Source organism: Salvia miltiorrhiza, chromosome 1 (assembly GCF_028751815.1).
Source record: "Salvia miltiorrhiza cultivar Shanhuang (shh) chromosome 1, IMPLAD_Smil_shh, whole genome shotgun sequence".
Taxonomy (NCBI): Eukaryota; Viridiplantae; Streptophyta; class Magnoliopsida; order Lamiales; family Lamiaceae; genus Salvia; species Salvia miltiorrhiza.
The window spans coordinates 46,855,041-46,926,382 of record NC_080387.1 but is presented as its reverse complement, the minus strand read 5'-3'; the positions used below and the strand labels follow the sequence as shown (position 1 = coordinate 46,926,382).

Sequence of the window (71,342 nt, the reverse complement as noted above, 5' to 3'; positions counted from 1 at the left end):
AATGAACAAGAGTTGAGGAAGGAGAAGAGAAAACAAGTAGCAAGCAAACGAGAGGAAGAGACATCGAATGTCAAAAAGATGGCCTCCAAGCCATTCAAGGCTTCACGAGGCAAAGGAAAATAAGGGCATAAACAAGCCATCCTCAGAAGATCATCTCGAGGGAAAAAATGTTGATTCAACTGTTGGTTCTACTGCAATAAGTTGAAATGACATTTTGTTTATGGCTTTTTTTTATGGCATCGTTTGATACCTTTGATCATCTGATGAAATACTTATTTTTGATGCATGGTTTGATACATTTGACAGAATATGGTCATTTTAAGTGTTCAGCAAAACATTGTACTTATGTTTTTGATACATTTGGCAGATCATATTTTTGATGGCATGCTTTGATACTATTAGTAAATAATGTCAGTTTTTGAGTGCTATAACATATTTTATCTATGAGTTATTGTTACTTATTCATTTGAAAAAAAAAGCAATGAGATATAATCCAAAACGAGAATCCATTTCATTTCCAAATCAGAGTACTTAGCCAAATTACAAAGGGAGATTATGCTAGTGCAAAATAGGCTAACAACAACTAAGAAACAAGCAAAATAAATGTAACTAATCAATTTTTTTTTCTTAATTTTGTTTGAATCTTCTTTAATTGCTTGTATAACATCCCAAAGCTTAGCAATTTTAGTAACCACATCCATGGTTGCCGAGCTTGAGCTTTCATTGATCTTCATGAGCTTCAAATTCTCCTTCTTCAACTCATTGATAACATCCTTAGCTCTTTCAGTAAATGGTTCGTCAAGCCAATAAAAAAACCCACAATTTTTCGTCTAGTAATTGTAAAACACGAAAAAACAGGGTTTTCAAGCCAAGAAATTCAACACAAACAAAAGTAATGAAACTTAGAAATATACCTTCCAATTTCTACATCCATAGAACCTCCTACCTGGGTTTTCGTCCATCCATGATGTCATTATCGAAGCTTTCAACCTTTTACCTTCAAATTCGCACCCACAAAACCTTGAATTATCGAAGCCCTCAAACTTCCATCGACCGCGCCACGAGCTTGACCCAGATCCAGAAACGGAATTGAAACTCATGGCTCTCCTCAAATTGTAATTAAGAACACAGGGAATCCCTATACTAATTTCAACAAACTACGAAAAACATTCTCAATTTTAGATGCCTTCATCGCGATTTAGTGTTCTTCAGATTTTCAAAATATCCCAAAATTAAAAGGGGGATTTCAGGTAGTTAAATGTGGAGCCAACCAATTTAAATTAAAAAAATATATATAAAATAACATACGACATTTAGTCGACGTTAGGGCAGAAGGTGTAATTACACCAAATTAGCGTCTTCGGGAGTTTAGTTGAACCAAAGTCGAGTATATGGATCCAGACGTGATAAGTGCCTCTATGATAGGGTGTATTTGATACTTAACCCTTTATTAATTTGATATAAAATTATTCCCTCCTTCTCGTTAAAAGTGACTCATTTATTTTCGACACAAAAATTAAGTAAATTATGTAAATCGAATAAAAATTACATGATCCACACAATTTCAAGAGTCAATTGTATTGCTTTTTATGAACTGAGTCATAAATATTGGTTAAAATCAAAATGGAAAACGAATCACTTTTAGCGAATTTGATAGAGTAATATTTTTCATTTGTTGGGTCATTAGAATTGGCATGACGAGCGTTACCAACTAAATCAAACATGTCGAGGCCATAGATCTGCACTTCGACAATGTCGCTCCAATGAAGCATGTCACGTCAATTCTTTAGTGACTAAAATATATTGGAAATCTTAATTTTGCATCAAAATAAAATATAACAATATTATTAAAACGTTTCAAATAGCTAACGTAAGTTGTCGCGTCATCAACATATATATTTAATTGTCCACGAATATGTAAAGTGAAAATTTAAAATGCTATATTATTATGCCCTATTTTTTAAATACCCTTAATGTTGATGGATTTGCTTGATTTTCTGTGAAAGTCTTACATATTTGATCGATTTGACAACTATCAGTAAAAAATACATATGACCGGTGGATGGCTAGATTATTCGACCACCTGGGCGGTCAGATCATTCACCGGCCGGTCACATAGTTTTACAGGCCGGTCCATCTGACCGGTCGATCACATAATTTTTATATATCTGACCGGCCGGTCCAACTTTCTATTGAGACAAACACACAGAAAAACAAATAAATGAATTTTAAGTGTGCGTGTGTTGACTTAATGGTATAGTGATTAATGTTTAAGGTCAAATATTTTAGATTCAAATTTATTGTAATGTAATTTTTATTTTTATTTTCTTTAATTATTAATTTATAAAAAATGAATTTTTACAGCCAACAAATTTGAACATTTATAGTTAATTTATTGATACGGTGTTGTATTCTTCTAAAAATAATTTGAAATAAATGCAGACGGCATCACTTTAAAACAACATTAGGAAAAATGGCCTGTTTGGCACACCTCCTAACCATTAGCCAACCATAAAAATTAATAAAAAAATATATCAACCATATAGCCTATAGGCCTACCATCATACCATGTATAGTACTGATTATTTCAGTATAGTAGGTAGTGTTTGGCATCACGTTTTTTCTATTTTTTATTTTATTGTTTATTGTTGGGTGTTTGTTCAGTTACAAATTTTTCCCCTCAACCATGTTTTCGAAATTTAAATATATATGAGATTATATTTTATTCTGACACGCGAATTTAAACAAAAAAACAATACATAATAATATATATTGAACTATTATAAATTGAATTAATATTAGTATTTAATATACTTACTAGCATTTACACCGTACAATATACCAAAAATATTTTTTATATTTCTTTTTGTATATAAAATAAATACTAACTCAACTATCATAACAAAATTATAAATATAATAATAATATATAATTTTGTTATAAATATTTAAATAAAATCTTATAATCACTTAATTTAAATACACATGTGAATTTTGACTATAATTAGATTTAAAATTATAATTTTCATTAATAATTCAAATAAAAAAGTGACGAGGAGTAATGCTCGCATTAGCGTTGATCTATAGAGATATCTGTGGATAAGAAAAGGACACGTGACGACTCCGATAATTCTACCAGAGTCGATCACGGATATTCATCAGAGTCGATGTCAGAAGACCACCAGAGCCGATGGCATGACAGTGGAATATACATAACTGAAAGCGAGTTGTCGTTATTCCCGTGAACTAAGTAAGAAATAGGAGAAAAGTGGGAGCCAGAGGTTGAGGGCCAGCACTGATGATACACTCGACAAAAACTGCAGAATCAAACGAGGCAAAAAAAAATAGTGACCGAGAGGTTAGATGATACATACGGAGTACGTGAAGTCGGATTTTACGCTTATATCCCCTTGTAACCTACTACTATAAATAGGAAACTTATCATTGTAGTAAAGGTGACGCTGAAAAAATATTACTCAAAGCAAATTCGATTATCAAGTGTTCTTCACGTATTTCTGCATTTGATTGTGATACCCAGGTTCCCATCCATTTTCTTAAACTTCTATGTTGTTTTATTATCGTTCACACCAACTGGCGCCGTCTGTGGAAATTCTGAGTTAAGATGTGAGTTTCAATTTGATGTTCTTCCCGATTTTTCAGATTTCAATTTAGATTTAGTGTAAATTCTTGTGTTTGCCACAGAAATTCTTTTTACTTAAATCCTTCTCTTGTAATTTTTTGAATCGGGCTTTAGAAAAGGGGGAAAAAAAAGATAGGGGAGTAGCTGATGAGGAGTAAAATATGCACCAAGGCTATGCAATATCAGAGCTTAAATATCTCTTATTATTATTATTATTTGGTGTACCGCTGACTGGACATGGCTGACTTTATCAATCAAGAATTATCTTGGCAGTTTAACGACTCAGCTCTGCTTCGACTTTGACAGTCCAATTTTGCATTAGCCTCGTCGTCTCAATTTCAAGACAAAGACTATTGTAATAAGGGCTTTAGGCCCAGTTATATGAATTAATGGGCTTTAGGGTCCAAGTTTACTTTATAGCTTATATATATGGCTCTTATAAGTATTTTAGAGGACTCTCTTTTCATTTTTTTTTTCACCATGGAAAATGTAATTCCACACAAAACATAGTGAAAACTCCTAGAATCTCTCGTGGATGTAGATCTTCATGATTGAACCATGTAAATCTAAGCCTTCTTTATCGTTTTTATTTAATGTGTTGATACTTGTTTTATCAATGTTGTTGAGAAAGAAAAAGATAAAAAAATAAATTCAAAGGCTGCAAGAGCTGTTATGAAAAAATAAATAAAAAATATAAAAATATTGAAATCTGAATTTAGCCTCTCGACATAAATGGGAGATGAGCCATGCTCATCCGGATGAGTCGTGCCTCAAGTCGACGATGTCTGCATCCACCGCCGGCTCAAGCCGACGATGAGCCACTATTGATGTGTACAGTTTGCCAAACACCCTCTAAGAATTATCACGTGTACAACATTATGTATATTTATATTCGACTATATACATATGTAAGTTGTAATCAAGGTGATCGGCGATTGCAACTTTGACCGCGTCGTCGCGAAGAAGTGACACAGCAACCACCAAACCCTGCATCTACTTGGTATCGGCGGCCCTCGGGGCACATTTTTTTTAAATATAAATTTGAAATTTGTATTTATATTTTATTCATCGGTATTTTTTGTCTTGTAAGGCCAATGTTACCTATCGATATTTTTAATTTGCCACATGAAATTACCTTTTAAACACTCTTTAATGTAATTCCACAATTATTAATTAGCACTAGATGAAATCTCACTTAAAAATTGGACGCACAAACTCAAATTTATAAAGACGATGAGATTACAATCTTATAATTTTTTACTCAAAACTCACTCTATCATTACTATTATAAACTAGTAACTCTTACGATCGAAGAAATAAATTTTATATTCTCGCCTATCTACTTGCAACTATCTCACCAATTTTTTTTAAATATCAATTTTTAAACTGTAGATGCGATGAGGAGTAATATGTGCAGAGCAGAAAAATAATATAAATCAGAGGAGCAGGCTTTATCAGGGAAACTGGCCTCGTTAGTGGAAGGGATACATCAAAGAAATGGACTATGTCAGAGGAATCACCTTTTCCAGAGGAACCACCTTTGTCAGAGGAACCACCTTCACCCGAGAAACGAACTTTACCAGAGAAACGGGCTCTCGCGGAGAAGTCAGAGGAATGGACCTTATCAAAGGAACGACCTACGCCAGAGAAGACGCTCTCGCCAGAGGAACAGTTTTCGCCAGAGGAATCACCAGAAACGCGGGAAGATCTCCCGCGGGAAGGGCAATTTTACTATTATGCCCTTGACCACGCAACGCGCATGCTCCAGTGATGAATTTACTATTTTACCTTTTACGTGTAATCTATAAATAGTTACCTACGTGTTCTTTGTAACGTTACGTTATCTTTACTCTTAATACTACAGTATTTTTCCTCTCAAACTTTCGATCTTACTCTTCCCTTTCAATCTCCAAGCAACACTAGGTATAATTCATAATCTTACAATAATCATCCGATAAAATCCATCTCCATTTAACCATGCATCACCAAGATGTATTGTAGGTATTTACTTAAGGCTGTAAACGAGCCGAGCCGAGTTGAGCCGAATACTAGTGGACTCGAGCTCGGTTCATTTAAATATTCAAATATTCGAACTTGGCTCGTTAAATGTTAATATACATGATGGTGAAGCTTGAATTCGTTAAAAATTAAGAAAAACTTCTTAATTAATATGTTAGTCGAGCTCGAGCTCGTTTCGTCTAAGACTCATTTACTAATTCTATTGAAGACTCGATTGAAGATTCATGAACAGTTTTGCAAACATGTTTACAAACAATCGAACCCAAAAACGTTCGCGAACTTAACGAGCCGATTGTTGTCAAATTTGAGCTCAACTCGATAAAATCAAAATCAGGCTGGAGCTCAATTTATTTATTATCGAATCAAGTTGTAAACGAGTATTTTTTAAAGGGCTTTTGGCAAATAAAATCAGGAACTATTTCGAGTTTGTAATTTTAACGAGACTTTTGAAGTGTGGCGAATTAAATCACCACCTTTTTAATTTTTGCAATTACGTCCCCCAATTTTTTTTCGGTCGCCGGAGTGTTGAATTGGAGCTTACGTGGATTAGTAAAGACGACACCGTTTTCGTGAGGCTTAAACGACGCCGTTTCGCACAATTTAAATTGAATCTTTCTCCAAATTATAAAGAGATTGTATCCTATGTTTGTACTATGATTTTCAATATTCATCAATTCTATAGAAAATAACGTCGTAACATGAATATTATATGACGAACTAATCCACGTAAACTCCAATTCAACAATTCGGCGATCGAAAAAAATTGAGGGGATGAAATTGCAAAAATTGAAAAGATGGTGATTTAATTTGCCATACTTCAAAAGGCACGTTAAAATTGCAAATTCAAAATAGTTCATGATTTTATTTGCCAAAAACCCCTTTTTTTTAAATTGAATCCGGAATAATTTAGGAATAGCTGATTCATTTACACCCTTATTTACTATTTGAATTTAGTCAGGATGTACTATGTAGCCATGTTTAAACTCAAGTATGAAAATTCGTCCAACAAATTTTGTCATAAAACGAGATATGAAAAGATAGCACCTTATTTAATGGGTCAAATTTAACATAGATATTTAAAAGCAAAGCAAGGTGGGGCCTACCAAGTCAACTTTTATGGCATGACGCCACCGGACCGGATTATCGCTTCCAACCAAACACATCCTTAATCCCCAAACGGGCCCCACGAGTAATTCATAAACTTCCATATTTTCTTTTGTTAGTACTAATTTCTTCCTACATGAATACCGAAAAACACAAGTACTACTTCACTTTGATTATAAGTCTGATTATAATTAATTATTACTATTAATTTTTCTTTTTGAAGGAATTAGTAATTGTTATTTCATGCACTGTGTGTGGGTAAGGGGGTTTTCTTTTCCAACTTTCCTTCATTTTTTCGTCTCTTTTCTAGAAAAACCAACCAGGAAAATAGCTCTCTCTCTCTCTCTCTCCATCTTTGTTATGGCCGCCTGAACTTTCCCTCTCCGTTCCCCCCCTCCGCCTCCCAACCCCCAAAGCCCACAAATCACACACAACACGAGATTTGATGATTTTCCTTTTGTCTTCTTATACTATTCCCGCATCATAAATTAGACGTTTATGATAAAGGTGAAATTTTTTCCGGCCCTTCTTCAAAACATATTTTGTTTTTGTTTAACCATTTTGTGTTTTTGCCTTGGCCTACGATTCTTGCTGCCTTTTATTTTTCGTTTCACTTTGGAAATTCTTAACATTCTGCCTTGCTGGGTTGATTTTGATCATTTTTCTCCTTTTTCTTTCTTTTTCTATTTTGGTCAAGTTCAGTTTAAAAGGGAGGCTTAAGCTCAAATCTCGTGGAATCCGGCTTTATATTTGTTCGTCGGCGCGCCCGAGGGGAAAAAGTTGCGATCTTGTTCGTGAATTCCGGGAATCACTTCGAAGCTTGTAGTATTTTCTGGAGCTCTAATCTGTTTGTATCGACATATCAGGTGATTATCAGCGAATTAAGGGGTTTTTTTCTTTTCTTTTCTTTTCTTTATTTTTCATTTTTCAGTTTCCAGTTCTAGTCAGATTGTTGCACGCGGCAATAGATACGCGTTCACTTTTTATTTATCCCATGCCTTTTTCTTTTGTTCTTTTCTCTTCTGTTTTCCCTTTTCCCTGTTCTTTTTTATTTATCGAGGGGTTCAGTATGAATTTGTTATGGTTGAAGAGAAGCTGGGATTAAATATTGGAATTAGTATTCTCCATCTGAATTTCTAGTTGAGAAAGTGTATCAAGTAGCAAAAGGTGAAGAGGTGAAAGGAGCTATCTTTTTGTGAAGTTTTTGCATTGTTCGTGTTCTAGTAGAAATGATGAGTATCAGTTTATTGGTCTGGCTCTCATCTAGAAATGAGAAAAATAACCATGAGGATTGAGATTGCTAGTAAACTTCAGGTTACAGTATGTATGCCTTTTTCAATATAGAATAAAGAAAAGAAGATGATATATTTTTAGTTTTCCTTTGCTTTCTATTCCTAATTTTTATTTGGCACTGTTGTTAACGGAAGCAACCTCTTCTCTAGAAGATTTGAAGTTTTATTTGAGTAATCGTTGTTTAGTTGCCTTCATACTGCTGCGCTGACTGGATTTTCTAAATTTGTTTGAAGGAAAGGGTTTTGATAGAGACATGGAGAGAGGTGAAGAATCAGGTAGTCCTAGTTGGAGCTCATCATTCTATATGCCAACAACTGAGGATGTTGCTAGAGCTGTTGCAGCAGCAGCAGCAGCTGTTCGTTCTCCACGGCCTTCTGTGGTGTATTCATCAAAAGATGATAGTGGTGGCCAGCTTAAAAAACTTCAGCATCAGGTCTCAAGATTATTGAAAGGACTATCCAGTCCTCCCGAAGTTAAAAGCGGAGCGTATAACCCAGAAATACTAACTAGTCAAAAGCGTCAGTGGGCTAACTTTCAATTGCAAATGCTGGTGCGCTCTCTTCTCATCAATTAGTTGCTCATTAGTTTTCTTGATTATGTCTGAACATCTATAGTTATGTTTGATTAAAGTTTATGCTGGAAAAAATTATATGAATATGAAGAAGCTCATACCCAGTGGATTAGCTGAAAGCTACCAATTTTTAACCCCCTCTTTTGGAGATCTTTGTATCTTTGTCTGTATGTTCCGATGTCTTATTATCCTAGTCATTGTGCTTAATTGCTTTTCTCCTACACAAAGGGCTAGAGGTGCTGTTATGGACTTATGGAATAGTTTGTTACTTGTTTGTGGTTTTCGTGTATCATTGTGTCGCTAAAGTTTGTAGGATCACAAAGTATGGAAGGAGCCATCGAAGCTTTTTGAGAGCATGGTGGTTGTTGGACTTCCTCCTAATTCTGATGTTCAAGCACTCCAAAATCTGTACTTTGCTAGAAAATTTGAAGGTTCAGGGAGATTGCGAAGTGCACTCGGTGGTCAGAATCAGTGCCGTATAGAACCTAACCTTGAGCCTCAGGTGTTGATTATAGTTTTTTTGGTTAACCATAATTTCTGTGTCTTGATGTAATAACTATTATAATTAATTACAATCTTGCTGCGAATATCAGGTCTTGTTTGTTTATCCTCCAGAAAAGCAACTGCCACTAAAGTACAAGGATCTCCTTTCTTTCTGCTTTCCAAATGGAGTAGAGGTAGGGTGCAATTGAGCACTTTTCAGCCTCTCATTATTCTTTAACCTCCTTGGCTATTTTTGTGTATATCTTTTCTGGAAACTTGACTTGTACAGAAATTTGTCATGGAAGGGGGTAAGAAAGAGCCGGGGCTAGTTTATTAATGCACTTTTTTGTATCAGTTAATGTGATATTCTTTTTTATTTTTTAGAAAATAATTACGATTCATTCATAGGCTAACCTAAAAGATTCAGTATTCCAGTATGTCTCCCTAAGCTATATTAATATTGTTTCAGGCATCAATGTTATGATACTTGTTGATGCATTTACTTAAAACCAGCTTTCTATTAACCATCAATAACCCCTTTTCCATGTATTCTTGGCATCTGTAACTTTCATATAAATGGAAGTTCCTGCAGAACTTTGTTACATGTAGTTACTGAAGTAGTCTCTTGAGGGCTGCAGTTGTTTCACTAATCTAAATGATTAAGACAGATAAATTACACCTTTCGGACTTCCGCTCTTACATCTTCAGAATCTAGCCTACGCCAATCTGATCCTATACTTTAATATTTATTTTGTAAATTTCAATCTTTGATACAGGTGAATGCCGTTGAGAGAACTCCATCAATGAGTGAATTGAATGAGATACTTCTCGGACAGGTACTTCTTCATACTTGAGTTATGCATATCCAGTTAGCTCCAGAGCTAGCCAAGAAAAAAAAACAATTTGTCATAATTTATTAGAAGATTATTGAAATGCAAACTGTTTTTAAAAGTTAATTAGACTTTATGTTGAATTTGCAAACTTCTGATCAGTTTGTGTATTAATATATTCAAGTCATCATTATGGAAGATGGTAGTTGTAGAAATGATGATTCGGTTTGCTGTGGGAAGTTATCTAATACTGTTTTCCACATAGCCTTTTGGTTTTGTCCTCCCAACTTTTATTTTTTTAAGTTCTTCCATTTTGTTAGGGGGTGGTTGGAGGAGAGGGGGGGGGGGTATTGTAGGCTGTATTTATTCTATTTCAATGGCCTCCCATCATCCATCCCACCCTGAAAAAAATGAAGAAGAAAGAGAACCTGAAGTAACTCTCTAACGGAAGCTTTTCTTTTGTAGTTTTCCCGTGATCTTTTTACTGACCCAATCATCATAGGGCAGGAGTCTTGCAGCATTATGATTTTATTTTATTTATCTTGCCGAGTGTCTTCTGAATAGCTCTGGTACTCTATTTACAGGAGCATCTCAAACAGAGTGATTTGTCATTTGTCTTCCGGCTGCAGGTATGCTGGATAATATTTTGTTGCTATTGTTTTCTGAAGTTTGTCCGATGAAGCATTTTTAACCGGGCTCTTGATGACCTTACCTTTCTATGTTATTTCTGACTTTTTGATGTGCTCGGACTCTTTGTTGTTTGTGGAAGAAGCATAATCTCGTTACTGCATCTAGTTGTAGCAATTTGTTGTGTCAGGTGCTGCTCTTCTAGCCTGCTGATTTTGTTTCCCATTAGTAATTGTTTACATCTTTATTCAAAGTCAATGAAACAGTTCCTTTATCTTCTCACATTTTGGTTGTACGGACCTTGCATATCCAGAGTTACTTTCTTTGCCTTAGCCCAATAAGGTCCTCGTTGTACGGTTCAGTGATTTTGCCTTCCGGCTGAGGGTCTTTCGTGGCTTTTTTAAGTTTAAAACATAACCATCTTTGACCTCTTTCCTCTAGGGCATCGTTTTTAGCACTTTGTGAGCTTTATTTCTCTATTTTTCTGCCCCTTTTAATGTTGTTTGAAACGTGCATCAATATGTTGAGCAACCTTTTCTTCTCTACCGGTCATCACAAAAGTGTGATGTACCCTGATTTTTACTAGATGTTCAATATTTTCTTTTCTGCGTTCAGGTTGCTGATTCTTCAACTCTTTATGGTTGCTGTGTTTTGGTTGAAGAAATGATACAAAAGCCCTCAGGATTGATCTCCACTATCTCTGATGGGCAACCTGCCTGTTCAAGTCGGAGCCGCTATATTTTGACCACACGTCGTTGTTACTGCATTCTTTCCAGGCTTCCATTTTTTGAGCTGCATTTTGGCGTGTTGAATAGGTTGCTGAGTACTTTCTCTAGCGCACTATTTCAAATTCCTTCTTGTTACAACCTATATTGATAATTCAATGACTTTTAGATTTTAGCATCACAGTTTCTTACACTTTTCTTTTGTGCTTTAGCATCTTTACTGAAGAGAGGTTGGAACGATTAACAAAGCAGATAAATGGATTGGATTTCGACTCACCTGTGGGCTGCGATATGGTTGAAACATTCGAAGAGAAAGCCGAAAGTTTCCTGGCCGATGGATCACCCAACACACAAAATGGGGCAGTTGAAGCTTCTGAGTCAAGCGGTTCTATCTCAGGAAGCATAATTAACGATATATCTCAGTTTGAACTTCATAATCTAGACCAAGACAATTATTTGAAGAAAGAACCTAATGGCACTGTTGTCCCTGTTGATCCCGAGATAGAGAAACTAGCTTCTTGGGAAGAACCTGCAGTTGAAGTTGATTCATGTATTACTGACAATCTTAGTGCCAAGCAGTCATTAGAAAGGCGTTTACCAAATGCTGTAATACCATTCATGCGGTACCAACAATGTGAAAGTTCTGAGTCATCTTCCAGGTAGTTAATATCCATTGTTTGGCTCTTGCATTATAGGGTTGGGATCCAGGGAGAATTGAGAACCATGTACAAACACATAAATACATGAACAAGAGATGGTCGATCGTGAACAATTAAATATAACACATACAAGATCGAAAATCAACTAATGTGATTGTTCATGTATTATAATTATTCACGATATGACCATCTCTTGTTCATATATTTTATGTGATTGTGCATGGTTCTCACTTCTCACAAAAGATATGGTTCTCACATATATAGGGTGTGGTTATAAAATGAGAATGTGAAAACAATGATGCACTCGAAAAAGAAAAAAAAAAATTCACTCCTTCCAGAGTTCGAACTCAGGTGAGATGATTGAAAGGCTGAAAATGGTCCTCTATTCTCATTTTATATAATGGTTCGCATTTGAAACCATTCTTAGCCCTTTGATCATGAAGATTTATAGTGGATGCATCATCTTGTTCGGTGAATGCATCACCTGAATTCGAATCCCTTGAGGGGCGAACATTTCATTATTTTATAATGCATTATGCTTGAACATACTTGCAGCATTTGTTTGAGGAGTATGAGCCTGATCATTAATTTTGTACTCTGCTTTAGTAAAATGTTAAAAGAAAGGTTTTGTAATCTGTTACTGCAGTTTCGCATCACCATGTGAAGATAGGAATTTTAGATGTGATTTTGACGAGGCAGAAACAGAAGAGGCAAGTTCATCTGGTCGAGATATCTTCAGTGAACAAAGTGTCCTTGAGTGGGCAAAGGTTAAGATCTGAAGTGTCTTTTGGTTTCTGCCATATGATTTATATGCGCCTCCTGATGTGTTTTCTTTCCTTTCTTGCACTTTTTTGCAGGCAAACGACCATGGATCCTTGCAAATAATTTGTGAATATTACCAACTATCTTGCCCTGCTCGTGGTTCAACAATAACCTTCCACCCTCTAGATCACCTTCAACCTCTAGAATATCATAGACCCGACGAAACAGTTCTACCCATTGCAGGTTCAACAATCGACTTGAGATCTTGCAATACAAGTTTGGAGTTTGCTGAGGTATGCTTGGGCAGCCTTATTGCATAATTTATTACGCTAACTCACATAGAAAGAGCCTCAACTTGTGTGCTTGTGTTGGCCTAGTGGTAGAGTGGTTAATGCCTGAGTCCATCGTCATTTAAAATGTTTGTTTCTCCAAAAACTTTTAGTATCGGACTGAAGACTTCAAGGGGTTGTCCCCTGTTTATGGATAATTTATTTTATGCACTACCCAGTTAGTGTTCTCTTAAAACGATTGTTTGTAGTGTTCATTTACTAATATAAACTCTTCTATGAAGGCCCACGGCGAACTTGTGGTGGAAGAGGAGGCAGCTGCTTTATCAGTTTGGGCTATCGCCTGCCTATGTGGTACCCTAAGATTGGAGCATGTAAGTCCACCTTCATTGGGTATTAGCAGTCTTCTTCTCACCTGATGGACATTGATGTACAAGTTTTTGTTTCCTCATTATACTGCATCAAGTTGCGATTCAAGATTTAGGAAGTACATAGCATATGCATGTAGGTGGCCCCCATGGATGCAGTTACCATGTTTGTACCAGCCACAGTAATAATAATTTTATAGGAATTTACCTTTCGATGCCTGTCGATGGACTAACATATGCTACTTGTTCGTTGTCTTTTACAGGTGTTGACAATATTTGCAGGAGCCCTACTGGAGAAACAGATTGTCATTGTCTGTTCAAATTTGGTACGTCTATAGATATATACTGAGAATTGTCTTGCAAACAGCTTAATCTCGGGACAATTATGCTATCATTTTCCAAATCCTCATTTTTTTCCATATGCGTATAGTTCAACTTCTTTTTTTTCGATCATCCAGTTGGTACTTGAAACCAAGTTTGATGCACTTAAATTGCTTGCTTGTGCAGGGTATTTTATCTGCTTTAGTTCTATCAATTATCCCCCTGATTCGACCTTATCAGTGGCAGAGCTTGTTAATGCCGGTAGTTTACTGTTTCCTTTTTCTGGTTATTTATCATAAAATGATTTATGTCATGGCTATATTTATTAACAAAACTATTTGCAGATACTTCCAAATGACATGCTGGACTTTCTGGATGCGCCTGTCCCATACATAGTGAGTTTTTCATAGTTGTTCTTTTTTATCAGTTTAGACTAGAGCCTCAGAATTGAGTCTCAGATGATTCCTCAATAGTAACACTTCTGGTGAATTTATTTGTCGGTGTCTCATGCTCTTCAGATCACTTTACTTCAAGTAAAATTTAAGTTTTTGTCAAATCACTATCTGAAAGACTGTCACCGTCAATTAATTGTGTTTATTGATTTGAAGATACCATTTTCTTTAACATATTATACGATTTTTTCGTCTGAATTATTTATGCTATGTTTTCTTTTTTGAGCAGGTAGGTGTAAAGAACAAAACGGAGCTGCAGGCGAAGTTAACAAATGCGATTCTGGTGGATGCAAATAGAAATCAGGTAACTTCGCCAGATGTGTTACTACTGTGATGAATAGATAATACTCCAATACCATTATCTATTCATGGTTGATCAGTTGATGAGTGATCCCATGGCTGCAATCCAATGCCTCTGTGATAATCTATTATGAAATGCATCCAATCTACTACGTTTAGTAAACCAATTGTATCGATTCTCAAAAAAAAAAAAAAAAAGTAGACCAATTGTATCACCCGATGCCCCATTGATCTAGCTGTTTGCGTAATTAAATTTCATGAACAGGGAAGCATTGAAAGGTTGATCTTGTACAGCTCGCACGACTTCTCTTTTAAACCTCCTTCCATCTATATACCCTCTGCTACAATTGATTCTACAAACTATGACCACGTCTTCAACTAAGAAATATTACACTTACCAATTTAGAACCACATAGGCATTTTGCAGCAATAGATTTCCTGAATCCTGCACGTTCTTTTCCAACCTTACTGCATTTATTGCTTAGAGATGTTCTCATTCCGAAGTTGCTGTCTGTCCCTGATCCTGTTATCTTTGTTTTTTCTTTTTCTCCCTTTGTTTCTCAATAGGTGAAATCACCATCACTACCACAGCTACCTCAACAGAGAGAGTTGTACTCACTCCTGAGTCCTTACCATGCGAAATTGGTGGGAGAAAGTTACTTGGGGAAGAAAAGGCCAGTCTATGAATGTACTGATGTGCAGGTGGTGATTATATTGGTTGTTAATTTCCCGTTTTTAGATTTGACTGTGAAACAAAGCTTAGTTCTACATTTCTACTACTTGCACCACATTTTTTTTAATAACAAGATAACAACAAACTTAATTGTGTCTATACATTGCATGTTTCATATGATTATACTTAGTTAATGCATGTTATACACATGGCATCGACAAACTTGTGATTTCTTTAGTGGGTTGAGAAGAGGTAGATTACACTCTTTTCGTATCGCACTAGAAGACTAAGTACAACATGTAATGCATTTTCTTTCAAGGTTTAATATGAAAAAAAAAAATATATATAATAATAATAATAATGAATTTCCGGTCAATTCACCTGTAGGTTTTAGTGTCATTTACCAACTTCTGATTCATTTGTATTATTTTGGTGTAGATAGTTTTTAAGATTGATGGCATATCTTTGCAACTATGTTTCAAGAGCTTGGTATTCATTTTTTGACTTCTATAACAAATGTAGATCGAAGCTGCCAAAGGCTTTCTGGAAGTGCTGCGGTCTTACTTGGACTCTCTCTGTTCTAACCTTCGTTCTCACACAATCACTAATGTTCAATCAAACGATGATAAGGTGTGTTTATATTGACTCAAATTCTGCAAGTTTGATGATAGTATGAATAGCGTAAACTATGAAGTGTCATGTTACGAGCAGGGATCTTTTATAGTGTCGATTTTGGTGTTCTCCCCTCTCTTGACCATCTCTCTAATTTCTGAAAGACTTGTATATACCAAATGGCAAGATATGTGAGTGATATTTGAATGTTCTTATTACTGATATCAGGTATCATTGTTGTTAAAAGAGAGTTTCATCGAGTCATTCCCCAGTCGGAATCGCCCTTTCATGAAGGTCGGTACTCAGCACTATAATGTTTACTTCAAGTGCATCATTTTTTATTTCGATACGCTGTTCATGGCATCCCATCTGTACGTGATTTTGCGTATATAAAAGCTCGACGTTATGCCTAAGATTTTCATTCTTATATGTTGGACAAACAGCTTTTCTTGGACACGCAGCTCTTCTCTGTACATACAGATTTTATACTCTCTTTCATCCAGAAGGAATAGTGTAAAGTAACCCGCGCCCGGTGCTGACTGGAAACCCATGGATGAATCGGAACTCGAGTCTTGGAACGCAAGTTCCGTGGCATACGAATATTTCGAGTCTCCTTCAATTTATCGCATAAATTTTGACTCCCTTATAGAAGAAGATGGTGACTTATTTAACCGACGGTCTCCCTTATTACAGTTAGGAGAGAAGTTAGGTTCGAGAGAACTGTTGTGTATTTGCCTTAAAAAAATGCCATGGAAGTGGAAAAAACATTATGAATGTATAATTTGGTAGATGTTAAAACATCTTGTATTTTATTAGTGAAGTTTTGAGCCATTTTTGAACCTCTTCTATGTACTACGTAATTCTTCAACAAGGCGTTTACTTGAGTGATATATGTAGCTTGAAAACATACAAATAATATACTTAGATTGAATAATTTTGAGCTTCTTTCATTGTGCATTCCTTCCAATACTGTCCTATGCATTGTAAATTCAAGAGTGAGTTTGTCACAAAAAAATAAATAAAAGATTGGGATCCCAAATATTAGTAATATACCAGCGGCTAGATGAATTCTTGGCTATTAATTGTCAAATCATTTGTTTTCAGATTTTTCTTACACATTACTATTTGATAGTTATCAAATCAATCAAATGTATAACACCTTCTTCACTTAAACTTAAAATACTTAAATTTATAAAGTATGATATTTTTTTTTCCTCTTCCTCCATCCCATTTTAATTGGCACTTTTACTTTGGGCACGGAGATTAAGAATAAATGGTTGGGTGTTTAAAGTGGGCGGGGACCATTTGTTTAATGTGTGTAGAGAAGGTAGGAACCACATGTTATTTTTGAAAAGTGCCAATTGAAGTGAGACAAACAAAAAAGACAAGTGTGTCAATTGAAGTGGGACGTTCATGCCTATTACCACTTATTTAAATGGCTATATATAACACTTTTATTACTTTTTAGAAATGAGTATTTTAGTTTCCATAATAGTAGTAATAGTTTTGTTTGAGGGAGCAGCTGAGGGTACCGCACCCAAGCCCATCTCATTTATATTTAAGGTTGATGAAGAATGGCATTTTGACCAAGTGGACCCATGAATATGAAGGCTGACCACCGAAGAAAATAAATTTGGGTGGGGTGAAAAAAGAAGAAGAAGAAATTCATGTTTTGCTAAGTAAGCATTTCTGCAAGTCTCTGTGTCTGGCTTGTAAGAATGATAATTACTGCTCTGTAAGTGAGGACCACTTTTCTCAATTTTATTTGGAAAAGTAAATGAAGAAAGATAGATCGAACTATTTGATTGTGATGAATTTTAAGCTACACGTTTGGTTTCTCCGTGAAAGATAGATACTACTTTCTATTCAACGCTTATGGCATTTGGCGTGAGATGTGGAAAAACAATAAAAAGATTGATTATTTTTTTGTAAGTTTCTTCACAAGTAAGATTGTTTCCCTACAAAGATATATATAGAGAGATGAACAAATGTGTACCAATAATAAGATCAAGTTATTAACTTTGCAACTAGCTAGCTAACTAATATCAATCCAGCTACAATTTATGGGCAAGTTTTAATACGAATACGCATATATCTACTATCTATATTCTATACTAATAAGAAAAATTAACTTGGGCACAAAACGTAAATTGTCTATTTTATTCCTACTATATACTCCCTTCGTTCCATAAAAACATGCATAATATGAGACGAGACGGGTTTAAAAAAATCATGTAAAGCGCAGTGTGAGTGGAGAAGAGTCCCATATTATTTGTGAAGTTTAGTGAAAGAATTATTATTATAAATGAGTTATGCATGTTTTTATGTGACGGACAAAAAATGAAAACTATGCATGTTTTTATGGACGAATGGCGTATTTTATTTTCAATTTTGTAAATACATATTATATATTTATTAGAATATATTTATTCATTAAATATTATACTAAATCTATCTTTTATATATATATATATATATATATATATATATATATATAAATGAAATAGTATTATATATTGATAATATTTATTTATTAGATAGTATTACATTAAATCTATTTGATATATCTTTGTAGCTATTTGATATGGCTTACTATTAAATATCTCTATATAATAAAAATATATTTAGAAAAATATATATATTGAATCATTATATATACATTAAAATTCTATCGGATTTCATCTTCTATACTGATGAGGAGTGAAATCTGCATCAATGATTCAATGCTGTACAATTAATTAACATGACTGAAATCTTTATTTTATATTATTATTATTGACACAATTATTATTATTATTATTATTATTATTATTATTATTATTATTATTATTATTATTATTATTATTATTATTATTATTATTATTATTATTATTATTATTTCAAATATTTTGTACAGTGCTGACTTGACAGAGCTGACCTTATCAATCGGGAATTATCTTGGCAGCTCAACGACTCATGTAATAAGGGCTTAGGCCCCATTGTTTAAATTAATGGACCTTAGGGGTCAAATGTGCTCAAGTGCCCTAGGTTTACTCTTATGGCTATAAATAGGACATTTTATTATGAGTGAAAATTTAAAATGCCTTATTCCTTAAGTTATATGTGAAAAATGTCATCTTTTATAAACATAAACATTTTATGCTCTATTCTTTAAATAACCTTTGATTTGATGGATTTGCTTGGTTTTCTGTGAAAGTCTTACACATTTGATCGATTTGACAACTATCAGTCATAAATGTCAATGATTAGACAGCTATCAGTCAAGAGTACATATGACCGATGGGTGGCTAGATCATGGGCGGACACATGATCTAGCCACCCATCGCTCATATGTACTCTTGACTGATAGCTGTCTAATCATTGACTTTTATGACTGATGGTTGTCAAATCGGCCAAATGTATAAGACTTTCACAAAAAACCAAGCAAACACATCAACATCAAATGGTAAAATAGGTACTTCACATAATTAGAGTATAAAATGTTTAAGTTTATAACTTAGGGCATTTTTACTATACAATTTAAGAATGTGGGCATTTTTGCTTATTAACACTTTTATTATTAGTTTAGGGGATTCTCAATTCACTTCTTCACATGTAAAATGTAACCACTCTCCAAAAATATAGTGAAAACTCTCGAAAATCCACCTTGAATGTAGATCTTATGATCAAACCACGAAAATCTGAGTCTTTTTATCGTTTTTATTTATCGTGTCGATTTTTGTTTCATCAGCCGGCGCCGTCTGTAGGAAATGAACCCACGACCACGTGGTTAAAAGCCACTAGGGTTGAGTTGAATTCAAGCGTCAAGGTTGTGCTAGGCTGAAGGGACAAGGCTAAGCTAAGTTGAGCTCTAACATTAGGGTTGAGTTGAGATGAAGTGTTAAGGTTGTTGGAGATAAAGCTCTTTTTTTGTTTTATTCTTTTGTCGTAAACTAAATACAATTGACTTTCTTCTTTGATCGTTTTTTCCTTAATATATATGTGATTTTTATCTGCTATGCCTAACCCCAAAAAAAGAGTATAATATCATCTACATCAATAATAATAATAATAATAATAATAATAATAATAATAATAATACTCAACCCTCGACGTCCTAGTTTTCTTTTTCTTTTTCCCTTTAAATTCAAATCCTTGTATATTTTTCTTTCATCAATTATTAGAATTACATAAAAATTCTATACAATTTCATCCTTCATCGCTACATTAAAATTGTACTTGTAACTTTTCTACTAAGTGTTTATTCCTTTTGGTTGTAAATTTATCATCAGAAAAGAAGGAAAGGTTATCACATTTTAGTGGTCCATACTTTCTTTTTTTCCTGTTTTCTTTGGTGAAAAAAAAAATGAAAATATTCTAAAGAGAGAACGTGTGAAAAAAGGAAAAATTTTCAACTAAAAGAACGTGTGAAAAGATGAGAAAATATATGTATTCCACTATTTTTCATAAAAAAGAATCAGCCTAAAAGGAGAAGAATAAGATTCTATTATTATTATAAATTCATTAAATATACATTGAAAACCTATATGATTTCAAAATCAAGTCAAGTGACTAGGGAACAACATATATAATGCGCGCACTGATACTGTTGAGAAAACCGTACACAATGATTTTTCAAGTTTGATTATTGAGTATATTTATTACACGGTCAAAAGAAATCGAGGCCATTTAACAAAAAAAGTGTAAATAAACCTGCGAAAATGCTTTTATTGAAGAAAAAGAGTAAATTTGGTTGAGAGAGATGGAAACAATGGGTTATAATGCCAGCAACAAAAAGAGTAGATATGATAATCAATGTATATATCTGTTCCCAACCTGCCAACTATTATTGCTTTCGCAATTTGGTCTCAATAATTTTCTTTTTAGTTAAGACGTAACACAAATTTATTCCATCAACTTAAAATAAATTAAATGGTGTGTTTCCTTAATGATTATTAACTTATTGGTTAATCTTTGTGGAGAGCAAAATCTAATAATATGTCAAATTTTCAAACTAAAAAATAATCCATTATGGTGGCCATATATAATAAACTACTAGTATTTCTATATGAAGATTATTAGGAACATTCGTGTTTTTCTTTTTTTGTTCTTGTTTTATTTGTGTGTTAAACTTAAACAGCTGGGGTGACAGTATAGGATTAGCATTTAGATTTACTAGAAAAATGAATTTAAGGTTGGAGATTTATTACCAATTAGCGTGAAAAAGAAAATGAGACAATAGATCGAGTCTCTTCTGAACTAACTAGGACCATGTACGTTGAATGGTTACTTCATTGTACTATAATCTGATGAATAGAACAATGGCAGCAACGTCAATTTTTATTGCGAATTTCACCATTAATTTAGGTACCAGCCTATACATCTATTTTGTCAGAATTCAGGACCCATGTTAATATTTCCCAAATTCAAAAATTACTTTCCTTCTTATAATCATCTACATATGGTATGGAAATTAACACTACACATTTGAACCATTTCACAATTATCATATTCTAAACTATGCAAAATTACAAAAAACTTATCTCACAAATCATTTTCTTTTTCCGAGGGAAACTCACAAATCATTTATTAATGACTCCCTCCGTCCTACCTATCTTGAGACTGTTTCCATTTTGGGTGTCCCACTTATTTTGAGATTTTTCCTTATTTGACAAAAATTTTATTTTTTATTCACATTTTTTACTTTTTCATTTAAACACAAAATACATATTTTTTTAATTTTTGTGTCAAAAAAAAGAGTCTCGTTATAGCTGGAACCGGAAGGGAGGGAGTGCTAAACAGACCAACTTTGATGGAACTTATTCTATACTTTATACACATGAATGTTATTGGAATCCCCTTGACTTGAGCTATAAATTCCCCTAGCAATTTCTCGATTTGATACCGAAATTCTAGCAATTACATGTCTAATCTACTAGGTCGCATTAAATTTATTAGGGATTGTGTAGTTCATATTTAAAGAATTCCGACCGTGATCTGAATTTCAGCGGACGATAATCGGATCAGTCGAATTGTTGATGCAAGATAATAAAAAAAGTTAACATTATCTAATGCTAGAATAAAATTGTTAATATTACTTTTTTTTTTTATAAGAAAAGTAAATACTCCCTCCGTCCACGGAAAACATGCCACTTTGCTTTCGGCACGGGTTTTAAGAAAATATGAGTAAAGTTGGTAGTGGAGTAAGGGTCCCACTTTAAATGTGAGTGGAGTTGTGTGGACCCTATTACTAAAAATGGAAGTGGCATATTTTTTGTCGACGGACGAAAAAGGAAATTGTGGCATATTTTTGGTGGACGGATGGAGTAAAATATAACGAAAGAAGGCACCAGAAGTACCAAAAAACGATTACAAACTCAGCGGAGATTCATCATTCGACATCCATCGATGAATCCCAACACCTTCATCAACAAAACCAAAAATTGTTAATATTACTAGTAATTTGAAGTAAAATTATGAAAAAAATTCGAAAGTTGAATATGAAATGGCAGTATTTTACTTATTATTGTAACAGAGTGATAGTCTAGGTTTGGGCAGCAGAAGAAAACATCTTTCCTGTTGCAGAAAGTGTGATGCTGAGATTGCAACTGATTTGATTAGTCACAAAATGATGTCTAAGATTCTTCGGTAAAAGCATCTTCACATACTTTCTTTAGAAAAACTTTGCTACAATTGTGTCGATCCAAGATTCTCTGCATCTCATTCTCGTTCGCCTACAAATTTCTATATCAAACAACACTAGTATTTAAAACTAGTAAATCCATTCTTCAAATGTCATCAGATCACCAATGCTTCATCTTGACCAGTGGTTGATCTTTATTTATTTAAATTTTAATTACCGCAGTCTCGAGTAGGTGTTGGAGTTGGCACCCACTTGATGTTTCTTCTTATGGAAATGCTCTTATAGCTTCAAAATCAGTTTCCTTTTTCCAGCAGAGATTTTCCAACGAAGAGTACATCTGGAAACTTTCCGAAAATTTAGAGTGCTGTATGTGAAAAGTACATGTGCAGAAAATTTAGAAATGGTGAAGAAGAAGAAGAATGGCAATTTTATTATTTTATCTTCACAAATAAACATTGTTTTATGATTTCTTAATATCGACATAAATTCTGTAATTTGAAGTGATATTCATTGAGGTAAAAGTGTTATGGGCAAGCAGTAGTGGTGTGCGTGAGAGAGGGAGGGAGGGAGGGGCCAAATTAAGAAAGGTGAAATAGTAAGTGGGTGTTTACAGAGGGATACTGGTAAAAGTAAGAGAGATGGAAAAAAAGTAAAAGTAATTGGCGTTGCAGAATGAAGAGGAGGATGACAGTGAAAAAACCGTACAATCTCATGATCCATCCACTGAGACACCAACTCCCTCTTACTAATTTGCACTAAACTAATTGCGTAAAGAAGAAAAGGAAAGAGAGATGATTTAGTGTTAATCTGATATGATTATAATAGTGAGCGCTTTAGTTTATGGGTTTCCGTGTAAGTGTCAGAGGCAGGAGCTGCCATAAAGGCAGCATAGTTGCAGCAGCAGCAGTGTCAGCAGATGCCCACAGAGCAGCTGCTGCTGCTGCCAGTAGTCATAATATGTGCACAGTACACGCTCAGAGAGAGAAGGAAAGAGAGAGTGTGTTGCAGCAGTGTGATCAGAACCATTAGTTTTTATCCATGTACAGAAGATTCTGCAACTCAAATGGTCCCTGAAATAAATATACCTACTCTGCTATGCATTTACCCCAAGGGCTCTAACTCTCTCAAAACACTCTTAACAAACAACACTATACCATACCCCTCCTCTCTCTCTCTCTAACTACTCTCTCAATCTCTCAACAACAACACCAAAGAAGAAGAAGTTGTGTTGAACTTGATGATGAGTGGTAGTGTGAGAAGTAGTAGGTTCCCTTTTACTGCATCACAATGGCAAGAACTTGAGCATCAAGCTCTGGTTTTCAAGTACATGGTCTCTGGCATGCCCATCCCACCAGATCTCCTCTTCACCATCAGAACTAGTCTGGATTCCTCACTCTCCTCCAAATTCCTCATCCACCAACCCCAACACAGTACTGCTACTAATCCCACACCATTCATTTTATTTTATTTTATTTTGTGGATAAAAAATGGTGATTGTTTGTGCAGTTGGATGGAACAGCTTCCACATGGGATTCGGGAGGAAGATCGACCCGGAGCCGGGGCGGTGCCGGAGAACAGACGGCAAGAAATGGAGGTGCTCAAAAGAGGCGTATCCCGATTCCAAATACTGCGAGAGACACATGCACAGAGGCAGAAACCGTTCAAGAAAGCCTGTGGAAATTCTGTCACCGACTACCGCCGCCACGCCCCGCAACGCACACCCTCCTTCTTCCTCCTCCACCCCTATTTCTTCCGAACCACACTTTCTCTACCCTCATTTCCCTTCTTCCCGACCCGCCGCCGCCGATAGCACCAACTTCTTCCTCGATTCACGCCCACCGCTCAAAGATTTCAGGTCTGCACATTTACTAATTACTTCTCGCACATTCTACATGTGTGTGTATATATATATATAACTCTTGTGGTGCAGGCACGGCAACGGCATTAAAGGGGAAAACGAGTTTTTCTCATCGGATTCAAATCCGTATTCCTCCTCGAAACTGGAGCCGCTGAAAATGGAGTTGAAACACAACAACGCCGCCTATCTCTCCGATCAGAGCTACCGGCAATACCAGCACGACCGCTACTACTCGGCCGCGGAGAGGGCGGAGGAGCAGCCCAAGAAAGTAATGCACCATTTTCTGGAAGAGTGGGCGCCCAAAGACGCGGAGCCGTGGAGCAACGCCGACGACAAAATGCCCACGCACAGGACTCAGCTCTCCATCTCAGTTCCAAACTCGCTGCATGACTTCTTCGTCACCCAAAAATGGTAACATTTCTTCATCCAGATATCCAATCAATGCAATTTGCAAATCAGACAAACATATTCATGTGTGTGTGTGTGTGTTTTTTTGGGTGCAGAATGAATGAAGGAAATGGAATGGAGAGGGTGGGGACACAGATTTTCTCTTTAATTTGCCTGGTGTGGAAAGTGTAGTGTGTTTTGTGGGGAATCTGTTGGATTTTAGTATTCTACATTGTATTCGTTTGGTGTTGGTGTTGTGTTACTCTTACTAGTATTAGTATTTCTTGTTTGAAAGGCACCTGCCAATTTTGCCACATGTTTTAACTTTTTTCCCATCACAAGACATTGACTGTCATATCTCCTTCTCACTCTCATCATCATTTTAACACAACTAACCTAAATTATGTTGCTTTTGCTCCATAACTAGTCTCACTATTTTCAGTACTTCTGCTCCCCCCTTACCTCCTTTCGTAGCTCTCTTATTTTTTCTAGGACTTGAAAAATGGGCATTGTATAAATTAAAAATTAGTAACCATTTTCAATCCTTATGCCATCCAAATTCATGGTGAAATATGATCTTAGCTTCAAATTCTCAACCTAAAAAAGAAAATCTAATTTTAAATTCAGTATTTCCATAACGAATTTATTATATTTCTTAGAGAATTCATCATATTTCACATTTTATATATAAATTTTATATATAAATTTTATTTTAAATTGAATTTATTTATAGTCTAATTCTATTCAAGATAATTTAATTAATGTTGGTCAAATTCTTATTTTATACTCATATCTACTATTCTTTGCGAATGGGATTTATTTACTCCAATTAGATTAAAAATTATACTCCAAGTTTGCCAAGATCACTTTAGATAATTCAGGATTACTAGAGGGTTATAGGCTATGTCCTTATCACTACTCCCATCTGAATTTGAATTTATAATCAAACCATAATTGTTTTGGAGAAAATTTAAATTTGAGCCATGCAAGTTTGATAATTAAGGGGTTATTGTCTCATACACACACACACACACACACTAGGAAGTAGTGTTATTTTTTCCGGCAAGAATTGGTGGTTGAAGGTAGTGTTAGTGTTTGTAAAATAGAGAAAAATGAATTAGTAGTAGTAATTAAGGTGAAAAGATGCAGTGAAAAAAGAGGAAGCAAATAATGGGAATTTATGGTGGTGTGAGTGACATTGTTGTGAGAGGAGAAAGATGCTCCTGCTCCCCCATAAGATTTCACTTGATGTTTTTGGTTCAAGTGTGTTTTTTGCAGAGACTTTTGCAGGCTTTCTACCACATCCTTATATCTGTAGCTCTGAACTTCCAAATTCAGAACCCCACTAACTCCACTGTTTCCACCACTTTTTTCTTTGCTTATGACTGTCACCGCACCTTTACCTCCTTTTCCCTTTGCTTTGCTTTGCGTTTGCCCCATCAACTTAAATCAACATCTTCCCATTAACTTACATATATAAACCACGCTCTAGCTGCTCCAACACATTCCAATCAACCCTCATTACACAACTTTGTAACTTTACGTAAATCATATATTTTCAAATTTGAGTCGGCCCACGTTTCATCTCTACCAAAAGCTTTCCTAATTAGTGCCACCCTTTTCCACAACCAAATATGCCAATGCTTTATTATGTATGTTTATGCCTCATATTCTTCAAGACCAAACAAAGGAAAAGGGAATTAACCAAGATTAATACTAGCTAGTATTCGTTAAACATTCAAGAGGCCTCCAAAACACCAAGAAATGGTGAGGTTGTCAAAAGTTAATAAAAAATAAATAAATTTATACATCTCCATTTAAAAAAACAAAAACAAATGCATACTTAAAATACGTGACCAATTCTGCAATTCTGATGGCTAAATTCAATTCCTTATTACTACGCGCGCCCCTCTTCCCCAACTCCAATAAAAATAAAATATTCAAGTAAACAAAAGTATAAAGTTAACCACTGTTCTGACTATGATAATTTAATTTGTCTCCGAAAATCACATAACATGCGAAATGAAGCGCTTTTATTTCTGAGCTGTAAAGAAGCAGAAAGCACTTCAATTTAATTTTATACTCATGCAATGAACTAACAGTCTATGTTACTCGCCCGCAATATAAATTCGATTACTATAAAAATTGATTCATTTAATATTGATTTAGCAAAAGATAGTATTTAATTCACGATTGTTATATCGTTGACTAATGATCATATTCTCTTTTTAGAATTGATGGTAAAAATTCACACAAATATTATTGTGTAAAAATATTTGAGCATTAAATAAAATTATTAATTTATTATTTTCTTTTTATTTATATTTATTAAAATAGTACTCCCTATCATTATGTAGCAGCATAAATTTGTTGATGCACTAAATGCTATATTTTCTTGTCTTGTGACATATCTTTCGTTACGTTATCTAATTACTTAAGTTGAATTAATGTGAAGTATAATTAACAATTGACCATTATCTTTGAAGGATGATGCACCGAAAGTATTTGTTGAGCTCTCTAAGTTAGTGCCACTCACAAGTCACTATTATTACGGCACAAGAGACATTTGGCAAATGCTAAATGCACAAAAAAATTGGTCAAAGTAAAATGTAAAAGGCAAAACAAAAACAGTGCTTCTTTTTCTCTCTCGATCGAATGTACTACTATATGACTTCAAATATTATTCTGAATATCTTACAACACGTGGCGTTCAATTCGAATATATAATTTGAAACTGATATAGTTACTTCAAATATTCGGATAATATTATACAAAGATAAGTCTTAACTCCACCGATCGATCAGACATAATTCAAATCAAATGTGAAAGCTGACACATTCAAACATTGTCATTTGTGAGAAGTTCATTTTCACCTGTATATAATGTAATATTTTCTTTAGGTTCAATTCCGCTTATATATGGTGTAATAGTTTCCTTTTCCTATTGATTTTGTTTATGTAGAATCTCAATATTTGTATTATGATGCAATTAAATTCTCTGAAAGATTATTTAATCCAATTCGGAATTTAGAACATTGCATTATGTAACTATAATATTATCAAATAATAACTAATTGAGCCTAATTATTACATGTTTTGCATATTTAAATACTCGAAATGAATAAAAAAAAGTGTATGGTCTCAGTTATGGCAAAGCAGAATAAGCAATTGGACAAATGAAAGTTGAAAATTCATTTATATAGTATTTGTTAAAAAAATATGCGAGTCGGTTTTATATTTTTTCAGATAGGAAAATCCAATTATTTGTTAAAGGGTAAAAGTTCACACGTATTTTAGGAGCCCAAAGTTTTTTTAGACCCATAACTTTGACTGTTCTACAAATGTAGGACAAATTTTTTTTGAGCTTGTAATTATAGGACAAATTTTCAAAAATTGAGCATATATAAGTAGGACAAATTGAGCCCGAAAAATCAATTTGTCCTGCAATTGCAAACCCAAAAATTTTTGTCCTACATTTGTAAAATGACCAAAGTTACGATCCTAAAGAAAAGAGAGAGAAGAAAGAATTTTTGAAAATTTTAATCTTTAAATAAATATACTCCCTCCGTCCACAATTTAATGTCATACTTGCCTTTAAAAATTTGTCCACAATTTAATGTCCTACTGTGCTTTTTGTACACTTTTACTCTTCTTCTTTTCCTATATTTACTACCCTTTGCCACTAATGGACCCACCTTAAAACACCTTTATCATTTTTATATTCTATATTTATTACACTTTATCACTAGTGGACCCACTCACAACACCTTTATCACTTTAGTCAACTATCTTTATCACTTTAGTCAACTACCCTTATATTTCATCCACATCACCTTTTTCAGCTTTCTTAGTCTCCGTGCCCACACCCAAATAGGGCATTAAATCATGGACGGAGGGAGTAACTTTTACATTTCAAATCAAATTTTTACATAAAATATATCAAATTAAAGCTCTTATTGTGATCTTTAATTTGATATGCATATTAAATATTTTGAGTGACAATTTTGGAGTGGCAAGATATTAAAATATTTGCCACGCAAGAAAAGAAAATATAGGGGAAGAAAAAGGAAATAAAATAACCCTTAAAAAGACAAGATTTCAATTTGAGTGAGAAATTTGGAGTTATAATACAATTCAAGGTTTATTTATAAACTATATTTTTTATTTTAATTATTTTATTTTATTTCTTTCTAAAATTGTAAAATTCGACTAATTATAAAATATGTAATATGCATATCAAATTAAAGATCACAATAAGAGTGTTTGAGTTGCAAAGGAGTTCATGAAGGTACTCTGACTCTGTGAGATCCTAGTGCCAGTTCGTGCTAGGAGTGAGAAATCCAATAAGGTGTGTTGGTACTGAAGATTGGATCTTCAGTTCTTTCGATTGTGTGCACCCGCAAGCACACGGTTCGGTTTGCTGTGCACCCGTAAGCACGAGCATCGGTTTGTAGTGCACCCGTAAGCACTTGTAGAGTGAAGTTGTTGGTCTGATCAACCGACCGTGGATGTAGGAAGTGTTTTCCGAACCACGTAAAAATCTCTGTGTTATTTACAGCTTTCAGTATTTCAATTGTTACTTGTGCTCTTCCTTTCATTAACTGAAAACTGATTAATAGCAAAGAGAAACTTAAGACTAACAACGTGCTCAACCCAAAAGGCTATTGCGAAATAAAAGATTTCCGCTGCGTGTGTTATCAGTCTGACTGATCTGTCTTCTGATAGTCAGTAAGACTTATAACATCTCTGTTTATCAAACTCGACTGAAGCCTTACGTGCATCATTTAAGTTCTCATAACTTAACTGATAACTCCTTACTGAAGAGTCTTTCAGTATCAGTCGTCAACCTTGTTTTGGTCAAAACTCTTTTCAGTAAACAGGTGTCTGAGTTTGTGTTTAAAGTTTCGTCTTGATCTGTATACTGAAATCCTATTTGATTATTTTTTTAAAATAGCCTATAGGTGTATTCCCCCCCCCCATACACCTATTCGAGACCCTCCGGACCTAACACGATTGGCCGATCATTTTCCTTCATGTGATCCATATCTGTCCTTTCTGTCACGCGTCGGGAAGGAGGCCTCATTCCACGGATGCCAAGACCGGTCGCAAGGGACTCACGATCTCTATGAGTGTACACGTTAACCCGTACTAGCAAACCTTCGTCTACCATAGTGTTTGAATTTGATTTCCTTTAAAGTTGGCGAACCAACACAACACAGATAGGATACATACGTAAAATATAAATATTTTTGGCAGACAATCATTTCGTAGATCATTTCATAAATCATTTCATTTTTTAAGAGTCATTCATCATTTCAACATTTCATAAAACTGAAATTAACAGTTAAATCATATCATGCATTCATTCGTATAAGAGACCTACAACACGTAGGAGGATCTCTATATACATATAGTAAAAGTAATACCCATCTGACAATCTTAGCTTACTCTCGTAGCACTCGGGTGAACATACTTTCGTCCTCTGCTTGTATCTTCATGTATCATCACATCGTAGATAGTTCATAATAATAATAAACAAAATCAGTCAGAAACTTCCTTACTAAGAATATCATTCCTATCTTAGTACTATTCCATCACTCCTCATCACTACACTCCGATCATCTCGGTCTCAAATCGAGACACTTCCTAAGTAACCTATCTTACTCTCAACTTGTCAATCATATATAACTAAACTACATCAACAATAAGCACATAGATATGCATACACTCAAAGCAATATAAATCTCATATTAGCTCATAAAAAGATTAATCAAGTTCATTAACATCATAGCAATCATACTTAAAAACTTTTTGTAAAAATCGAAAAATATTTTTAGTTGGGGGAAAAATTCCCAAAAATTTAATTTAGAAAGTCAAAGACACATAATAACACATTCTTAAATCATTTATCCAATAATAATTCACATTAACAAGTTATTCCACTTTATAACATTCTTGACAAACTAAATTCTAGATTTCTTCGTTGAAAAATTCTCAAAAATACACATTAAGCTCACATAATACACAATTAGGGGTGTAATGAGCCAAGTCGAGTCGAGTATTGCTCTGCTCAGGCTCGAACTCGGCTACTTTCATGAAGCTCGAGCTCGAGCTCGACTCGGCCGAGCTTGATTTTTTTGAGCTCGAGCTCGACTCGATGCCATATTCGCGAGTTCGAGCTCGACTCGATTAAGCTCGGTTGTGGAGAGCAGTTGCGCGGGGTTGGGAAAAGGAGAGCAGTAGTGCAGTGGAAGGAGAGCAGTCGCGCCGGGCTGGGAAATGGCAGTTGGTGCTGGTATATGCTGTTGCTGTCGCGCCGGCCGCCGGGCTGGGAAAAGGAGAGCCAAAGGCGACGGCACGGCGGCTCTGTGCTGCACTGCTGCTGCTGCTGTTAGGCTCGCCGGGACCTTCGCCAGATGGTGATAGCTATTCACCCAAATCTCCTTGTCAGCATCATCTAAAGAGGCGTTGAACCATTGATGCAGAGGGGTGGGGTCGACAATCTTGACCATTGATGCTAAGTTTGGCTAATTCGAGCTCGATTGCATCCTTTTATCTGTCGATGGCAGAGTTTGGCTAATCCGCTGGCTCAATTGCATCTTCGGGTTTCTTCCAATTCTTCGAGGGAGAGTTAGAGGCTGTTAGGGTTTTGTGTAATTGCTAGTAATTGTTAGTACAATATAATTGGGCTTGTGATATGGGCCTTCTTGTGGGGTGAAGTATATTTATTTTGGACCTATGTATAATATATAGTATATATAATTGTTTGGGCTCGATTAGGCTCGCGAGCCTAACGAGTCGAGTATCAAGAAACTCGAACTCGGGCTCGATACTTAATCGAGTAGCTCGAGCTCGAGCTCGACTCGACTAACATCGAGTCGATTTCGAGTAATTTTCGAGCCGATCCCGAGTAGCTCGCGAGTGAGCTCAACTCACTTACACCCCTATACACAATAGCGTGAATATGTGATCAAACGACTCAAGAAAAATCAAACTATGCTTCCCATTTTTCTCATCACATTCGGTCAAGACCTAAATTTTAGGGGTTGGTTTGTTTCGTCTCATATCGCATACATGGGCTCAATTCATCATCAATTAGCCACATACAAACATATTTGACACATAACTCGTCTCATATGGAAGTTCTCATTCATACACGCAAACTAAACTCGGGGAACTTTCACCATTTAACACTAATATTACTCAATTAAATCATGCTATCATCCTTTATAAGGTCCAATTAGCATATAAACATCATTAATTCAAACATTGATCTCATAAATAAAAAATAACCAAATCCATATAAACTAAACTTAACCAATTTTAGACATACTCAACAATTAACCAAATTAATTGGTAAGACGCTTCTCCTCCAACCAAGAGGTCGGGGGTTCGAGTCACCTAGAAGGCTAGAGTGTTCTTTAACTGTAACAATTTTTTTTTAAATGTCAATTTAACTTAGCCAATTTAATCAATTAGCACATAGATAATAAAGTCTCAATTTTAGGTAAACTAAACTTTTTAAAAAAATTTAAACATGCATAAATTATCAATCAAACTTTAGATCAATCAAATTAACTCACTTTAAAGCATATATAAGCCATCAATTAGCAATTTTACTCATAGAAGCAAATATACATAATTCTCATCAAACTAACTCACATCGGAAGATAATTAATAGGCTAGGCTGACCGTTCCCTACCTCCTTAGGGTTTTGTCCTCTCTAGAGTTTTGTTCTAGGTTTTGTCCTACTCGTTTGACGGCGTGACGTCTCTACCTTGATCTTCGTTCACTGGTGTCTCTCCTCTGTCTTCCTTTTGTCGCCCTTCTCTCTTTCTGTGCCCTCGTCTTCTGTCTCATTTTCTCTGCCCCTTCGAGCCCTTGCTTGTGCGGGTGTTTCTCGTTTTTGTGTTTAGGTTTTCTTGGTGGCGGCTGTTCTGGATTGGTGTTTTTGCCCTCTTTTCTTTTCTGTTTTTGATTTCAGGTTATGGAGCGATGAGGTTCTTCGCGGGATTATGGGTATGGCTCGAATCCGGAGAATCGTACTGAACGGGAATCCGAAGTTGTGGACATTGGTCCTTGTCCTCCCAATAACCCTACTTCTGCTCAAGCCAACACTTGCATGGTTGGACGTCTGGTGAGCCAAAAACCCCCTAATGGCTATCATCTTATTGAGGTTATGACAAAATCCTGGAAATCTCGCTGCAATGTGACGGGGCGAGAGTGGAATAAAAACTTGTTCCTTTTCAATTTTGAGAACGAGGATGATAGAGAATGGGTCATAAAGAGGCAGCCGTGGCATTTTGATGGCAACCTCCTTGCTATTGCGGCGCTTGATGGGGCGGTTCAACCCTCAAGTATAAAACTAACCCACTGTTCTTTCTGGGTAAGGGCGTATGACCTGCCCATGAGATGCATGACGGAAGACACTCTTCGGAATATAGGCCAGAAAATTGGAGTGATTGATGAACTGGATCTTGAAGCTAACTATCAAGGGTGCTTTGCTCGCTTCAAAATTAGTTTCGATGTTTCTCAACCACTTCTGAGAGGTGTGACTATCATGTTCGAAGGACAGAAGCTCTGGATTCCACTAAAATATGAGAACCTTCCCATCTACTGCTACAAATGTGGTACTATTGGGCACCAGACCAGATCTTGTGAAAGGAGTGTTGACGATGATGAAGATGGAACTCAGTATGATGACCTTAAGTATGGACCTGCTCTTAAGGCTTCACCCCTCAAACGAACTAGACACCCAACACCAAAAGACGCTGCTGCTGCCACTCAACCCCCTAATGCCCGTCGAAAACCTGGTCCCGTTGGCCCTTTCTCTAAGCCACGCCCACCACCCCTTTCCTACAATCCGTCCCCTGAGAACTCTCCCCCCCTTACCACCACCTCTTTCCACAAAAAAACCCCTCTGATAAATCTCACTAAAGCTGCTACCAACCCCCATAATATCTCATGCACTCACATATCTTCAGATCCCTACCAGACCTTTCGACAGCCTGATGCTGATGCTATCAACCCCGAAAAAACTCATCTCACATCAAAAGTCCTTAGTTTACCTGAAGCCACAGACAGTTACACACCAACCAAAGATCTTTTAGCCCGTCTTAACATCCCTCACTCCACGAGTACCCTCCACTCCAATACACCGGGCCCAGCTTTACTTACAACCCCTACTCCCAAAAAATGGTCCAGACATCAGAGGAACCCAACCATTACTACTACTGAAACTGACCCTCCCAAACCTAAGAGCCCTTTCCCTATGGATAGTTCCAGAAAACGTCATTTGCGCGAGGAGGAAAATGACGTTTCTTTTGTCAATATGGAAGATGTTGATCTTGTTCAGAAACGACTCAAGGGAACCCTTCTTACTGACTCTACCACCTCAGCTGCACAATCGGCGGAGATTGCTTTGGAGCAATCCCGCCGAGCACAATGAATTCGCTAGTTTGGAACTGTCGAGGGCTTGGGAACCCATCGACAGTTCGTCAGCTGGTTTGGTTAACCAAACAAAAGAAACCCAGCATTGTTTTCTTAATGGAAACAAAGCTTGTCCGTGATGAGTGGCAGCCGATCCTATCCAAGGTTGCTTTTGAAAATTTCTTTGCTGTTGATTGCTCGCGGGATGGAGGCGGGCGGAGTGGGGGGCTTTGTCTCCTCTGGACGGATGATATTATCCTGGATATCAAATCTCATTCTACCAACCATATTTTGGCTCAAGTGTCTGGATCTAGCTTTCCTGAGTAGTGGGATTTTTGTGGGATTTATGGGTGGAGTCGTACGGAGGATCACAAGCTCACCTGGGATCTTATGATGCGTCTTCTCCCGTTGTGTAACACGAGATGGATTTGTGGTGGGGATTTTAACGAAACTCTTTATCATTTTAAGAAGCAGGGTGGGCAGGCGAAGGCGGACTCTAGACTCCAAGCTTTCCGGGATATCATTGATCATTGTGGGCTTATTGACTTGGGCTACGAGGGTGATCCGTACACTTGGTCAAATAACCAGCAGGGTGATGTTCATATCATGGAAAGGATTGATAGATTTTTTGGAAGCAGCCTGTGGATTGAAGAGCATATGGGGTACAAGGTGTCTCATCTTCCAAGGAAATCCAGTGACCATTGCCATCTTTTTCTCTGTGATGAGACGCTGGAGGTTGAAGATCCTTATCGGAGTCGCCCGTTTCGGTTCGAGGCGATGTGGTTAAAGGATGATCGTTGTAAACTTGTGTGTGAAGATTTATGGAACATGGGTGGAGGCTTTTCTACTGCTAATGACACCAAACAAAAGTTAGCTGATATGGGAAGAGAATTGAAGATTTGGGAGAGGCATGAATTTGGGCATATTAGGAAGACTACAGCCATGCTCCGTCAAAGGCTAGCGGAGTTGCAGAGACCCTATTGTGATGCAAATACTAAAGACGAACAGATGCAGGTTGAGTCGGAGCTTGACGACTTGCTTAACAAGGAGGAGATTATGTGGAAGCAGCGGTCCCGAGCGGACTGGCTTGCGGAGGGGGACCGCAACACCGGGTTCTTCCATAAAGTTGCAGCGGGAAGGAAAAAATGCAATCACATTAAACATATCCATTGTCCCGATGGACGAGTTACTAAGAACAATAAGGAGATTGAGAGGGTGTTTCAGGAGTACTTTCAGGACCTTTTTTCGGCAGGCCATACCCTTGATCCTGCGTCGATTCTTCAAGCTGTTGAACCTGTAGTCACTTCGGAAATGAACAGGGTGCTCACCTCCCCCTACACCGCCGCTGAGATTGTCTATGCGCTAAAACAGATGCACCCTCTGAAAGCGCCTGGACCGGACGGTATGCCGGTTATCTTTTACTCCTCTTGTTGGAACTTTCTGAGTATTGATCTGCTACCTGTTTTACTTAGTATCCTGAATGGGGGGGCGAGTTCGGGTTCGTTAAATTCCACTTATATTTGCCTCATCCCAAAGAAAAAAAACTGTGTTTGTCCAGCTGACTACCGCCCTATTAGTTTGTGTAATGTGGTGTACAAAATAATTTCTAAGGTCATCACTAATAGACTCAAAATGGTTCTACCTGATATTATTAACGAACACCAGTCTGCCTTTGTTCTAGGTCGTCATATCACCGATAATGCCCTCTTAGCTTTTGAAATTTTCCACATGATGAAAATTAACAAGGCTAGTAAGAAAGGTGTTTTTGCTTTTAAACTTGATATGGCTAAGGCGTATGATCGCGTCGAGTGGGGTTTCTTAGAAGCTATGATGAGTCGTTTGGGTTTTCATGAATCTGTTGTTGCTTTGATTATGCGGTGTGTTACGACGGTCTCTTTTCAAGTGTTGGTGAATGGCTTTCCTGGTGATTCTTTTGCTCCTAGCCGGGGCTTACGGCAAGGAGACCCCCTTTCTCCTTATCTCTTCTTGTTTGTTGCTGAAGCGCTTTCAGGTCTTCTTCGGAGAGCAGAAACTCAGAACTTGTTGAATGGGGCTCGTCTTTGCCGCTCGAGCCCGAGAGTTAGCCACCTGTTGTTTGCTGATGATTGCATCATCTTTGGGAGGGCTTATCACAAAGAGATTGAGAAGGTTAAGGAGATTCTTTCTGGTTATGAAGGTGTCTCTGGTCAAATGGTGAGTTTAGACAAGTCCTCAATCACTTTTAGCGGAGGAGTTGTTGAGGAGCTTCGGACAAGCCTTGCTGATCAACTTGGCGTTAGAAGAGGTACTTCTAATGGGAAATATCTTGGGATTCCTAGCACGGTGGGGCGCTCCAGAACTGAAATATTCCAGATGCTGGTGGATAGGACCCGCAAAAAAACCAAGGATTGGAAGAGGATATATCTTTTCGGAGCAGGCAAGGTCGTTTTCATCAAATCTGTTATGCAGTCTATTCCTTCGTATCTCATGAGTTGTTTTTGCCTTCCGGATCAACTCTGTCAGCAACTTAACAGTTTGGCTGCTAGCTTCTTTTGGGGCCAAAAGAATGATGAACGCCGAATCCATTGGCGTAGCTGGAAACGGCTCTGCATACCGAAATCTCAAGGTGGCCTCGGATTTCGAGACATTAGCCTGTTTAATCAAGCCATGCTCGCCAAACAGGCATGGCGCTTGCAGCATGCTGATGGCTCTCTATTGGCACGTTCCCTTAAAGCCAGGTATTACCCGAGGTCTGATTTCCTCCTTGCACCCAATGCCCATAATCCCTCTTTTGCGTGGAGAAGCTTGGTTGTAGGACGGAACTTGTTGGCGGAAGGAATTGCTTGGCGTATTGGGGATGGTAGAAGAGTCCGGATTGGTGAGGACGCGTGGCTGCCGGATGGAGACGGGTCTTTTACGAAGGGCTGTGTTAGTGAAGCTTGGAGGGAGAGGCGTGTGGTGGATCTGTTTTCTGAGGAAAATGAGAGTTGGGATAGGGAGAAGATTGCTATGATCTTCCCGGCTGGGGATCGATGGAAGTTTGGAGATCACTTGCTCCGCAATCAGCATGTCCCTGATCGGATTTTCTGGCCGGCGGCAAAGTTTGGATGCTACACGGTGAAATCTGGCTATCATCTTGCGTGCATGCTTAAACAACGCTCTGACCCGGCGTCGTCTTGCTCGAATGACGCCTTGTGGAATTGGGTTTGGAAGATAGATGTTATCCCGAAAGTCAAATTATTTATGTGGAAATGCTTGAGCGGGGCCATCCGGACGACTACTTCTCTCCGCCAACGATCCATTAGTATTGATCCGATCTGCCAAAGATGTGGTATTCATGCAGAAACTTTGGAACATGCACTTCGAGATTGCCCGTGGGCTCAGTTTCTCTGGGCTGCTTCGCCTCTTCGCCTTCAGCCTCTACCTGATTCGGTGTTGTGCTCCATCAAAGATTGGTTCGACTTTTTCCGTGAGAATCATCCTAAAGAAACCCAAAATCTCTTTGCCGTCCTCTGCTGGACTGTGTGGCATGCTAGAAACTTGAGAACTTTCCAAGATAAAACTCTTAGCCATCAAGATTGCTTCTCGATCGCGCAGCGTTCAATGTGGAGCAAAACCGTGAGTATTCCACAGGCCCGGGTCTCTCGTGCCCCCTCTTTGAGGTGTGAGGAAAACCAGTGGAAGGTGAGCTGTGATGCCGCTTTTGCTAGAGGTGTGGGTGTGGGTTTGGCAGCTGTGCTTACGGATGCGGCCGGTGTGGTTTCTGGATGTCGGTTCGGGTTTGTGGAAGGAGCGTTTACGACTGAAGAAGGGGAGGGCTTGGCTGTTGCGGAGGGTCTGCGCCTATGCAAAGAGTGGAGGAAAGAGGATGTTATTGTAGAAATGGACTGCCAGAACCTCTTTTGGAAGCTCACCAACTCTTCTACTGACTTCTCTTATGTGGGTGCTGCTCTGTGGGATATTTGTGCGATTGCTGCTAGCTTCCGTCGTGTTTTCTACAGCTGGACTCCCAGGGAGGGTAATAGTATTGCTGATAAGTTAGCTAAGCATGCTACTGTTTTGCGCAATGTTTCTTTCTTTACTGGTGTTGTCCCCAGTACTCTTGTTGACTCTCTTGCTTGATTTATAAATTGCTGGCTTTGTTCTCAAAAAAAAAAAAAAAAAAACTCACATCAAATTCCACCAATCGATCTCAATCATCAATTCAATCCATCAAATATCATATTAGCATCCTCAATAACACATATCAATCATCAATTCACCAATCAATCCTCAAGACAAAAAATTTCCAAAAATAGGTAAACTAAACTAACTCAAAATCCATAATTCATTTTAAATCCTTTCTTTGCATATAGAAATAGATTCAATAGGATCTCAATTGCTTAAATATCACCTCAATTTAATAAAAGAAAAAGGGAAATTTTTAAAGGGCATGAACCCAAATTTTCGAAAATTTTAAAGAATTAAAAGGGTGGTGTTTTCTTTCTTGATCTATCCATATACACTCGATCATATCTAATACAAATATAATCAGATCTAAGCAAATTCAACACTTACTCAATGATTTTGAATAGAAATAAAAATCTTCTCTCTTGACTTCAAGCTTGAAACTCCATCAATCTTGGTCTTGATTCATGGGAAATGAGTTTTGATTTGATTTTAGGTGGAGATCTATATATAGAATTGATCTTTGAAGCTTAGGGTTTGGTTAACAATGGAGATAAGAAATTTTGTTTAATGTGGTATGCTTGCTCACCAAGTTAGTAATTAGATTAATGCTTAATTAAACGCCCACTTGGCCACTTGTTAATCAAATATTTTAGGCTTTAATGTTAAATAATTCATGGGAGTAGTAAAAATGTGTAGTAAAAATGTATAGTGAAAATAGATTAAGAAAAAATGGTTCCTTACTAAACTCATTAATCAATCTCATATAACTGTGTGACCAAAATAATTATAATGATAATAATTAGTGCACACATAAATCCACTTAACATCTATCTCAGAAAAATAAACTCCGAGAAATTTCGTTAAGAAAATTATAATATCAATCATAACATTACTACTTCTGATTAAAAATAATCTCGTTCGTTACAATTTTTAAAATTAATCTCGGATGCTAACATGCCCAGGAAAATCAAAATCACTCAATCAAAATCACGCATGTATCAAGTAGGTCACATAACAGTCAATCAAATAATCTCACTCAAAATATATCATTGCAATCAGTCAAGATCTAATGTCAATTTACTCGTCTCACAAATCTGACTATATCTCTCTAGTGATTCTTTACTCACTCACCCCGACTCTATTTATAGTCAGGTATCATCATAATTATTAACACTATAAATCATCTACACAATAATTATGCTTCCTCAATCGAAAACAGAAACTATATCCTCTTCTCAATTCAATCAACTTCTCTATCTGATCTCAATCTATTAAAGTGATTCACTCACTAGCTCCATCATCGAAATTCTAGAATACTCATATCTCAATCTATTATAAGAAACTTCATCTTGTCCTTTATAAGCTAATGCCAATATCTCAGTATTCATAATAGTGTCTCGATACTATTAATAATAAGGTAAAGATACGGGGTGTTACAGAATTATAATTATCAAAATTAAGCCTTTAATTCATAATTAAAAGTCGAGGCATGACATTGTGTGCGTATGTTGGCCAAGCGATAAGGGGTTAATGTCTAAGGTCAAAAGTCTTGGATGGCGCGACCTTTAATTTTTTTTATTTAATTAAAATCTTCGCTCCGTCCCCTTACAAATATCTCATTTTCCATGATAAGATGTTCTATTACAAATTCTCATTTCTTGCAATATATATATATATATATATATATATATATATATATATATATGGTTAGTATCTATTGAGAATTGTCATTTATGTAAGAATTAAGAATTAATATCCACCTTAGATATACCATAAATCAACGACTATGATTAAACATTTTGATGAATTTCTCTCACCCATGAATAACTATAAACTGGCCGAAAATTATGTAAATGGGCACCAATGTAATTAGCACATTTTCGGTCAACCCCCTAATCCCTACATTTAAGGCATATTGTTTATTTTTATTTTTTTGGAGAATCAATATATAGCTTTTTTAATTTTTTCAAATAGCATTCTTGGTTTATCGTAGTCTAAAATAAAATTCTATTTTGCAAAATTGAGAGTCGTTGAACATATAAATAATTTTGATGAATGAGTCCATAATTTTAATGAACATACGTATTAAATTTTGATGAACTTTTCAAAATTATTGATTTGATCATCAAAATTATATATATGTTCAAAATTTATTTTGATGAATTTTTGTTGAACATACGTTTTTAATTTTGATGAACTTTTGCTGAACATACGTATTTAATTTTGATGAACTTTGTTGAACATACATATTTAATTTTGATGAACTTTTGTTGAACATACATATTTAATTTTGATGAACTTTTGCTGAACATACATATTTAATTTTGATGAACATACGTATCTACTTTTGATGAACATATCAAAATTATTGATTTGTTCATCAAAATTATTTATATGTTCAACAATTATAAATTTCGCGACATATTTGCCAATAAATTACATTCGACAAATTGTAAAAATTGTTCATCACAGTTAATGAACCATTAGTTTAAAAGAACATCTAAAAAATTGAAAAATATACAAAATAAAATAAAATAAATGAATACAGATGTAATTTAAAATAATTTCAATATCAAAAAAATATTTTAATTTCAAGATTATAATAAATATGTTCTGAATTTTACAAGCAATACATTTCACAAATTACAATGATCGAAGACTAATTGATTAAAATCGAATTTCAAGAATAATATCAATATATCCTGAAAAAAAAAAATTCAAGAATGGTATATTTGCCAATAATAAACATGTTTGACTTTGCATAATTATAGTGAACCAACCGTTAGAATATAATGTGATTTACTTTAATAACCTTTTGCATTAAAAAAACGTATCAAATCAGCAAAAAATGGGGGCCGTTGGATTTGTACAAATCAAGGCTTGAGATTAATTCTCAATTCTCAAAACATATACAATTCTCAATAGAACTTTTCCCTATATATATATATATATATATGGTAGAGTTCAACAAGAACATAAATATTTGCAAAGTCTAGAGTCATAATCTTGTTCGTTTATTTCGTTGGATCTGACGGTGGTGAATTAGAGTGATTTTATGCGTATATATATTTGCATAAGGTTAACTTAGTATTTTCATAGATTTGTAACCGTAACTTACCATGATAATAGCATATGACACATTCGAATTAATTTGTTGACGACCCATAATTTAGGGATTCTATAATCTTTTATATCGCTACTCAGATTTGATAGTTAATTAATAATATTAATTATAATCAAAAGATGTAGAAGTGCCTACCCTGATTGCGTGTCTAAATGAAATAACATAAATATATGTATAATAATGTATGCCAATATAATTGATTATAAATATCTACGGTAAGTAACAAACGGGGGTCAGATGAATATTAAACAAATGATTAACGAAAGGGAATTAAGCAAATAAATTGTTTCTAGCGGACTATGTATATTCCAAAGAGATAGTGGATAATATATGTTTGTTAATATATTTTAAACCCAAAATATTATAATATTGACATCATTTATCTTTTTTAATATCAATTACTGATTAGTGTTAGATGAATATAATTTTTTTGTATTTATTCAGGTTCATTGAACATCAAATTGCCTGCCAAAAATACTTAATATTAGACATAGTAGAAGACTACAAATATAAATTACCAAAAAAACATTATATAATTATTACTTCAAATAGATTATCTAATTAAGTTTCATTTTATAGAATTCAACTGGGTCGAACATGTTTCATTGTTGAATGCACGTGAATTGTGGATGAAATATTTTTTTATTGAACATCGTTTCACATGGTCCGAACACATACTCGTAGATGTTACAATACTTAAGTATGTAAATGATTCTAAATGATTGTTTTTTTATTATTCGATGTACAGAAACAGTTTTTATACAAAAAAATCATAAACATTGGACATGGCATTTGATGCTGTTGAGCATACAAATAAATTGTTGAACGTTTGGGGATTGGGGGTTCGATGGCTGTGCATGTTAAATAAAATGCCGCATTGAACGTTGAACGAACGAAAGTTGACTATTAGATTAGATAAGATCAGCGGCTGAGTTGCCGTCTCCTTACTCTGGCTATAGAACTTTGGCATTGTGTTTTTATAGAACTTTGGCCTTTTGTTTAAATCAAGATATTTGCATAGAACACTGCGTCCATATTACTACCTCTACTATGTTTCTTCAATATATTTTGTACTTAAGTGTCATATTATTGATTAAAAATGGGCCGAACATGTTTTATTTTTAAATGCACGTGAAATGTAGATGTACCGAATATAAATTTATATATGAAACGTTCGACAACAAATATTCATTGTATACATAATAATGTCGTGGCAAACATAATTACTATATTTAGTATGTTTGTCAAATGAATTTTTCATTGTACACTTATCAAATCAGTATCCCGAACATGAGCATAATAGTGGCCGAACTTATAAAAAATATGCATCGAACCCAACCACCATACTTATTGAACCAACGTAAATCTCCTGAACGATTAAAGGTATTCACTTATTTTAAAACTAAATGTATGAAATATTATTTGTCTATATACTTTCATTCTTGGAACTTGTAGTTATCAATAACTTTATTAAAGTAAACTACATCAGTTGCTTGTGCTTAAAGCTAGGAAATTCATAATTTATAACCTTGCTGATATTATAATAACGATAATATTTTTAAGGACAATAACTTTATTATATTTTCATTTTAAATGAAAATTAATTTTATTATCTTTAATATTCCAAACTTACCATATCAGTATCCCGAACATGAGCATAAGATTGATCGACCTTGTAAATTTATGCGTCGAACCCAACCACCATACATATTGAACCAACGTAAATATCCTGAATGATTAAAGGTATTTACTTATTTTAAATATAAATGTATGAAATATTATTTGTCTATATAGTGTATTTTATGGAACTTGTAGTTATCAATAACTTTATTAAAATAAACTATATCAGTTGCTTGGACTTGGATATAGGAAATTCATAATTTATAACCTTGCTGATATTATAATATATATAATATTTTAAATGTCCATAAACATCATATTATATTTACTTTTAAAATGAAAATTAATTAATTCTCTTAATTTTAAATATTCCAAGCTTATCATATAAATATCCCGAACATGAGCAAACTAGTGGTCGAACTTGTAAATTTATGCGTCGAACCCAACCACCATACATATTGAACCATAAGAAATCTCCTGAACGATTAAAGGTATTTACTTATTTTAAATCTAAATGTATGAAATATCATTTGTCTATATACTTTCATTCTTGGAACTTGTAGTTATCAATAACTTTATTAAAATAAACTATATCAATTGATTGGGCTTAAATATAGGAAATTCATAATTTATAAACTTGTTGATATTATAATAACTATAATATTTTTAAGGTCAATAAACATCATATTATATTTTCTTTTTAAAGAAAATTAATTTTGTTTTATTAATTTTAATATTCCAAACTTGCCATATTAGTATCCCGAACATGAGCAAAATAGTGGTCGAACGTGTAAAATTTATGCGTCGAACCCAACCACCATACATATTGAACCAATGTAAATCTCCTTATCAACGGTTAAAGGTATTCACTTATTTTAAAACTAAATGTATGAAATATTATTTGTCTATATACTTTTATTCTTGGAACTTGTAGTTATCAATAACTTTATTAAAATACACTATTTCAATTTCTTGGACTTGAATATAGGAAATTCATAATTTATAACCTTTCTGATATTATAATATATATAATATTTTAAATTTCCATACACATCATATTATATTTTCTTTTTAAATGAAAATTAATTTTATTATCTTTATTTTTAATATTCCAAACTTACTATATCAGTATCCCGAACATGAGCATATATAAGATTGATCGAACTTGTAAATTTATGAGTCGAACCCAACCACCATACATATTGAACTAACGTAAATTTCCTGAATGATTAAAGGTATTTACTTATTTTAAATCTAAATGTATGAAATATTATTTGTCTATATACTTTCATTCTTGGAACTCTTAGTTATCAAAACTTTATTAAAATAAACTATCTCAGTTGCTTGGACTTGGATATAGGAAATTCATAATTTATAACATTGCTGATATTATAATATATATAATATTTTAAATGTCCATAAACATCATATTATATTTACTTTTAATATGAAATTAATTAATTATCTTAATTTTAAATATTCCAAACTCATCATATAAGTATCCCGAACATGAGCATTGTAGTGGTCGAACTTGTCAAAATATGCGTCGAACCCAACCACCATACTTATTGAACCAACGTAAATCTCCTGAACGATTAAATGTATTCACTTATTTTAAAACTAATTGTATGAAATAATATTTGTCTATATACTTTCATTTTTGGAACTTGTAGTTATCAATAACTTTATTAAAATAAACTATATCAGTTGCTTGGACTTGGATATAGGAAATTCATAATTTATAACCTTGCTGATATTATAATATATATAATATTTTAAATGTCCAAAAACATCATATTATATTTACTTTTAAAATGAAAATTAATTAATTCCCTTAATTTTAAATATTCCAAACTTATCATAGAAGTATCCAAAACATGAGCATACTAGTGGTCGAACTTGTCAAAAATATGCGTCGAACCCAACCACCATACTTATTGAACCAATGTAAATTTCCTGAACGATTAAAGGTATTCACTTATTTTAAAACTAAATGTATGAAATAATATTTGTCTATATACTTTTATAACATAATTTGAACTTTCTAAAATCAATGATTCGAATATATCTTGTATCTATACCCTTAAAATACACTATGTCAATTGATTGGGCTTAAATATAGGAAATTCATAATTTATAAACTTGTTGATATTATAATAACTATAATATTTTTTAGGTCAATAAACATCATATTATATTTTCTTTTTAAATGAAAATTAATTTTGTTTTATTAATTTTTAATATTCCAAACTTACCATATCAGTATTCTTAACATGAGCAAAATAGTGGTCGAACGTGTAAAATTTATGCGTCGAACCCAACCACCATATATATTGAACCAATGTAAATCTCCTCAACGGCTCAACGGTTAAAGGTATTCACTTATTTTAAAACTAAATGTATGAAATATTATTTGTCTATATACTTTCATTCTTGGAACTTGTATGAAAAATTTATGCGTCGAACCCAACACCATACTTATTTAATCATTCATGAGATTCTGTCGGTTTCAATATTTTTGGTGGTCGAGTTCGGAAATATAAAAGGTAAAGTTTAGGACATAAAATGTTCATCTTCAAACTAATGATATAATACGTTTGGAATATTTGAATGTTCATCTTCAAAAAATTAACGAACATGCGTTCTATCGTTCATAACCTTTATAATGCATGTTAAACTACAAATGAATCTAAAAATTTAATGAACATGGGTTCTGTCGTTCATAACCTATATAATGCATGTCAAAAATATTTGAATGTATAAAACCTAAGACGGATCACGATTTCAAATAATACAAAATGTTGGACATTTTTTTGGTATAACTTATTTCTTATAGGAAAAAAAATTTCACTGTAATAACATAAGCAAACATTGAAAGCATTACATACCAAGCAATGAACAAAAGGATGACAAGTGAACAAGATTTGGATTTTTTTAATTGAGATTTCTGTTTTCATCGTCTATGAAAGTCACTAACCTTGAGTTTATAACTAATGATTTTTATGCGATTCACTGCGTTTTCGAAAACACAATGGGTTTAGAGGGATTAGTGATTTTAAAGAACTGATCGGCGATATAAGGGGTATCAAAATGAACGAAATATCTATACTGCAAATCAATCAACGAACGAAAATAACATATAGATTCGGTTGTTCTAAAAAAAAACATATAGATTCGGTAGATGCGTGATTAGTGGGATACTATATTGGTTTCCAATATACATTCATAATAATTTTACTTTTTTAACCCTGCGAATATAAAATTCATTAAAATCAAAATTAAAATGTATTAAAATAATTAATACGTCTTATAATCTGGACCATTGATTGATTACTATCTAACGAACAAAATTGAGACTAAGGACTCTATATAGGCGTGTGTTCTTGAGGAATGCAACCATATATATATATATAAAGAATTGCGTTGCTGGAGTATTTCAGGATTTTCAAATTTATTCACCCTTCAACGAGCTTCGATTCGTCGACACTATGCCCATCAAATGGTAAATCGGGAATGGAAATATTACTTATTAGGAGCCTTAATCCCCGTTTTCTGTTGCTCGAATTCGATTTAATTGTAAACGAATCTGCGTATAACTGCGTAACGAAGTGTTGATTCGTGCAGGATTTTGCACTGGCAGCCCAACCCGGGCACGACGGTGAACACCCAAATCCTCTCAGAAGTGTCTCAGTGCGCTGAGAGCATCAATGGCGTTAAAGAAGGGCGCTGGAAAACCACTCTCAGTTTCTACAAAGCCATGGTCAGAGGTATCTCACTCACTTTTAGTGCGCATTCTATTTCGTTATAGGTTCCGACGTCCAATTTCGAGCACTATTTGTTGTATTTTAAGTGTTTTAAGCTCTACAGTTAGTCGAATTTGGTGTTGTCGCGGTTCGATCTGCAATTTATTCACTGAATTAAACGTCCTTTTACTTCCTTAAACCCTAATCCCTAAAAATTATTTACTTTATTTTTCTATGGTGATGCTGAAGAACAAGCTATTGCGAATGACTTTCCTCGTGATTTTGTGGGGATTTCGCTTGCGGAGCAGCCCGGCAAATATTTCTTAGTAATTAGAGGGCAGCGTCTTGTAGTGGAGGCGGAGTCGAGTATTCAGATGATAATGGAGAAACTACAATCTTATAAAACACGAGTTGCTCTTAATTTTGAGGTTAGTGGTTTTGTAGATATGCCTGTTGTTCTGTTTATATATTTATTGGTTCATAAACTTTTGTCTTCTCAGTTGAGTTGAGCTGAAGCTTGAGAAATGGGAAGAACTGAAAGCAAAATTCATGTTTCCTTTTATATTAGTTGTTCAATGAATGTTTAAATTAGTGCAGGGAAACCAATATCAACTTGGCGACTTTCAGTTGCGAGTAGGGAAGGTTGTCCCAATGAACTCGGAGAATTTGAGGGGCATAGTTATGGAGGTAATTGGCTCTCTTGTAGAACCTTTTTAGCCTAATTTAAATTTATATGTTTACACGACCTGTAATAGATCTAGGTTGTATGATTATAGACCACTGGGATTCTAGTACTGTGCAGTTATTTGTTTGCAAATTTCAGTTGAATAGAATGTAATGAAAACAAGATGAAACAAGAGGTTAGTTACACCTAGGCAAAGTAACTCCTGCCTTAGCCTATTGAAGGATGCAGTTAGTTCAAAACCATTATGAAGTTAAAAATTAAAACAAAAAACTCATGGAATATCCATACTCGTCAGAGTTTGTTATCACCCAGGAACTTTGCCCCGATCACAAAAATTTAACACTACTACTCAAGAAGGTGATAGATGTTGTGCATTCTTGGAGAAGTTTGACTTTAAAAATCATTAATAGTGGTATATATTAGAGCAGAACTGATGTCAATATGCTGTGATTGGTCTCTGCATGATTGCACGAGTCTCTATTTCTGATATGTTGATTGCTGATGAGGAGCATACATGCTTCTCGTTTCTACTTTTAAAGTTTGAGGAATTGAATGGAGGAAAGAGAATAGTAATAACATCTATGTCCCCTTTTACTTTTCATTCAAATGACATTCTTAGTACAGGGGTCAAAACTAATTACAGAATGGGTGAGTTTCAGGTAAAAAAATTTGAGATTCAGCATGCAGTTCCTTTAATAACCTAAAGTTAACTTGAACTAAAGAGTTTCTATTTTGGAAGGGAAACTCATAGTACTGCATTTTAAGATTGAGCATTTCTATCTTTTCCCTCTATGCTAAGTCTTCAGCTCTCTCCTTTTCGATTACCCTTAGCAAGTTACATTCGATAGAAGAACCAGAACTGCTTGCATATAACTGCCATTATCATGAGGAGTGCTTGATTTTATTGAAGGTGAAGCATAGCTTGAGGATCTGGTGATTTTTGTTGCAGATGGAGTATGTACCGATTTCATCGTGGGAGAAATCACGCGAAATCATGGGCGATTTCTTTGAACTTTGGCAAGAAGCCCTCTCAAAAAGATCGTTACCGGGTCATTTTGTACACAACGAACCAAACTTTGCAGAATACGGCCTCCCGGATCAGTACGGGATGCAGCACACAGCTATCCAGTATGCCAATATCACTGCTCAAATTGTAGCAACTTCTCAGTCAGTACAGGCCCCTAGAAACTAGATTTCCAAACATTCACCATTTTCCATGTTTCCTCTATATTTGCAACTCCTCAATTAGTGGCTATGTGAAATTCAATTGATAATACACTTCTCCTTCGATTAATAGCTCTGAGTCATCTAATGTGGGTGTTTTATGAGTTGTAAATCATAAAAAAATTAAAATTGACAAGAGGAAAGCAGTTCCTCACTTAAGTGCTTACATGACAACTTTCTGAAGCCGGTTTCCGTTTTAACTAGTATTATACCTATGCACGGAATAAAAATATAATAACATTATATAGTATTCCTTCAGGTCTATTAAAAATTGTTTACTTTTCATTTTGGATCGTTCTATTAAAGATAACTCATTTTTATAAAAGTTAATATTTAATTATTGAAAAATTATGAGTCTTATTATTTATAACCAATTTACACGTGAGCTATATTTAATGAGATGGGGGGAGTATAAAATAAAATCATACCCAATATTGTTGATATAAATAATTGTATTAAAAAATATAATCGGATCAATAGCTATTTTAAATAAAGAGAACTCATACAAAAGACTTGGTAATAAAGAGCCCACTAATACAAAATTCGTCTGCAAATTTGAATTTGTATATGATTCAACTAAAATTCCATAAAAAGTAATTACTATAAGAAATAATGTACATTATCTAAATTTGCACCCATCATATTCAATTTCACTTAGTGAAATTGAAGATGCCAAATTAAAATTACAATTTACCCTAAAAAATGCATAATCTCTTTAAAGGTTAATTTTGTATTTTATTATAATGGAAAACACATATTATTGTAAAATCAACAAACAATAATATACTCTTACTACTCTTAGGGCCTGTTTCATATGGGTTTATAGGTAGGATAAATTAAATTAATATAGATTAGTGTGATGTTTGATATCATGTGCAGTTAATATGGTCAACTCCTACTTAATCCTACTTCTCCATGCTATTTTTTGGGATTAACCCATACTAATAATCCGCCTACCCCCCTCGGATAAATTTAATACTGAGAAGTTGGATAAAAATTATGCTACCCTTCCTCACGCATATCGATGCAAATGCCCAAGTAATGGTGGACACACATATATTTTTAAAATTATGTGAGGCTAGTTTTGGTATTAGATAATATAATCCAACATAATCCTATGAATATCAAACATAATATAGGATTAAGTAGCCATGATATCAAACACCCATGAAATAATATAAATCCACACTAATTTCTCAAGATAATTTTAATCCTAATCAATCCTAAACTGCAAATCAAACGGCCCCTTATAGTCATAACAACAATCTTAAAATAATAAAATTATTACTAGTATTAGAATAATAAAGTAAGATAAACATAATCAAACACCCTAGTTAGTAGTTAGTGACTATGGACATAAGAGCGCCGCTTTGCTGAAACCCCCAAGCCGACGGCGACGCGCAGCCTCCGGCCTGCCGCCCTTCCCGGTTGAAAGTTTCCGGCGCTACTTCGTAAGATTTTTTTTTTAAAATTTCAACCTTTTGCTTGATCGATTTATTGCCCTGTTTTGATGCACGTGAGAAGTTAATTAGGAATAAACGGTCGTGCTAACCGACATCCCACGTACACAACATTCTTGTTGTGTTTAAAAACCTCTTAAACCCTAACACTCGGCCGCCCACCTTTTCCAAACACACTAATCCAACATCATCAACCCCTTGCTCTGATTCTGTGATTTCTGCGATCACTTTCTCAGGGCACTGCAGTTTGGTTTGTGCATGTATGGTGTTGGTGTGGTGCCGTATTAGGCATTGTTCATGTATGTATATTTGATTGATTTTTTATTTACTTAATCTTATTTCAGAATAGTCGACCCAAGTTGTAAGCATCATGGATCCTGATCCGTTGGCTGGCTCCACCGGCAATGCGCCAAGGAAGGTACGAGCATCGATGTAATGTTATCGTTTCCGTTTGTTGCAATTAGTGATCATTAAATAAACCTCGATTTGATTGGCATTTCTTAGGTGAAATTTAAACCAAAAGCTCCTCCCAAGAGAGTTAAAAAAGAAGTCCTCCCTAAAGCGTAATCGTCTTAATCTACACTCTCTTGAATATTTTGATTAGTATGGCTCAATTTTAACCTCTTTAGGTGATTTCTATTATTTGGTTCAGCGAGAAAGAAGAAGATGACATTGATGAGGCGAAGGCAGAGCATCTTCTACGCCGCTTTCATGTATTCCCAACTTTCACTATTTTTTTATGGTGAACTCTGTAGATGGTAGACTATTTTGGTGCAACCCTTGTTTACTTATGAAGTATGATTTATTTTGTTGTAGGAAACATCTTCAGGGAGGCCGAAGACTGAAAAGAAAGGTAATCATCTCTTTAGGTCTCATTGTCTGGTTATATATATATATATATATGCTCTTTATATTGTTTAATGTGGCTGTATTGAAACATTGATTGTGATGCTTCAGAACCATTAGCTTTTTGTGATATGTTCTCTGTTTCACTTAAATCTTTTTGCACTTCCTATCACTGTTTTGGTGGATCTTTGACTGTCTCATATTTGAAATTGTAGAAAAATTTGCTCTTATTGTAAAGGCAACATAAAGTTGGTAGATTGTTGATCATCTTATATTTCCAGAGATGAGTGATCAGCAATGGAACTTGTTCTCATAAGCATTTTATGCCGAGTATTGCTTATATTCATATTGTCTTCTTCATTCCAGTTACGCTTGCTCAAGTTGCATTTGGTATTGGAGGATCATCTGGAAACATCAAGTCATATCGTCCTGCCAATAACGCATCTTCTGATGGCAAGTCGTTTTAAAACTTGTATTTTGTGCATTATGACGTATGTGGGCTGCTACCATTTAACAATAGTGTTTCACATGACAGGGGTTGCCAAAGTGGCAAAAGAATATAAGGAACCGTGGGTAAGCAATATGTGAACAAACCCTCTTGTTCAATGTTGATTATGTGTCTACAGATGTTCTTGAGCTTCTTTGATCCTTTCTACAGGATTACTACACGTATTATCCAGTAACACTACCTGTGAGAAGGCCTTATGCAGGAAATCCAGGTATGGAAATGTACCTGCTGATATGATAGAGACAACTGATTCAATCTCATATACATACAATATGTATATATCGTTGTTGTACCTATATATTACAGTTTTGAGTCACTTGAAAAGTTTCTTCTCTACTTGTAGAACTTCTCGATAAAGAAGAATTTGATGAAGATCAGGAGAGACCTGAATCTGAAGAACTTGCAACAAATGCAGCTCAAGAACTTGGTCTATTGGTCGGTATTCTTGTATGATGATCATGAATCTGAAAAGCACACACCTCAATACTTGAAATTGGGTTGAGATCTCAATGATATTGTTGGCAGGATGAAGGTCAGGAGAATAACATGTTCTTCCTTCAGTTGCCAGAGATGTTGCCCGCAATTGCACGGTCAGCTGATTCAAAAGTCCCGGAACCCAAGGACGTGAACCCCTTAGCGGGTCGAGGCAAATCTCAAAACCTCTGTAAATTGGATTCACTACCAGAAGGATTGATTGGGAAAATGTTGGTATATAAGAGTGGTGCTGTGAAGTTGAAGATTGGCGATGCAATATACGACGTAAGTATGCACAGCTATGGTTTTGCAAAGCTATTGGTTTTGAGAATGGCCAAATAATGAAAAGAGAATTTGCATGAGAACATTATTTTTATTACTATTCAATCTATAACTAACTGTTAAAACACCTGAAAATGTTTGAGAATGTGTGTGCAAGATTACCTTAATGGGGAGCGCGTATGCAGGTATCTGCAGGACTGAACTGCATGTTTGCTCAAGATGTTGTTGCCATCAACACTGAGAGGAAACATTGTTGCAACTTTGGGGAACTGACCAAGCGTGCAGTCGCAACCCCCGACATAGACAGCATGCTAGAAGCTATGGCTGAGTTATGATCATTCTTTTGCTTGCAAGAGTATATATAAGGACTCTCAGGCATAAATATGAGCAGATATGAGTTAAATTTTGTGTCATCTGTTAAATTTATTTCTAGAAGGAAAAAAAAAAAAAAACAAATGCACTTGAATATTTTTGTTTTGAATTTTTTTATGAAACTAAAGCGCTTTCTTGATGAAATATCACCTTATTTTGTACATGCACCTTTGCAAAAGTAAGTTATTACACATTCTTATGTTTATGATATTGGAATATTTTGGATTGATGTATTAGGGGTAATGGCTTGTAAATTTTCAAACTTTACCAATTTTCTCATTTTGTATCCATACTTTAAATTTTACGTATAAATACTTAAACTTTGTTGATTATCTGATTTTGCACCCGATGACGAATCACCCCTAAACTACATTTGATGTAGCCACACGTGTCTTAAAATAGTTAAATGATGTCTCTTTCAAATCTTTCTCGACATGGAAATTATTCTTTCCTCAGGTTGTGCAAGCATGAAATCTCTTTAGACGTGAAAATGTCCAACACGCAATGGTTTGAGAGTAATTCGTCGTCGGGTGCAAAATCAAATAATTAATAAAGTTTAAGTATTTATAAGCAGAATTTGAAATATGGGTGTAAAATAAGAAAGTGGGCAAAGTTTGAGAATTTATAGGCCATTATCCCTTCATATTATCATGTCAATTAAATTTCCAATATTTTATTAGTAGACTATAATTATTACTAGTGCGTAACCCGTCGAAATTCGACAAGAAATTATTTTACGTTATAAATTATAAATGTGATGCTAAAAGAATAAATTAATATTTTATTTTAATATGATAATATTAGATATTTTATTACTATATTATTTTAAATCAAATACTAATATTTAAATTAACATAATTTTTTCGTTGCTAATAATCTAACTCATAAATAATGACATTTTGACATAATTAAATTTGTTTAAAATAAATAAACATATCGTAGCACGTGAAAGGCGTATTAGTAATGTAAATATAATATAATTGCGACATAATTTTCAAGTTTATATTATTGTTATAACACTTAAAAGATGAGGTCAAGTGTTGAGGCCTAGCGAGGAGTGTCGACTGCCACGAGCATCCGTTGATGGGTGCTTTCTATTACCTTCGTCACACTTCAAGTGTCTTGGTTTTCTTTTTGGGCTGTCTCATTTTAAATGTTTTGTTTTCTTTTATGAAAAGAATAATTCTCAAAAAGTAAGAATTCTTGGGATCCACATCACCTTTTCAATTCTACACAACAATACTTAATAATTTAATTATTTTTTTTTAAAATAACCGTGTCAGAAAAATAAGACATGTGAAGTGAGATGGAGAGAATGGTATCGTATACCTTCAGAGTTGGCATACCCGTTGTCGCATAAGTAATAATTTCCTGCATTAAAGTTTACATGTAATGCGAGCAGCTCACAGAATAATGAGTTGAGTAGGACAAGTTAGAAATATACATAGAGTACATACCCTTAGGGACCCTGAAGCCATTCACACGTGTGAGAGCGTCGCGCAAAACCCTCGAATCAGCTACTGAACCTTCCCACCCGGGCAAAACATAAGGAAATTTCATGTTACGGTCGCAAACTGCTATCGTGTTTGTTGAGATTTGCCCTTTCCGTGTTCGATATCTCGATCTGTCAACATTTCGTACCATTACATTTATATGTACTGTCGAGAGCACCCAAACAACCCTACGAGAAATGTGCAAAAAAAGTATGTTATTAAATAAGTAAATCATGTTTACACCAAGCATAGTAATTGGAAAATATGCAGGTGATAAGTCTATATAGAATTAGAAAAGATAGTAGGAAATTAGTTACCTTAAACCACCGTCATCGGTTGTCTTGGCAGTTCTCCGGTACCGCTTCAGGTTTCACCAACAAGATCACATGTAGTTTCAAAACAGCCTTTAAAACAAGATGCACAAATTTGGAAACGGTTTGCCCCGACCTCCAAAAATCAAACCTAACTACCCTGTTTTTTTTATGGTGTGCTAGGGTTGTTAAGAACATTGCAACTTGTTCTTCGACGCTAACATACCGCCCATGAGTTAGCCCCCCTAATTCGCGCAATAGAATACATAACCTACCGAAAGTGTTGCGATCCATTCGTAAGTTTGCAATGCAATCTACGTCACTAACACCTACAAGTCTATTCATATGCTTGACCTGATCAGGGATGCGTTCAATATAACCAAATCCTACTGCATTAGCACCTCTTTTTCGTTTACGTAACCTCATCCTAACTATAATAACATAAGCTATCAACATAAAAAAACAAACGTTGTTGGGACATCTCCTCCATCAACAAGTACAGACAGACGATATTATTCTCATCGATCGACATGTTGAATTAACACGAACTAGTATTACATCAATTAGGTTGCTGCATTACAAGAAATAGAGCACTTGCAAAATCAAAAATAAAAAGTAAAGCACTTGCAAAGTACAACACTTGTAATCAATCGTTCTATATATCTGTCTGTCATAAAAAATAATAGTAAAGCACTTGCAAAATGACATCATAAAATCATTTAGCATGCCATACGAGCAAAGAGATATATGGGGAGATTAATTACCACACGAAAACAATGCTGAAATCGTTAACCATAACAAGTGCGAATAGTACCTCAAGGCTGAAAAGGCACAATCCGCAGCCCGCTTCCTCAATCTCCCTTGTTCGTTTCCCAGATCTTCAAATTGAAGCAGATGTGTCAGTGCAACTCTCTATTGCACCCAAACCTCTTTTTCTTCCCTGTAAATCGATGATTACAAACAATAGATCAATCCTCAACTGCCTGAAATTGATTTTTTTCTATATTAACTATAAAATATGCATCTGCTAAGTAGACGCAAAAAAACCTATCTATATCAACAAAGAAGCTACGTTTTCCTATCTTCATAACATAGAAATAGGTTTTTTGAGAAAATGTAAACAGAAAAAAGGAAGAATTATTAGATACTCAGGCCTCGCTGCAACTGGGAAAGCAGAAAATAAAGACGGAAATTGAATGACAAGATTGATTCATAAATTGATTGAAGACAAACAAAAAAAGAAAAGAAATTGTTTCAGAAGTTTTTCCCCAAAATCGAAACTTTAGTAACAAGCAACAAAGATCTACATAGAAACACTCGATCTTGGATTTCAGCCGGTCAAATGCATCCCGGGCTCAAATGATGAAGAAAAAAGCCCTAACAACTATGGAGAATCAAAAGTGATGCTGCTTAACCTTCACAGACGCGACTACAAAAAATCACAAGTATTGTATTTTACCTTGCTTTCAATTCGCCGATGATGAGAGCACCAATTTGTGATGGAGTCAGACCAAATCTGAGCTTGAAGCGCGAATTGAAATTTTACAAGATGCAGTTCGAATTTTTTGAAGGGCAAAATGGTTAGAGAAAAAAGTAGTACTTCCTCCGTCCACGAAATGAGTACCCATATTTCCTTTTTCGTCCGTCCACGAAATGAGTACCCATTTCCCTTTTTGGCAAGTGTACCCCACAAAACTCTTTAATTAATACACTCAAAAAGGTGGGACCCTTATTCTATTCACACTACACTCAATACATTTCTTAAAACCCGTGCCGTCCACAAATGAGTACTCATTTCGTGGATGGAGGGAGTATCATTTTACTGTAGCAATGGTGTAAACAAAAATGGGGTCGACGCTCGTTCCATAAGCGAGAAGAAACAGTGATTTTTAATGCGGGCCTTTATTTTTAACGGGCTTTCGCTGTTGCTTAAAAAGGCTATCAAATGGTGGATAAGTGAAATATTAATAGCCCAACTATGCTCTATACGGCTATCAAACAGGGCCTAAAGTGCTTAATTGTACAATTATACTTTGCAGTTAATTTCCCTATAATTTTATATGATTTTATGAATATGTGGTAATAAGGTGACATGATTCTCAGACTACATTGTTTTATTGCTATATTCTAATTAATTTTTTAATTATCAATTTTCCTATACAATCTTAACATTCCATACACTATAGTCTATAGTTTTATAATATAATACGGGTGTGATAGTTCTCAAAACCATACGATTTCATCATAATTTCACAATTCGTAGTTCCTATTTAAAATAAATTTATAACCTAATCACTCCCTGTACATAATTATGTATTCAAGACCGAAAGGAGATGTAGGTGTGCTATGCTATGGGGTTGTTACTTGTAGACTTTTTTTCTTAATGTTTGGTTATTAGTTGTTAATATCAATCAATCTTTAAAAGGGTGCAATTACTAGTTTTGAGAGGAGAGAGGGGGGAGGGGTCCAATTACTTTGAATATAAGAATTGGTGAATGTTGACGAAAGCCCCTGGTGTGGTGGTTTTATTTGCTAATAAATTTTGACCAATGATAATTTAAATTGCATTTCCTATCTACCAAAATAAAAAAAGAGGAATGGCCTGAAATCCTGCTACATCAGGCCTCTAAAGGGCCCAATTTTAATATCTGTGTTATACACACTTTATACTTATCTGTTTTTTTTTTTTGTTTTTTTTGTTTTTTTTTTTTTTTTTTTGAGAGCTATACTTATCTGTTAATCTTGAATAATTTCGAAACTGTGATTTCTGAATATTAGCGTCAATTTTCACTTCCAAAGGTGGGCGGCGTGGGCCAACGCTCTTGTCATTGATTTCTTTCAGATCTATAAGTTTTTTCAATCGGAAGTTTCTTTCCCCGTTTCTGACGCCTTCAGATTGTAATCCGATAATTTAGCGGTTTAGCATTCTAAAACCCTTATGATTTTTGTTTTTATTCGGTGTGGATGAAGCTTTTGTCACTTGATGTGAGTTTATTTTATTTTTTCATCTGAATTGTTTCGCAGGATTGCATTTATAGCCGCGGCTTGATCTCTACTTCTGTTGGCGATCTCTGTACAGTCGCATCTCCTCAATTATGAATCCTAGAAGGTTTTGATCTAACAATTCCTTTTTCTTTAATTTTTTTTAATGCGCGCTGGTGTTTTATTGCGTGTAATGATTCTCGATTTGTGTTTTGACACAATTGATTGGAGGATTGATGTTATAAAGTTGTGAGTGCATTCGGAAGTTAATTGGTTTTTTTTAGATCAATTTGTGATCGTACCTTCATGACTAGCATTTGGACTGAGAGAATGAGATCTGAATACTGAAATCTCTACTTTTTTTTTACTATTTAATGATATACATCTTATACAGGAGCGATTATAATGTATTGTTGTTTCTTTGTGTGAGCATTTGATAAATTGGGGATATGCAAAATTGCATTAGATGTTCGTATTAGGTATAATATAGCTTCTTGGTATCCTGGCTAAGGAAATTCAATATCTTTTCCCACTAAACCTGTGATTTTTAATCTGCATTGTGTTTATGGAGGGGCTGGTTAAGATTTTGATCTTCCATTTTCTGGCTGACTTGCCGTTCCTTAGCTCCACATGCCACAGACTGATCCTGTAAATGTCAGTGCTGTTCATGGAACTTTCAAGATCTGAGTCTGTTTTGTCATTCATTGATGCTTCCGACTCCGTTTTTGTAACCTTGAATTATTCAAAATACATTTACGTATATTTTTTTCATTTGAACATTAGGAAGAGTTTCTAAGAGATTCTCAAATCACTGATTGCATTTTGTAGTTCTATAAAAATATTCTTGATCCGTGTAAGTAACCTAACACAGTTTCTGGTAACTTTCTCCCTAATTGAAAAAATATGAGTTCTATTTCAATTATATTCGGGAAGAGGGAGAAGCTTTGCTTGAGATTAATTGTTTGAGAGTATAAGCTTTGAACAGATCATATAGACACTATCGTCCATTTTTTCTTATAAAAACTTTCAGTAGCTTTACACAAAGACTGTATTGACTGGTATATCGTATATGCATATTTTTTAGATTGTTTGCATCCTATAGCATATGTTATAATGAAATTATTATATGAATAATGGTTTAAGTGTCTACGTAAGTGTTGAGAACATATGTAAGAGGGAGAAAATTATTATATGAAGCAACATTTACCTCTTGAACGGTTGAACCCTTTTGTAAATTAACTTTCCTATGCTTCTGAAAACATCGGGTTCAGGGATCGGAATGCTAGAGTTGCTCTTTTTGATGGTATTGAAGAAGGAGGTATAAGGGCATCATCATCTTATTCCTCTCATGAGATTGATGAGCAAGAGAATGATCGAGCCATGGAAGGGCTTCAAGATCGAGTTATTATGCTGAAAAGAGTGAGTTTATACTTCCAGAAACATACTGTCACTTCAGTTGACCCATTTCCTTATAATACAATAGTCGGCATAGATTTTCTTTGCATCTTTCATTTCCATTATTGATCTTGTTGATGTGCTATTTGAGGAAATGGGAGGATCTCAATATCTCATGACTATTGGATGAAGTTATTAATGCTTTTGATTGTGTGCTTGAATTAGTTATATTACATATTTCTTTAATTATGCCAGTACCTAAAGAGTTATTCCTTTGCTCTGTAATTGTATTCCTAGTAATATTACTTTGAACATGAAGACAATTATAAAAAATAAAAAAAAATCTCTAGATGCAGGCCTTTGATTTACTCCGGGTGGTTTTTTTTTGTCTCCTCCACGTCACCTACATCATCACTATCCCTATCATGAGATTGTTCTGAGACAATCCCAACTAGCACGTAGAAGCATGTGTTGTCTAAGCCATTGATTGTGAATATCGAATTTTCATGTGATACAAATCATGAGATTATCTTGATTAAAACTATCATGTAGAATATTTCATAAAAAAATTGTATTATCCAGTTTTTGCTAAGATGTGATCGCTGCTTTACTAATGCTTTATGCGGACAGTTGTCTGGTGATATACACGAGGAGGTTGATTCTCATAACCGCATGCTGGACAGAATGGTTTGTATATAGTTACTTTGACATTCTGAATGTTCTTTAACAGAAAAGCTGACTGTCTATTCCTTCTGATTCCCTACTTGTGAATCTAGGGAAATGACATGGATGCCTCAAGAGGAGTTTTATCTGGAACCATGGACAAATTCAAGATGGTATTTCATCATCTAAAATCTATACTTAATATCTATCATGTTTTTCTTGACACTTGAGTTCCAATTCGAAATTGTTACTTTGCCTCAGGTGTTCGAGACGAAATCAAGTAGAAGGATGTTTACACTTGTGGCATCTTTTGTGGTTGTCTTTCTCATTGTATACTATCTTACTAGATAAGTGGTCATTGTGAGGTAAACTGGACAAAGCCTTTGAAAAAGTGTGTGGAACAGTAATGCTCTATTTTTGCCTTTTGTGTAGTCTGACTGTCACTGCTGTAAGAAGTCATTGCCCATGCCATGTAAAAATGTGTCGTCCTACATATGCTTGAATAACATGGTTGCCCATTCATATATTTGGCCGAGTAGATACTTTGTAATCGATCATATTATTCCACTTTTATTAGTAGCTCACAACTCAATAAAACAACCATTGTTTGGTACACAAATAAAGCTTGACAGCATATACCAAAAATTTGAGTGAATACCACAATTATTATTGTTCACTTATTTAGATGAAGCAACACAATAAGGCAACCATTGTTTGGTACAAAATGAACCTACAAACAAAGCTTGACAACATATCCCAACTGGTAGAGCAAGAAAAGATGAGTGAAGCTTAGAGACTGGGAGCGGCCGCCGGGACGGGAGCCGGCACCGTGAAATCGAGCACAATCACACCGTCGAGGAACTCCCTCGCCTTATTCTTCTGCTCATTCACCAGCTCCGATTCTGCAGCCAACGCTTCCAGCTCCTCGGCCCCCTTCACCACCGCAACTGACGCGATCGAGAATCCATTGCTCCTCTCCGGCGAGAAGTTCTCCCCCGCCGTCAGCTGCTTAATCGAATCGAATTTCTCCTGAATCCCTCTCACTATCCCCAAAACCTCGCTCTTCCCGCTCTCCCCGGCCTCCTCCTTCAGCTTCATCACCGTCAGCCGCAGCGCCGCCCCCGGAGGGACCACCACCGGGCCGGAGAAGTCTTCGGCCACCCAATCGACGGCGATGACGTCGTCCACGACGGGCTTGACGTAATTGACGACGACATTGACGTGGGTGGGGTCGACGGTGTAGGAGGCGAGGTCAGATTTGGATCGGTAGCGGGCGTGGAGCAGGTGGGTGAAGGTGAGGGAGGCAGAGCGGCAGCGAGTGACGGGGCCGGCGGAGATGTGGAGGACAGAATCGAGGGTTGCGAGGCCGTTGAGGTTGCGGACCATGTCGTTGACGGCGGAGGGGTCGGCGGAGGGCTTCGCTTTCAGTAGCACGACGTGTTCGATGATTTGGTTGGGGGCGGAGGAAGACATTCTGACGGAGAAAGGGGAGCGGAGGTTGCGGCGGAGTGGCGGCGGCGGGGAGTGGAGGGCAAAGGCGTTGGTGCGGGCTGCGGCTCTCACACAAAGCATTGTTGGAGTGGGATGGAGTGCCGGCCGACCTTTTCTTATAGGAACAACGCTAATTTTATTTTCACTCTAAAAATACTCTTATAAAGTGATACTAGTTCTAATAATTATAGTTGAATCTATATTATTAAAGAAAGTGATTCATTTTTTATTTTTTAAACACTGGAAAGTGATTCGTCTTAAAGTTAATGAGTGGATAAAAAAAAGAGGTAAATATTAAATTAATCACTTTGGTAAAGATTGATTCTAGCTATAAAAATAAAAATATAATAATAATAATGGCTACCACTACTCAAAATGCGCTTTTATATATAAATTTTTAATATTTATAAAAAAAATCAATAGATATTTAAAATCTCAAATTAGATACAAAATGGTAATATGTAAAAATAAATCAATCCTAAACTTTTTTTTTAAATGACAAGAGTGTATCTATTATATAATCAAATAAGCAATCCGCACGCAGACGGACCTTTACACCACTTTGTGTGGGACCATTACCCACATAAAAATTGAAAATTATCCGTACGTAGACTGGACCCAAGGCTTCTCACAAAGAAGAGTCTTTGGATGCCTCAACTTTGCCATTTGAGTTAGGTCTCATTGCTTATTTGTTTAATCTTAGTATAACTTATTTTTTTGAATTAATATTAATAGGAATAAAAACACAATTCATTATAATTATGAAATTTCGTTGAGTTTTAGTAACTTTGTTGTTTGTGTAATTCTATATTTCAACTTATTAAAATATGATTTATATAATCTTTATAACTTTGTCTCATTATATATTGAGCATAATTGTATTAACTTTGATATAAATTTACGACAATACCTTAAAAATTAGTTCAATCAACAAAATCTATATTTATACTAATAGAAAAAGAGCTTAACGCATCATAAAGCACAACTTGTGGATTGCTTATTTTACCCTATTACATATTTTAATTTAAGATTATTTTATATATTATATATTTATAAGAATATATTAAGTCATTAGATATTACACTTAATTTATGTGATATATATCTATAGCTATTGATAAGGCTTATAGATAAATATATCCATTCAATAAATTATCTAATAAAAGTAATGAATTAATAGATTTATTAAAATAATAGATTATCAAATAAAATAACATTAATTACATGTACATCGTACGTTCTTTCTGCTAGTCTAATAAAACGAAACAACAAAATATTTAAAAATAAAAATAAAAATTGGCGGTGCAACAAATGCTTTTATTGTGATCAATGAGGCTTTTTTTGCATAACTTTTAAACTTGATTGAGTAAAGAGTAACGATTCAGTGAAAAGGAATTACTTTTTAGCTAAAACGTAACATTTTTGAAGGAAAAACAAATACTTTTGGGGAAATATAGGTGCCAAGAGGTGTGTTTCTAGCAAAAAGAGGGCGTGTTTAGGCGTAAGTTTGGGCGAATGAGATTCACTGTACCATATTTTATGTTCTACTTTGTGTCCTACTTCTAATTTTATTTATTTTTTATATATATACTTTTTTAATTTGAACTTTATATGTTTTAATTTAATTTTGTGATTATTAATAAGAGTTTATTCCATCAATTTAGGGTATATAATTATTTTTTATTATTTAATTTCACTTTTATTAGTCAATAATAGCTTCATAAATTCAAAGTCATGGTATATACTTTTTAAAAATTTTAATTTTTTGAATAAATAAATAAATATAATTCATAGCATTATAATAAATTTTATTTTTATAAAAAATATTTTTAAAATAATAGATATAAGCATAAGACACAATGACACACATAAAATTGCGGGACACTAAATCTCATCCCAAGTTTGGGTCGCGATGCATGAGATGACCATCACATTATACTCATAAAAAAACTTTTATAACGTATTTAACTTGAGTGATAAAATATGATATATAAAATAATTTAATTAATTAAATATTTACTGCGTATGATTCGATCATAATGAATAATTCGATCCACACTTTAATCATCTAATTATAATTAGTATTATTGATCCTTTAAAATTAAATTGACTATCTAATCATCATCATCTCATTTTACTTTATCCTATCAACGTTGTCTGTTTCATTTAATAAACCAAATGCTCATGTTTTATGACTCAACTTAAAACACCTTTAGATTAATTTGCAATAGAACAAGGACATCCTAGCATGATAAGTTGACCCAAGTCGTCTCTCAAGGAAGATTTTACAGGGCTCCTAATTGTATCACAGCAAAAGCAGTAAAGTTTGGATTGAAAACTGTAAAATTAAACTAAAGCTTGTAATTAAAACTTAACTTGAAATTAAACTCATAAATAACTAGGCAGAAAAGAACAAAGCATAAATACTTAAGCAGAAATAAACTACTAAACCCTAGGCAGAATTAAAAGCATAAAGTAAAGGATACTAGAATTAAAAGTTACTACGCTAGGAATTTAAATAACTATAAATAAAAGCTTTTAATCTAAGTTAACAGAATTGAAATTGCAAATTGAAAGCGTAAACATAATGTATGCATAATAAAAGAATTAATGTAAATAAGAAATACCGAAAACGTCGCGAGAATTGAATCACTGTCACTTGATTACAACTTCGAAACGGAAAACTAAATCAAACGTAAATATAAAGCTAACTTGAACAAAAACTATGAAACTAAAAGAACTAAGAAAACTAGAAAAACAGTAAAGTGTTTTGGTGCCTAAGGCGGAAGATTATCCTAAGGCAAAAGATTGATTTTCATGATGAACCGTTAAGCCCTTTATATAGACTTCCTTTCATCAACCCTAAAGACCATCAAGACAGCCCAGGCAAACTGGGCCTAAGAGATAGAGTCGTGTACGCCTAGGAGAGTTCAGGTTTGGAAGAGTCCTCGGCAAGTAACGCAGCGCTGGCGAGTGATTGCCAGCTCTGGAGTAGTGCTGGCGGCCTTGCGAGTGATTGCCAGCGCTGGCGACTGTCAGCTATGTAGAGTTGTAGTATGCTCTGAAGATGTACTCTACTCTGTAGAGCTAGTCTGCTCTGGAGATGTAGTCTTCTCTGGAGCGTTTGGTCAGCTCTGGCATTGGAAATCTACTTTGGCTGAATGGTCAGCTCTGGCTATGATCAGCTCTGGATGCGGTGAGCTCTGGATATGGATTGTCAGCTCTGGCACCTTGGTCAACTCTGGCTACCTTGGTCAGCTCTAGCAATGTTGAGCTCTGACTCTGAAAATCTACTCTGCTATGGATTTTAGCTCTGACTATGGAACGACAGCGCTGACGGTCTTGTCAGCGTTGGCAAGGCAGCAGAGTATGGCACCACTTTGAGCCCAAAAATGCACTTTTTGAACAAAATCTCCAAAATATCATTCTTTCTCCTATTTTATCAAAATCTCCCGCAACACATCAAACAGACTCATAATCGCACCAAATTCCAAAATATTTAACTCAAATTTAGCACAATCAAATCCGCAAATTAAGAACAATTAGGCATAAATCATTTTATCTCCAAACTTTATTGAAATGAAACAAATTTATTCTTTATAATCTATGCATCAAAGCTATTTTATTGACTGTGTTAGGATCAAGCACTTACTATTGCGCCAAAAGCTATAGTTGATAATGAAGGGGTTACTTATCTTCTTAGCCCATGTTTGGTTGGGTGTTTTTGGAGGTTGGAAAATAAATCAATTAATTGAATTCATTACTTATTGTTTGGTTGGGATAATAAAGTAACCATTACCCTTACTTGGGGGTAATCCAATCACCTAATTTGTTACCCCTCAAAATAGAGGGAAAAAAAAAAAGAAATGAAATCCCTTACTAATGATTTATTTCCATTGTTAAACCAAACACTCAATAAAAGTGATGCTTATTATTATCATTCCACCCCTTTATTTGATTCCATTCCCTTTTCGTTCCTCTACTCGAACCAAACGACCACTTAAACTGTATGAGCCAGCGCCATGTCTCGAATGTTAATCTAGGCAACAAGATGTTAGAATTGGCCACACTTGGCCTCCACCCAACAATACTTCTACATTTATAATATCAATATTATAATTGATTATATTGATATTCTAATTTCATTAATAACTTAATTGATTGTGTAATTATTGCTTGAGTTTTATATTTATTTCATGAATTTAATTTTCAAAATCAACTTGTGACTTATAACTATCTTTTATCTTATCGCATTTACTCGATGTGTTTCACTTGATAAGTTAGCTATATGAAGCTATTCTTCTTGAACTATTTGGAGTTAATTTACTCCAGTGATGCACGGATTCGCATAAAATCAACACAATGCAGTATCCGATACGCGTAGGGGGCGGGTGTGGTGGGATTCGCACGGGATTCGCCACGTGGCGAATCTCCCAAAAAAAAAAATGAATTCGCGAATCGGGTGCGCCAATCTCATGAATCCGACTGTGGCGAGGGAGATATGGGGGAAGGAGGCGATGTCTCCGACGGTAATCTCACTGGAAATATTGAGGGGGAGAGGCGGCGTCGTTTTCAGTTTGTGTGAGTGTGTGTCGTCGTGTTGCTGCTTGAGAGAAAAAGAGATAGAGCAGAGGCGACGGAGAGGAAGATGGGGGCGAGGGAAAGGGCCGACCGTCGGTTCTTCATCGGAGGAGGAGCCACAATGGCAGATTTTGTGGGGATTGCCGGCATGTGTGCGTGAACAGAGAGAAAAACAGATATATGCGTGTGTGCGTGTGATAGAGAAGGAGAATAAATAGGGTTACATTAATTAATTTAGCTGGGCCACTTTTATTTATGGGCTGGCTGTCCCTTTTATTTCTGGGCTGTATTTCTTTCTTTTAAGTGTGTGCGTGTGTCCAATTTCTTTTAATTAAATAAGACATCATTAGTTTAATTAATTTATTTAAAGAATAATTTGCATAACATTAATATTATTATTATGTGCATATTTTAAGTAAATTAATTATCATATGTTTAAAGCATGACATGTATTACTTATGATATATATATATATATATATATATATATATATAGGAATGAGATCATGTAGTATCCAATGCTTATAATAGATCCGTAGATCCAAATCTAGACCACACATTAATGACATGTGGCGCATCAAGATGCATAAAGGCATTTCAAGGCAAAATCTGGAGAGGGGTAAAATTGGAATGTAATTTTCGGATTTAATAATTAAAACAAATATATATTTTTTTTAGATTTTCTCAAAATAGATATATTTTAGATGCATATAGTTTCCCACAAAGATGCATAAAGTTTTCACATGAAATGCATGACTTTGAACAGAAAAATGCATTTAATTTTTACAGTTTTGGTATTTTCACCACCCCACCCCGCACCACCCCCCAATCCAGCCCACACCACCCCCAACCCTCCCCATTACCACCCCCCCAAAATAGTCATGTTTCACATGCATATAAAATCAAACAAAAGTGCATAAAGATTTTACATAAAAATGAATTAAATTATACAAAAAATGCATTTCATTTTAATAAATTTGGTATTTTCGCCACCCCACCCCTGCCCCACCCCCCACCCCCCTACCCAATTTTTTTTTTTAAACTAATTTTCTGATTGTTGAGTCGCTGACCCACCCACCCCCCCGCACCCCCCACCCACCCACGCCCCCCCAAATTTTCTTTTAAAAAAAAACTGATTTTCTGACCGCTAACCCCCCACCCACCCTCCAGCCCAAAAAAAAATTATATTTTTTCAAAAAATGTAATGCATTTTTGTGTGAAAGTATATGCATTTCTGTGCGAAAGTATATGCATGTAAACACATGCAATTTTTTTATGCATGTAAAAATCAGTTTTTTTTTTTTAAAAAAAAAAAATTTGGGGAGTGGGTGGGTGGGGGGGTCAGTGGTCAAAAAATCAGTTTTTGAGAAAATAAAAAAATAAAATAAAAATTTTTTTGGTGGGTGGGGGGGTGGGGGGTAGGGGTGGGTCAGTGGTCAGAAAATCAGTTTTTAAAAAAATAAAAAAAAAATTTTTTTTGGGGTGCGGGGGTGGGGGGTAGGGGGTGGGTGGGGGTGGGGTGGGGTTCAGGGGTGTGGGGGGTGGGGTGAAATCTTATGCATTTTTATATGAAACTTTATGCATTTTTATATGAAAGTTCATGCATCTAAGTATGAAACTTTATGCATCTAAAATATACCTATTTTGAGAAAATCTATTTTTTTTTTATTGTTATTTTTTTAATTTCGAAAATTACATTCCAATGTTACCCCTCTCCAGATTTTGCCTTAAAATGTCTTTATGCATCTTGAAAGCTTCTTGCCACGTGTCACCATTTTGATGCGCCACATGTCATAAATGTGTGGTCTAGATTTGGATCTACGGATCTATTATAAGCTTGGATACTACCAGAACCCAACCCTATATATATATATATATATATATATATATAACACAGACGTATCCTTCACGAATTGCGCCCTATAATTTTTAAAAATCTGTATCCCCGCACACGAATCGTATCGCTCCCGCACCCGCCCCCTCGCACCTGTGCAACATAGATTTACTCTCACTCATAGATTCATAGTGTTTGATCTGATAGGTTGACTATAGGAAGTTATTATTCGTGATTACTTTGAGTTAATTTATTATTTTGAGACTTGAATATGATAGATAATTTATCAATCTACTTTCATAGTTATTCGTTGGAGAAGATTATGAATAAGATTGTGATATTTCATTAGGGTTGGATTAAATTGGTAATTGAGTCAATAGTCAATATGTTAAATGCATAAGTTTAATTAGTGTCAATACGTTCCCTAGAATCAGTGTATTTATTATTTGATTTTATTTCTTGGATTTATTTGTTTAGTTTTGAGTCTAATTTTAGTTTTTCTCTATATTTCTGTTTGCCTGAATATTGACTTAGTATTTATTAGGATTACTCATTCTATTTTCGCTTGTCAATACTTGTGAATACAATACTCTGTTTGCTGTTTGTTGTTTGCTATTAATTACACTATATTAGTTGTAGTTTTTATTGCTAGTAAAATAGTGATCACCATCTATTATTGTTGTTTGGTTTGTTCAAGACTATCCAACCCCGAAATGGAGGCTGATTTCCATTGCCCCGTGCTCTACCTTTTCACGATTACGCTCCCCAGCTCGGCTTACCACTTTTAAGCTAGTCGTCTTCACTTTCAATTTGGGTCCTCTCACCTCTAATCCCCTCAAATCCCTCCTAGTTTTCGTCGCCCACGCTGCTCTTCCCTTCAGGCTCAAGCGAATACCCAAATAACTAGGGAATTGAATTCGGTTGGGTAATTTAGGGTACCCGAATACTAGAGTCGGACATTAATATTCACTATCGGGTAGCAATTTCGGCCTATTTTGGGGTCCGATATCCAATTTTTTCAAGTATGGTACATGAATTCAACCTAATTCTCACCCCTAATCGTTTTATCAATATAAACCACAATACTAATACATATTCGTATATCACATTATGAGAAAAATTAATACCTTTATTGAAAAATTGATATGATTATCACATCAAAATTTGTGATATACCAAAAATTCAGTAATTTCAATATAGTAAATGCGATATATCAATTTTTTGGTATTTTGTTCCTCCCCTAATTTTGACATGTCATCTTCCAATAATAAAGTTGGATAAATGAGTATGACGAAACTAGTAAACATGTCCACCCGTCACTATAACGAAAAAAATAGATAAATTTCAACTAATACATCAATTATAGCTCATTTTGCAATTTCAATTTTGTATATTAAACGTTATAATAATACTATCATTAGTTTTCAATATGGTCGGTGCAAGACTTGGTTCGGAGGTGCGTTCGTTGGAGGATTGGGGATGGTAATAGGGCCCGTGTCTTTGGGGACCCGTGGTTACATAAGGATGATAATTTATTCATCTCTTCTCATTGCCCTCCTGGTCTTGAGGATTTGAGGGTTAATGATCTCATGAGAGCAGATTCATATAGCTGGGATGTGGACCTCCTTCATTCCCTTGTTGATGAGGCTGACTGTCGTAACAATATTGGCATTCCCCTACTTCCTAACCTGGCCCCGAATAAGCTGATTTGGCACTACTCAGATAATGGAAGGTATTCAATGAAATCGGCTTATAAGTTAGCCAGTGCGCTTACGGTCGATGTTTCTTATTGTGTCGAGAAGCTGTGGAAAACCAATGTTCCTCCTAAGGTTCACAATTTTCTTTGAAGAGTTGCCCAGAATAAACTTCCGACCAAGGAAAATCTCATTTCTCGTGGTATTTGGTTGGTGGTGAGTGTCCCATTTCACCATTTGCAATGAAGGTTTCGAAAATTTGTGGCATCTTTTCTTTCATTGTCCTTTTGCGGAGGATTGTTGGCGTGTTGGGAATCTACGGGTGGCTATCAATCTGATCATGAGTAGAAGTGATTCGTTCCAGCAGGCCCTCTTTAACTTACTTGAGGATAGTAACGATGAGCAGAAAGCGTGCATTTGTATGCTCTTATGGCAAATCTGGAAGGATCGTAACGCTGTGGTTTGGCGTGATTTACAGCTAAATCTAGTGCGGTCTGTTCTATCGACCGTCGAGTGCAGGAAAGAATGGGTTTTGGCTCGGTGTTCTCCCTCCCGGCACTCTACATCTTCTGCTCCGACAAAGGTTTGCTTGGGTTGGCACCCTATCCCGCATGGCTCTTTTCTCATCGGTGTTGATGCCTCTTTCTTCAAGGATAGTCACTCTATGGGTCTTGGTATGGTCATTTGAAACTATGAGGGCACTTATGTCGATGGGAAATCTGTAAAAGTCCCGGGCTTGAGGAGTGTTGAGGAAGACGAGCTTATGGAAATCAAGGAGGCTCTGTCATGTATTAAAGGAATGGGGTATCACACAGGGATGGATTCAGTCGGAGTGCAAGAGAGGTTGCGACGCTATAAGTTCAAGCGAAAGAAATATTTCCAAGATAGGCATCCTTGCAACCTTTTGCCGTGAAGAACTTGCTACGCTCCCGGGTGTCTGTCTTCGGCATGTCAAGCGAGATCATAACGCTATTACTCATTCCTTAGCTATAGCTGCGAAGGATATTAGTTCACATCATATTTGAAATGAACCTCCGGTCTTTGTGATGAGTCATCTTCATGTACCATGCTCTTGTGATTAATAATATATCCTCTTCATGTACCATGCTCTTGTGATTAATAATATATCCTCTCGTATCTAAAAAAAAAAAATCTTGTAAATTTTTAATTTTTCTGTCTACCCGAAAGTTAACAACGTAGCATGTCTTATTTGAGCCGATTTCGCACACATACGATTACACGAGCTCTATATTTTCGATTTGATTAACATGTAGTAACTTTTTAATGATCGAAAAAAAATTGATGTGCTAACTTTACAAGTTTAAACATAGTGACGTTATTACAATATTTTAAAGTCGCATAAAACTACAAAATATATTAAAATTAGTGTATTAATCGACCACAAATTTAAAAAACAAAAAAAGATTTGGTTTTTGCGGTCAAATTCTCATTTGACAATCGTTTTGCATAGCAAATTAGATATACAATACAACACAGATCTGCGTGGATCTTATGTGTAAAACTGAAATTTCTATCCATCCGTCTAGTTTTGGATTTATGAAAAATGAAACGTGTCGTAGGTTGGACTGAAGACGAATTGGTGAAGAAGTAAATACGAGAAAAATATTCTACTTAGTAAGAGAAGTAGTCCTCTCACATTTATTGCAATCTTTTTCTTTACGCCTTCACATGTTCTTCGCATCAACTCCGCTGCCTATATAAATCTTGAAACTTTTTACTCATAATATTGCTTATTGTTTTGGTGAAATCTTGCAATCTAGCACCCCCTTCTCTTGCAAGGTTAGTGTGTAGTGTGTCTCTTTGTTTTTAAGGTTTCTGGGTCTGGAATTTGGGGTGATATTATAAAGGTTTGATCTTTCTAGTTGCTGTCTCTGTGTGCGAATTTTACTTATTCGTAGGTGGTGGGAGCTTGATTCATTACATGATTTTGTTTTATTTGGCTTATCTTATTGTTATATCAAAAGATCTACACCAATTTAGCAGTGTTTTGATGGAATTTTAGATGATGCTGCGGGGTATTCAGTTGGCAAGAATGGATCTTGCATGCTCAATCTAATTAATTTGCATTTGCTGGGAGTGTTGCTAGCTATTTTGGAGTATTACGCCAGGAATTAATATTGGATGTGCACTAATTTTCATATGAGATTTGATTTTCACCGGCATTTCTATTGGAAATTTCTTGGTAGCAACTGGACTGTTGCAATCGGTAACTAGGATTTTGGATCTTGTTTGAAATTTGATTTTTTTTTTCTCCTGTGAATATCACCATCAGTTGTGATGTCTGTAATTTTGTGTCCTATTATCTTTTGAGATATTTAAAATGGTATTGTTTCCTATCTGCAATTTGTCTTTTTTTTTGAATAAATTGTGCT

General features: G+C 35.2%; 7 protein-coding genes across 19 annotated transcripts in view; 6 read left to right on the top strand and 1 right to left on the bottom strand.

Annotated features, from left to right (window-relative positions):
- The first annotated feature begins 6,859 nt into the window (after positions 1-6,859).
- Positions 6,860-16,566, top strand: LOC130987423 (uncharacterized). 6 transcript variants are annotated; one of them, XM_057910972.1, is made up of 20 exons: positions 6,860-7,269; positions 7,465-7,628; positions 8,289-8,605; positions 8,940-9,128; positions 9,220-9,303; positions 9,886-9,945; positions 10,524-10,568; positions 11,182-11,381; positions 11,504-11,950; positions 12,597-12,717; positions 12,808-13,005; positions 13,284-13,373; positions 13,631-13,693; positions 13,875-13,949; positions 14,033-14,083; positions 14,370-14,444; positions 15,008-15,142; positions 15,636-15,743; positions 15,954-16,019; positions 16,169-16,566. In XM_057910972.1, exons 3-20 carry the CDS (start codon positions 8,309-8,311, stop codon positions 16,235-16,237), a joined length of 2,373 nt encoding a protein of 790 aa, XP_057766955.1. In that variant the 5' UTR covers positions 6,860-7,269; positions 7,465-7,628; positions 8,289-8,308; the 3' UTR covers positions 16,238-16,566. The 6 variants fall into 6 exon arrangements, with proteins under 6 accessions (XP_057766955.1, XP_057766941.1, XP_057766948.1 ...); XM_057910979.1 differs by having other exon boundaries at positions 6,959-7,269; positions 8,294-8,605; XM_057910958.1 differs by having other exon boundaries at positions 15,954-16,566.
- Positions 16,567-23,209: 6,643 nt separating this feature from the next.
- Positions 23,210-24,890, top strand: LOC130987416 (growth-regulating factor 5). The gene is made up of 4 exons (XM_057910947.1): positions 23,210-23,777; positions 23,854-24,202; positions 24,278-24,616; positions 24,709-24,890. Coding segments are annotated over exons 1-4 (882 nt in total). The 5' UTR covers positions 23,210-23,584; the 3' UTR covers positions 24,710-24,890.
- Positions 24,891-46,279: 21,389 nt separating this feature from the next.
- LOC130987409 (mediator of RNA polymerase II transcription subunit 20a-like) lies at positions 46,280-48,635 on the top strand. Its single transcript, XM_057910937.1, has 5 exons — positions 46,280-46,415; positions 46,538-46,680; positions 46,906-47,084; positions 47,254-47,343; positions 48,291-48,635. Exons 1-5 carry the CDS (start codon positions 46,402-46,404, stop codon positions 48,531-48,533), a joined length of 669 nt encoding a protein of 222 aa, XP_057766920.1. The 5' UTR covers positions 46,280-46,401; the 3' UTR covers positions 48,534-48,635.
- A 1,238-nt stretch (positions 48,636-49,873) lies between these two features.
- Positions 49,874-52,670, top strand: LOC130987388 (uncharacterized). 4 transcript variants are annotated; one of them, XM_057910913.1, is made up of 11 exons: positions 49,874-50,016; positions 50,370-50,443; positions 50,530-50,588; positions 50,678-50,738; positions 50,842-50,878; positions 51,238-51,324; positions 51,407-51,444; positions 51,530-51,590; positions 51,723-51,814; positions 51,905-52,138; positions 52,321-52,670. In XM_057910913.1, the coding sequence occupies exons 2-11, from the start codon at positions 50,396-50,398 to the stop codon at positions 52,468-52,470; spliced, it is 867 nt and encodes a 288-aa protein (XP_057766896.1). In that variant the 5' UTR covers positions 49,874-50,016; positions 50,370-50,395; the 3' UTR covers positions 52,471-52,670. The 4 variants fall into 4 exon arrangements, with proteins under 4 accessions (XP_057766896.1, XP_057766902.1, XP_057766888.1 ...); XM_057910919.1 differs by having other exon boundaries at positions 49,881-50,016; positions 51,941-52,138; XM_057910905.1 differs by lacking the exon at positions 49,874-50,016 and adding an exon at positions 50,093-50,285.
- A 4,074-nt stretch (positions 52,671-56,744) lies between these two features.
- On the top strand, positions 56,745-59,877 carry LOC130987356 (bet1-like SNARE 1-1). Of its 3 annotated transcripts, none has more exons than XM_057910897.1 (6): positions 56,745-57,228; positions 57,336-57,420; positions 58,565-58,712; positions 59,319-59,375; positions 59,465-59,524; positions 59,613-59,877. In XM_057910897.1, exons 2-6 carry the CDS (start codon positions 57,407-57,409, stop codon positions 59,700-59,702), a joined length of 369 nt encoding a protein of 122 aa, XP_057766880.1. In that variant the 5' UTR covers positions 56,745-57,228; positions 57,336-57,406; the 3' UTR covers positions 59,703-59,877. The 3 variants fall into 3 exon arrangements, with proteins under 3 accessions (XP_057766880.1, XP_057766881.1, XP_057766882.1); XM_057910898.1 differs by having other exon boundaries at positions 56,871-57,110; XM_057910899.1 differs by having other exon boundaries at positions 56,884-57,209.
- A 119-nt stretch (positions 59,878-59,996) lies between these two features.
- LOC130987340 (stress-response A/B barrel domain-containing protein UP3-like) lies at positions 59,997-61,075 on the bottom strand. The gene has a single exon (XM_057910896.1). It carries the CDS (start codon positions 60,921-60,923, stop codon positions 60,141-60,143), a length of 783 nt encoding a protein of 260 aa, XP_057766879.1. The 5' UTR covers positions 60,924-61,075; the 3' UTR covers positions 59,997-60,140.
- Positions 61,076-70,382: 9,307 nt separating this feature from the next.
- Positions 70,383-71,342, top strand: part of LOC130987303 (UDP-glucuronic acid decarboxylase 5) — a 5,471-nt gene continuing 4,511 nt past the window's right edge. The window contains exons 1-2 of one of the 3 annotated variants that reach the window (XM_057910893.1): positions 70,494-70,749; positions 70,973-71,342. The exon at positions 70,973-71,342 is cut by the window's right edge and continues 282 nt beyond it. The gene's annotated coding sequence lies outside the window, so the exon portion shown is untranslated. Of the gene's footprint in view, positions 70,750-70,972 lie in introns of all 3 variants that reach the window. The other 2 variants (XM_057910895.1, XM_057910894.1) reach the window with 2 other exon arrangements.

Bases quoted from the DNA above. Each gene is read 5' to 3' on its own strand.
- LOC130987356 (XM_057910897.1), top strand. The intron at 58,713-59,318 runs GTGAGTTTATAC...TTATGCGGACAG, and splicing joins GAGTTATTATGCTGAAAAGA to TTGTCTGGTGATATACACGA. The intron at 59,525-59,612 runs GTATTTCATCAT...ACTTTGCCTCAG, and splicing joins CCATGGACAAATTCAAGATG to GTGTTCGAGACGAAATCAAG.
- LOC130987409 (XM_057910937.1), top strand. The intron at 46,681-46,905 runs GTATCTCACTCA...GTGATGCTGAAG, and splicing joins CTACAAAGCCATGGTCAGAG to AACAAGCTATTGCGAATGAC. The intron at 47,085-47,253 runs GTTAGTGGTTTT...AAATTAGTGCAG, and splicing joins GAGTTGCTCTTAATTTTGAG to GGAAACCAATATCAACTTGG.
- LOC130987423 (XM_057910958.1), top strand. From the start codon at position 8,309: ATGGAGAGAGGTGAAGAATCAGGTAGTCCTAGTTGGAGCTCATCATTC. The intron at 13,374-13,630 runs GTAAGTCCACCT...TGTCTTTTACAG, and splicing joins GTACCCTAAGATTGGAGCAT to GTGTTGACAATATTTGCAGG. The intron at 13,950-14,032 runs GTAGTTTACTGT...AACTATTTGCAG, and splicing joins GGCAGAGCTTGTTAATGCCG to ATACTTCCAAATGACATGCT.
- LOC130987340 (XM_057910896.1), bottom strand. From the start codon at position 60,923: ATGCTTTGTGTGAGAGCCGCAGCCCGCACCAACGCCTTTGCCCTCCAC.
- LOC130987416 (XM_057910947.1), top strand. From the start codon at position 23,585: ATGATGAGTGGTAGTGTGAGAAGTAGTAGGTTCCCTTTTACTGCATCA. The intron at 23,778-23,853 runs GTACTGCTACTA...TTGTTTGTGCAG, and splicing joins CATCCACCAACCCCAACACA to TTGGATGGAACAGCTTCCAC. The intron at 24,203-24,277 runs GTCTGCACATTT...CTTGTGGTGCAG, and splicing joins CCACCGCTCAAAGATTTCAG to GCACGGCAACGGCATTAAAG.
- LOC130987388 (XM_057910913.1), top strand. From the start codon at position 50,396: ATGGATCCTGATCCGTTGGCTGGCTCCACCGGCAATGCGCCAAGGAAG. The intron at 51,325-51,406 runs GCAAGTCGTTTT...TTCACATGACAG, and splicing joins CAATAACGCATCTTCTGATG to GGGTTGCCAAAGTGGCAAAA. The intron at 51,445-51,529 runs GTAAGCAATATG...TCCTTTCTACAG, and splicing joins AAGAATATAAGGAACCGTGG to GATTACTACACGTATTATCC.